This window comes from Mytilus galloprovincialis, chromosome 4 (assembly GCF_965363235.1).
Source record: "Mytilus galloprovincialis chromosome 4, xbMytGall1.hap1.1, whole genome shotgun sequence".
Lineage (NCBI taxonomy): Eukaryota > Metazoa > Mollusca > Bivalvia > Mytilida > Mytilidae > Mytilus > Mytilus galloprovincialis.
Genome location: NC_134841.1, coordinates 20,097,772 through 20,169,860, shown reverse-complemented (window position 1 = coordinate 20,169,860; position 72,089 = coordinate 20,097,772). Strand labels below are relative to the sequence as shown.

Below are 72,089 nucleotides of genomic sequence, written 5' to 3'. Positions count from 1 at the left end.
TGTGATTTATATCAAATAACCAAAGATTTTATTTGAATACGGATAAGTTGTTCCATCTATGAAGCATGAATGTTTTGGATTGTGAAGGGCACTTATTAATAGCACGGAATGATTATTTATAGAAATTCGACTGAAGGTATCGTAACACGATATTTTAATTGTTGTTTTTATAGGTAAAGGAAACCATTACATATATAGTAAGGATATCAAAATTTTTAGAGAAAGCCATAAGATGTAATATGGTAATGATATCATTGTTTACTATAAACTATCTACTATAATCTACTGTAATAAAAGTGAGAGGTGTAGCTAGCTATTAAATAAAAGCAACAGTAGTATATCGCTGTTAGAAAGTCATAAACCAGGTTTAACCCATCATTTTCTTTTGAAAAACCTGTATCAAGTTAGAAAACTGTTTCGGAAACTACAGCAAAATTTTCTAAAATTTTAAAATGCTTTAAACTTGACCAAACTTCACAGTAATGATGAGAATTGTTCTCTCCATTCAAATTGCTACTCAAGCATCTTAAAAATACTTCACTATATTTAAATGAAAATTCAATGACTTTCTATCAAAGAATCTTTATCATATTCTGAGATATAAAAAAATCTTGCATCAAACTTAAAAACAAAAGGATTCTTTATTAATAATTCATTTTAAAGCAGAACGATCATTTTGTCTATTTGGCTTGAAAGTTTCCCAATTGTATGATGCTATTTTTGCTCTTTCAATTAAAATATGCCTATACCACATCTATTTTCTTGTTAAATTATATACTTTACTGATGCACAAATCATTCTTAATTTATGTATACTAGTCAACAAAAGAAACGATACACGACTTAAGAATAAAATTTATCAAAAAGTATTAAAACTAAAACAAAATGTGATACACTATTTTAAAAGGTTTCATTTGCAATGTATGCACATATGATTATGAAAATCAAAACCTGTCGCAAAGTAGCTAAATTCCGTGTAAACTATCATAGGGTGCAATTTATTTTTGCGGAAAGTTCGACACAAAATCGACACCCAATTTTCTAAGTACTAAATGAATTTTCAAATTTGTTTTAAAATATTCGATATGCTAATCTAGTTATGTTCATTTTGTAACTAATGGGTTGAAATATTGTTTTTTTTTTAATTTTTGGTTAACAAAGTTTTTTTTTAAATCTCAAAAAATCCAAAAATCCAAAAATATGTTTTTGTCTCAAATCAATGTTTTAGATATGAAAACAACACACTGTAAATTTGGAACCTTTCGGATCAGTTTTAAGATTGTTAACGTTTTTTTTAATATCACTTTACACATACTGTCAATGGTAAATCAATTGATAGTGTTTACATTTTAACGATTTCTTGTGGGGCCGAACTTTGCTTTTCAAATAAACAAAGAAACTGTACGATTTTTTAAAAAGAATTGATGGCAAACATTGTCTTTATCTTAAAATGAGAGGTTGGCATCATTAGTTGGAAGAAAAACCACGAAACTAACATATTTTGAAATAGTATTATACATGGACCTCTTCGTAGCCATATCTGCCATAAAAAATAAATTAGTCAATGGCAGATAACTCTGAAAATTTGCCAATTTTCCATATTTCTCAAAAATGCTTAATTCACAGGGTTGTATATACTAAAATAACACTTTTATTGCTTTAGTATTAGATTTTTCACAATTATTTAAGTCTTACTTATTATGATATAATACCTTTTGCTTTGCATTTAAACATTTCCAAAAATATTTCAAATCAAAGGTACCCCCCTTTTTTTAAAAACTGAAAAAGTCTTAAAATGAAGCAACTACTGACAATTCAATCAAGCTGAAAGCGCATTAATCATAATGAACACTGAAATTGAGTTTTTACTCAGATTATAAGAGAGACACATAAAATCAAATAATTCTTTAAGATATCTTTGTTAGTAAGGACATTTGAAAATTAATGTATGTTTTCCGTTGGCAAAATGCAAAAAAAAACAAAACATTGCACATTGTTGCAACAAATCAATTCTTCCTTACATTATTATTTGGTCTATATAATTTTTTTTAAAGTAGACCACACAGAAATGACATACATACATAGTGTTAGAAATTGAAGTTTGGTGCTTTAAGATGATTGGGGTGAGGGGGTCTTAACATCCCTTTTAGCCTGTTCTGAACATAGCCTTTTTCTATGAAATCAAATATTGCTGAATTATAAAACAGAACATGGTTGAGTTGTTGAAATGATCAGATTAAAATACGAAACTAAATTGTACTCATAAATGTATTCAGATTTTTTGCTTTGCATTTGAATATTATCGAAAATATTTCCAATTAAATGTCCCTCTTTTTTTTAAACTGAAAATTTGAGAAAATGATGCAACCCTCTAAAAGATAAATTCAATAATGCAAAAAGTTACTCATTCTAAATGGCTTGAAATTTGGTTTTATATGAGAGACTTCATAAAATCAAATAATATTTTTTTAAGATCTTTCAAAACATCTTGATTGCTATGGAAATATAAAATCATTTTGTTTTGATGGCATTGCCATTTGATGTTTTGAAAAATTTGAATGAAACATTTTTGCGAAAATTCAACTTTACCAGACATTATCATTTGGTCTACAAAAAAATCTAAAAAAGGGACCTTCACAAAGAATGATATGTATATGTATAGTGGTTAAAAATAAAGTTCGGTGCTTCAAGAGAATTTAGGTTGGTTGGTTCGGTTTGAATATCATTTAAGCATGCTGCAAGATTGTAATATTTGCAACATATTTGTTTTAATCAATTAAACGATGTAGGAGCAATTAGATTTATCTACTACTTGTATGTTTTAGTCTGTGGACTGTGGAGGCAATTTGTATCAACGAAACATAAATAAAATATTAACTGTTTAAAAACACAAATCGGACAACCCTTTGTTGGGTTGCTGCCTCTGAATTGGTCATTTTAAGGAAATTTTGCAGTTTTTGGTTTTCATCTTGAATATTATTATAGATAAATATAAATTGTAGACAGCAATAATGTTTAGTAAAGAAATATCTACAAATAAGTCAACACGACTAAAATGGTCAATTATCACCTTAAGGAGTTATAGTAAATTATATTACCAAATTTTCGTAAATTCTTGTAATCTTACAAAAAACCTATCCTCAATCTTATCTTATACTGAGACAAATTTAACCAAACTTGGACACGATCATCCTTGGGATATCTTTTTTCAAAAATGTGTCCGATGGCATGGTTTACTATACAAGATGGCCACCATAGCTAAAAATATAACACAGGTGTAAAATGCAGTATTGGATTTTCCCCTTTAACCAAAGCATTCAGATCAAATTTGACAACGAGTAAAAATGTAGAACAGGTTTTGACCCTTCTGCCCAATATTTTCAGGCTAAAAATAGAACATAGGGGTAAAATGCATATTTTTTATATCACTGAAACCAAAGCAAAAGTATAACGTTTGCATTATTTAATGCATCAATTGTAAATAAAAACATCAGGTGTCTCATATGTTAACGTTAATGACGGACGGACAGCCAATTTGACATAAAGACAGACAGACCAACATACCTAAATGACCATATGAAAAAACTAGATATTATCAAGTGATTATTTACAATTATAAAAAAATATAGTGAATAATAATATCCTGGGTTTGTATACATCAACGGTTACATACATTTTTGTAAGTTAATACCGTAGTCCCACTAGGCCACGATCGCACTACGATCTGTGAAAATAATAAAAAAAATGAGGATCATAGTACGATCGTGCAGATCGCAGTAAGGTCGTATCACAGTCGTGGTGAGGTCTTCAAGATCGTGATAAGCGTGGCCAACTTTGAACATGTTCAAAACAATCGTGGTGCGGTCGTGGCGAATTCAGGTTGTATTAGAAGCGTAGTGAGAGCGCACTCAGGTCGAAGTAAGATTGCAAAGGTCGCTGTACCATCGTAGCGAAACGTGCTTCTATTCGGAGAGACTGCGCTACAATACCACAGCGACGTTATTACGACCTCACTACGCCCATCACGTTCTTATCGCGACCCAACTACGCTTCCACTTCGACTATACCACGTTAACACCACGCTATTCAAGACCACAGTACGATTCGCACACGCTCTTCTTACGACCTGACTATGTTCATACTACGACCATCATTCTCATTGTCATTTTCACATAAAATATATTAAATCTCTCCAGGTTTTGTTTGTCTGTATGTAATTAGGGCTTCTTGTCAATGTTCACTAAGACCGTTGGTTTTCCCGTTTGAATGGTTTTACACTAGTATTTTTTGGGACCCTTTATAGCTTGATGTTCGGTGTGAGCCAAGGCTCCGTGTTGAAGGCCGTGCCTTAGCCTAGAATGGTTTACTTTTATAAATTGTTACTTGGATGGAGAGTAGTCTCATTGACACTCATACCACATCTTCCTATATCTATTAACACATCTGTGTCATCTCTGCTATTGTTCACTAAAATATTGTCATTTGAGATTTATGGACCAGCAATAGGTTGTAATTTAGGTTTGATTGGTCGTTCCGACATCCCTGCTTGATCAGGATTCGTTACTATCAGAGCTCCCTCTGCCTCTACATCAACCCCTACCACCACGCACACGTGTTCTAGTAGATTTTTGGTGGCATGCCTGAAATCTACGTATTAATCTAAATAGACGGAATGGAACTTTATTGATATGGAACACGATGTTGACGTTATTGATGAGAACGTAATTAGATCGCGGTATGAACGAGTAAGCCCCCGTCCCACTAGACCACGATCGCACCACGCTCACCGTGATCTAAAATGAATTCAGATCCTGGCGAGGTCGCAGTATGAGCGGCAGGAAAATGTTTATTTTCGTTGCCTCCACGATGCTACTACGTCTTCATTACGCTTCTACAACGACCTCGCTACGATTATACCACGTTCTCATCGCGCTTATTCTGCGACCTCATTACGCATATCAAGATCTTTCTACGCTCATAACGTTCTCACGACGACCATACTTCGAGTTATCCGATTACAACACGATCTTACCACGCTTTTACAGCGATTATATCACGTTCATTCCACGATTATACTACGTTCATATCGCAATCTTACTCCGTTCAAAGCAATAACGTGATCATCGTGTTCCATATCAATACGATTCCATTCTTTCTATTTCTGATTAATACGAAGATTTCTCGGAAACGATACAGTCATGCCAACAAAATCTACTAGAACACATGAGCGTTGTTGTAGGGGTTGATGTAGAGGCATAGGGAGCTCTTATAGTAACCATGGAATTCTGATCCAGCAGAGATGTCGGACCGACCAATCCAACCTACATTACAACATATTGCTGGTCCATCAAGCTCAAATGACGATATTTTTGAGAACAATAGCAGAGAAAATGGACAAGAAGTCCTAATTACATACAGACAAACAACACCTGGAGAGATTTAATATATTTCACGTGAAAATAACAATGAGAATGATGGTCGTAGTATGAACGTAGTCAGCGCGATGAGGGCGGCAAGGGCGTGCTAGAATCGTATTATGGTCTTAAACAGCGTGGTGTAAACGTAGTATAGTCGTAGTGGAAGCGAAGTTGGGTCGCAGTGAGAACGTGATGGGCGTAGTGAGGTCGTAACAACGTCGCTGTGAGATCGTAGCGCATTCTCTCCGAATAGAATCACGCTCTCGATACGATGGTACAGCGATCTTTGCGATCTTACCACGACCTTAGTGCGCTCTCACTACGCCTTTACTACGACCTGATTTCGCACGACCGCACCACGACTGTTTTGAACATTTTCAAAGTTGGCCACGTTCATCACGATCATGAAGACCTCAACACGATCGTACAACGACCTTTCTGCGATCTGCACGATCTCACTACGTTCGTCAAAATTTTCATTTTTTTCACAGATCGTAGTTAGATTGTGGCCTTGTGGGACTGCGGTATAATCAGTTTAGTTGTCAAAGCAATATTGACCATTTCAGCATTTTTTGATTTATTTTATTGTTATTGTAAGCTGAATAGACAGTGTATTTGAGTTTTTCTTACAAAGAGAACAGACTGCTTATCTGTGATATATGTGGAAACCATTCATCCTATCATTGTCTCTCACTTAAATTGAAAATTGTTAGAATTATTTTTGAAGTTTTCACATCCCAGCCCTTGTTGTAAAAAGCCAAACAGTTGAAGGTGCTATATCATGTTTAAAGACTTGATGTTAACTCTCAAATGTAACACATTGTAATGTCCAATTATTTTTTCAATAATGTCAAACGTATTTTCCTTGTTATTGTTATGGTGATTACGAAGACATAAATGGGTCAGCACTTTTCATCACATGGCAAAGCTGATTAAGTGGTTCAGATATATATGTCTGACATCACGTGGATTTTCTTCCATAGTTTGCTCTTGATCAAATCTTACTGAGATCAGACTGAATTAACCTCTATTGATATGCAAGGTTGGGAATGGTTGTGTGTTCCTACAAGAAGTAATAATATAACCATATAGTATATAACAAACAGGAAACAAATGTTATCACTATTATTATTCTGTCATTTCGATAAGTCATACATAAATATTGATAATAATTAACAAATGCACTGAAGAATTCATAAATAAAAGGACCAAATGTTTATCAGGGTACATACACATATAATTTTATCTATACCTTGAAGGTCATTAATGACTTCAATATATGGATATTTATATATAAGGGCAACAAATCATTGAATCAAGAACAACGTTACTGCAAAAATTCAAATGGACTCGCAGTCACTCAAGTTTGGTTGATTTCATGTTGACCTAATTGTTGTTAATGCTGATGTTGGTGTCAGTATTAGTAATACTCAGCAAATATTTCTGGGTTTATGTCATTTTTGGATACTTTTTTTTTAATAAAGGCTGAAATAAAGGATAAATTGTTGTAAACAATGTTGCAAAGTTACAGTATCTTATATAAAATGTACATGTAAATCTCATGATGCCCCATCGTTGTTTAAATGTTTGTATTGTGTTTGCACACTTCAGTGTGTTTTTCCAGTTAATCATGACAGTGAATTTTTTATTTATTTGCAAGATTTGTTATGTTAATATTAATCCACGACTTCGTTCTTCAAATAATTTACATGCACGGCGTGATCGTCAATTTAAAAAAAAAAAGTCTACTCTCACCAGTGCTAGTGCTTAAAATTGCAGAGTTCGCAAGAATCAAATTGTAATTTCTTTAAAGCTAAAATGACATATACATTGTAACTGACCTGATCAGATATGAAAAGGTCATCAATTCTTGGATTCATATTGAGTTTTTGGCAGTTCTAAGGAAATTTTGTACATTTTTTTTGTATAACCAAAGCACCTACCCCTTCCCCGTATCCCTACCCCCATTTTCCCTTCCTCCTTTTTATCCGTAAAGAAATTACCACACTATACAAGCTAGTCCGCGATTACTCTGACGTCCAACGCCTGTTTTGCGAGACAAGCTGGGGCCGTGGGACGTCAGAGCTCGTCCCATATCAAAAAGTGGATATTTGCCCGTCCAAAATAGATGCGCTGCTTCGTCGCTTCTGGTGCCGACAAACGACCTTGGGATTATATAAATCGGGTATCAATTTGTTCATTTTTCATTTATCTCTTCATTTATGTAAGTTTTACCTACCCGCCACCCTTTATTTTCTCATATTTAGACAGTTTCACAGTGACCCATCGATTCTGGCATTTTAACTTCATTTTGAAAGATTGTCATGTGATCACGAGAAAAAAAGTAAGGAACAATGGATTATGGGTGATGATGTAAGCAAATTACCCTAGGTCAATACCTCGTTCATTTACGATGCAAGTAATCTAAATGTCCGAGAGCTTCCGATTGTTATCGTGGTTGGCTACTAAATCTTAAATACCGATCTCCTATAAAGGAGGTGAAAAATCGTGGTTGGCTTCTAAATGTATTATACCGATCTCTTATAAAGGAGGCAAAAAAAGCATAAATATTTGCATATTTGAGTCTCGAGGTCGCGAAGTCTCTCGTAACTTGATGTCCATTTGAAAATAAAAGTAAAAATGTCTGAATCGATGGGTCACTGTAAAAATTGTCTAAATTTGAAAAAAACAAAGGGTGACAGGTAGGTGAAACTTACATAAATGAAGAGATAAATGAAAAAATGAACAAATTGATACCCGATTTATATAATTCCAAGGTCATTTGTCGGCACCAGAAGCAAAGAAGCAGCGCATCTATTTTGGACGGGCAAATATCCAGTTTTTGATATGGGACGAGCTCTGACGTCCCACGGCCCCAGCTTGTCTGACAAAACAGCAGTTGGACGTCAGGGTAATCTCGGACTATATACAAGCTAGGTTTTAAAAATGTATACCTGATCCAACCAGTAGTGATACTCTTTGCATGATGATGGCAATGCTTGCATGTCACTGCTTGGTTGTATTATATAGCAACACTCAGAAGTTTAAATGTGCGGATGACTTGCCACTATCTCGATTGTCACCTCCAAAACATACAAGAATAGACACATAGTCTCAGTCATATATAAATATAACATGATGAGGTGTCTTCAGAAAATATCGAACTTGAAGTCTATACAGAATCAAAAATCCTTCTGAAAGTCAGTGTCAGTGGAGTCAAATCTACGACTCTGTAACAGTTGACGTTGGTCCTTTTTAGCTTGTCAGACTGGTAGCTGGACGAATCAGGGCCTTTGATGTATACACAAAGAATAAACCAAATGTGGGATTTATATGCACATTCTCATTTCAATCCATTCTCATTCTGCATGGTGACATTATTAAGGAAGTTTCCAACGAAATAAAACTGCAGAAGATGTTTTTCCATTTGCATGCATGTGTCTCCAATGTTAAAGAGTAGATGCAGGTAACTCAATTTTAACTGAGGCCCCATGCAGGCTATCATTAATATTATTTACAGGCAGAAAAAAATATATATTAAGATTTGAAAATATTAAAATAAATATTTATATTTGTATTAATACTAAACATTCGAATGAATAAAATAAGGACCTCTTTAGCCTGTGATATAGTGTAGGTTTTTTTGGATTAAAATTTAACATATGGTGTTAGATTATGTTATATTTTGCTGGTCAATATTGATGGGTTGTACTGCAAATAAAAAGGATATTCTGTTTAAAATTCTTCCTTTTTTAAATTTTTTTTTATATTTTTTGAAATGCTTAAAAAATGCTACAAACTCATTTGCAAAGCAGAAACTTACATACTCTTAAAATATCAACCTTATGAAACATAAAAAGCACAACAGAAACAAAATTCAGGTGTTATTTCACAAATTATACATTTTTAAAAACAGTAACTAACATTAACCTTTTTGTACCAATCCTTTTTCAAGTTGGCATGATGCCACTTTGTAACATTCGACAAAAAAATGATTAATACAGTTGAAAATATGTACTTGCATTCTATCAAAGAAAATTACAACTTAGGCTGATAAATTGGCAAAAAAAAAAAACATTTTCAAAGATGACTATTTTTTTCATTAGAAGATGCTTGTGCAAATGCTTGAATGTGTTCTAAAATATAGAATCAATTATTTCAAAAAAAAGAATCAAATATTTACACTTTTGATCATTTTAACAAATTTCCGGTTTACAAAACTTTGAATATTTCGAAGAACTAAGCAAATTCTTATCCCAGGCATAGATTTCCGTAGCCGTATTTGGCACAACTTTTTGGAATTTTGGATCCTCAATGTTCTTCAACTTTTTACTTGTTTGGCTTAATTAATATTTTGATATGAGCGTCTCTGATGAGTCTTATGTAGACGAAACGCGCATCTGGCGTACTAAATTATAATCCTGGTACCTTTGACTATTGATGGTATACACTGAGCCCCTACATGTTACCCTTCCAGATACATGTCACATACCATGGTTTTCGCTTATGGTAAACGTAGTCGAAATGAAAAATTATTCGCTAATTTCAATATTTTTAAAATTAGTTCTAATACGAAATAAAACAAAAACTTCCGTTGCTCGATTCACAACCTGTTCTCTTTTAAACAAAAATGAAATATACGTACACATAAGTAGATCTTACCGTATTTGGATTTTTCTTTTTTTAGCTCAGATTTCAGTCTCCTGTTTAGTTTCTGTAGAACATAGTTATCATGGTAAATGTTTTCGCATTTTGTCGGCCCAATTGTTTGTGAACAAGAAGTCTTCAGTTTTGTTGATAAACTTTCTAACTGATCAGACATTCTAAAAATATTTTCCTTTAAATGAAAACCATTCATGTGGTATTCTGAAACAATTTAACGTAGGTTAAAGATATACATTAGAACTGAGGCTTGAGACTAGTATTCAAGAATGATTCGTGATTGACATCTTTAACACTAACGTATTAATTTAAACTTTACTGGTTTGATTATTTATTTATTTTATATTACACAAGACTGATTAAAAAAAAAAAATTCTCATTTGCAATTTTCTTCAGTAATATTTTGGATTTGAACAATATTAAGTTTTCTTGTACTTGAAATCGACTATAAAGACAAAGGCAGCTACACTTACATTGACGGTGACAGGAATTCATATCTTCAGAGTTTGTATTTTGATCTGTTTTTTAAATGTTTTGAAGAATTTTGTATATGGTATTGGTGTTAATTGTTTATAATATCGAATAGACAAAACTGACAGGATATGAAAAAGGCTGGTGAATTCGAATAAAGTAATACCTATGTAATACAATTAGTTTCTATGTCTCGATTAAAATAATATTTGTTTCAGCAATAAAAACAACACAATTTTAGAATTGCCGTTTGTCATGTTTAAATATAACAACAATAAGACTTTCAACAGGACAATGAAAAATATATTCAATGGCACCTTAATTAAATACATCCTCACTATACATTTATCATTCATATTTATGTTTGATCACAGCACCATCATTTAATGTAACATTGTATCAACATATGATTCTTTTAAGTTATGACAACGGGTAAAAACTGCTTACACAATCTTAAATTATAAAACTTATGTGGTGCGAATATATCAAACATGTGAGAGGTTAATCTAGCTTTAACAACAGGTTCAATCATTTTATACATAGGAAAATGCCTGTACCAAGTCAGAAATATAACAGCTGTAAACCGTTTGTTTGATGTGTGAAAACTTTTATTTTTTTCATTTGATTAGGGACTTTCCGTTTTAAATTTTCCTCGTAGTTCATTGTTTTGGTGATTTTAATTTTAAGTAACAAACAAATACTATATTTTGAAGGAGGTGTTGGGTTATTTATCCCTGTACACTGTCTGAAATGTGTTAAATAGTGCAACAATGTGTCTTCATCAACTGATTGTATGATTATTTATTTATTTTCCTTTAAAAGGGGCACTAATGTCAAATTCTTGATCATTGATTTGACTCAAATTCTCATATTTGATTTATAATATTCTAAAACGTAAAACTTAATACGGTTTTATCATTACTCGATATGGTTTCATCATCATTTAATGTGTTCGTTGTATTAGGCAATATGGTTGTAACATTGCTTGATGTGTATGCGACTTATATTAACGTAACGTAGTTTTCATTACATGATGTAGTTTTGTTTTTCCTAATGATGATTTACCTATTCTTTATATGGCTTTAACATCACGTTATGATGTTTCATTTTTTTTACACTCCAAGATGTTTCAGTATTTATATTAATGTGGTCCTTTTATTCTTTGATGTGCTTATCACATTTCGCGATTAGGTAAAACCACGTGACCAAATCGGAACAACTAGTTCAATTTTCAGACAACGTTTCATGTTGTATGTGCCTTGGACGAGTGTGGCCATCCATTTTCTTTTGAATTAAAGTTCTAGTTAACATTGACTTTCGTGTTGAAGTTCGAGTTTAAGTAAAATTGAAATTGTTTGACTCGAATTTGAGTCTGGTTAGATAAATATTTCGAGTTGAAATTGGAGTTATCTAATAAGAGGTTGTATTTTTTTTTATTGTGAATCAAGGGTTTTGCTTGGGCTTCCGAAAAGAGAGGTCAGGGGTATACAGTATACGAACCACAACATAGACATTGAAATAAAGTTAGGCGTGATGTATTTGTCCAATGAAACAACTTTCCAACAGAGTTTAAATGCAATGGATGTAACCAATCATATCAACCGTACAACCTTCAACGCACCGTATTGTAATAAAAAGCTACAAAAGGCCACTACGTGAAAATTTGAACGAGAAAACTAACGGTCTAATTTATAACTAAACATTCTACAAAAAACGAATATGACACACATGAAATAACGACAACCATAAAACTACAGGCTCCTGACTTGGTGTATGCACATCACAAAAGTTCACATGGCGTAGGTTTAACATGTATGTGAACGCCAAACACTAACCTAACCTCGGACTGTAGTGTGTACCAGCACAACATAAGACACAAATGTAAAAGTTTCAATTGGCTTAACTCAAAATATATATATATATATATATATATATCGGTAGTATTGGGTAATATATATTTATTGGGGGTAATCTCGCGTGCTCAGGAAGTGTAATCAGATTCTGCTCAACGTGTGGCACCCGTCGTTTTATTCGTGAAAGTACAAATCCAGTTATTTTGGTTTAATTTGACAAAAAAGGTGACTGATTGTGATTACGACAACTGAAGCATATCCGGCGTCACCTGTGTAACAGATATTCCAAAAAGTTATTTTTCAATATCAGTGCGACGTATATTTGAGAATATTTATTTAATAAAAATAAAAGATTGATTTACGTATTTGTTTAAATGATTATACACATATCAGAGAATTCATATTTAAAAGAAATGATGCTTCGTCGCTTAGTCCAATCCCCAAATTACCCTGTTACCTTAATTTTTAGTTGATCTAAAGTGTCTCATTGTTTTCAATAATGCACAAGTCTTTTGATTATGTCGAGCCTGGACATTAAGGAAGTGGCAGTGAGACACACCAAACCTTTATGCCGTTGTCGGTAGAGGCGTCGGCGTTTCATCATTTAGGTTGTTAGGTTTTTCGTTTGAATTGCTTTGACTTTTCTCGATTCAGGACCTTGTATAGCTTACTTTGTGATATGGGTTTGGCTCATTGTTAAAGACCATACAGTCAAATATAGTTGTTTACTTCGACGTCATGTGGCATATATGTGCCGGGTTAAGAGTCGTCTCATTCGCAATCATACCACATTTTCTTATTTCTATATACGGTTTTTATTTTGTATTACATATTAACATATTAGACTGTTTTGACATGATGAATTTGTAAACCTCAATGGATTGTTATAAAACTTGTATATAAGTTATTCTTCGTGATCAAGATAATGCATCTACAGAAAAGCTTTTATTTTTTATTTTACCGAAAAATGTGCAGATAAATGTACAGTAAACATCACGCTTTTACACTGACTGTAGCGACAAGGGTTCCGTGATATCTTTTACGAATGCATTATATAATACTGCATCCATTTGAGAACTAGGGGAAAAAACCGACAGGACCAAATGGTTTTGGAATATCCCCCGTATGTCCGAAAGACCGTAAATACTTTAGTACTTTTTTTTTGTCTGTCGTTATTTCCCCTTTTAATTCAAAATAACTATGAACAACAACTCGAACTTTAATGCGAACTTTTACCTGAACAATGAGGTGATAACCACATCAAATAATGACAGGACAACAACAAATACTGGAACGAACACATCATGTAATGTAAAATCGTCAAATTGTGAAACATCATTATGTAATTTTAAAGCCATATAAAGGAATTGGAAAATCATCATTTAGAAATAACAAAACTACATCATGTAATGAAACGACTACATTACGTTAAGCCACATACACATCAAGTAATGTTAAAACCACATTGTAGAATAACAAAACCACATTAAATAATGATGAAACCATATCGAAAAATGACAAAACCATATTAAGTAATGACAAAAACTATATCAAGTCTATACGAAACCATATCATGTAATATCGAAATATTATTAAGTAATGACTATTCCATATTGAGTAATATCAAATGTCATTACGTTATGTCAAAACCATATTATGTAAATACAAAATAACATTAACTAATAATAAAACATCATAACGTAATATCAAAGTACCACATAAGACAGCTGTGGCGTTCCATAGGTTAACAATGCATGTGCTCGATAATATATATCAGAAGTTCGTTTGTATTGCAGCGTAGACGCCTTCTAATAAACTATCGAGATGACTTTCATAATCTGCGATAGTCAATAAAATTGATATAAACATACATATTAATAGACCAGCGACCTCGTGCAATTTGATTGTTCATGGTCTGTTTGATCTCATGTTATAAGTTAAAAACAAAAGATAATTATCGATTTTATCTGTATAGGAGTATTTTTGTGGATCGAGTAAGTGAACGAAATGGTTCAAATTGTTTCATTTTCAAAGTTGACACTATTTTCCTTTTAATGGCTGAACACGACTTTTTCATACATAACCAATCTATAGCTAATTGGTTACATTAAATATCACATGAATACGGATTCAATGAGATCGACGTATTCACTTGCAAGTGAATATTTTACCAGAGATGTTTATTTGATCATTTAGACAAAGATGAACCAAATTTGCGGCTAAAAGTGAATTATTATTTCATTATTTTACTTTTATAAATGAATTAACTGAACAATTAAATCAATTTTAATATGAAACAACACAATTATAGAATTTGCGTTAAATTCACAACAATAATTAAACTAACAACCGGATTATCAACAGCCCAAAGAATAAATCATTCAATGACAATATGATTATGTTAATTATTGATTAAGTAACGGCAACATTTAGTGAAGAGGTGTTAAATGGGCTTCAAGCACCTAAATCAGACAAACTGTCGAAAATAAACTGAAAACGCCATGGCTAAAAAGGCAGTTCACAAAACAACATGGAAAACCAATAAATGAGCAACACCAATACAAATGGGGGTGATCTCATGTACCTCGAAAGAGTAAGCAGATCATTCTCCACATGTGCGGAATTGTTATTGATATGTTGATATCATTACATATATGCAACGTAGTGTGTGTAAGCACAATGTGTAGTAAAGGGACTTACCAGGTAAGATTACGACTGTTGTTACACATATACATATCGTTATCACAATGTTTATAACAGATACCAGAGTACCACTATATATTGTGTGCCCTTTATTACATAGTTCTGAATGTGTGTCTGTCTTATTTTTGGGAACATCATTCGCTACGTCGTCAGAACCTTTGTTGACGTCATCGTCACTGCAATCTTCGTTGTCTTTACTTTCACAATCAGGTGTTTCCATCATTTTACAACTAATTATAAAGCAAAATATTAAAAATGTATGTTTGTACAAATAAGAGTTTGAACATAGTTGAGAAAAAGCAAATATAAGATTTGACTTTTCATACAGTTTATTACTCTACATGCGTTCATAATAAGTATGATGACAGTAGCAAATCAAAGACTTTACACACTCAGAAAAAAGTGTTAAGGCAGTGTATATGTAGCTATTCTTCATATATTATTAATTTAAAAAGCTATAACCTCTTATATATACTACCACACAGAACGATATATGTATATGTGAATCATTGATAAATCAGAGTTGACGATATTTCAAAGACGAATTTAAATTGCCACTTTGAAGGTACCTTAAATTGAATATATTAAATTAAGGGATGCAATTATTTTAAGCTTTAGTTATAAATAGTTCAGCTTTTTATTTTGTAGGAAATTATTAAAGCTTTACTATTTTTCGCATCATTTGTATATGTCCATCGGTGTTCGTTTTACTTTATTGGCATCATATGTCTGTTGTAGGACACCGAGTAAAAATTTGAATTTTTGTATTCTTGTCTTTCGTTTTGGCTCATGTGCTTTGTCTATATGCCTTATTTGTCTTATGCTTATATTTGCTTGTTTTTGTAGTGATTGAGGTTATAACACAATGTTGACTGTTGTTTTCCTTGTTTTGAGAATACTACCTATTACGGCTTTTTGTTTTGTTCACAAATTGTTGACAATATAATGGATTTTTATGCGACTGTCATACAAATGAGAAGTTAAGCTAGCTATAAAATCACATTTATCCACCATTTTCTACATACAAGTACTAAGTCAATAATATGGCAGTAATTATCCTTCGTTTGATGTGTTTGAGCTTTTGATTTTGTCATTTGCTCAGTGACTTTTTGTTTAAAATTTTACTCGAAAGTCGGTACTTTTGTTATTTCACTATGTACCCAAAAATGAAATACAACACTAGAAAAATTTCGGATCCGTTTCTATTATGTTAAGACATTTCAAGTTGTGATACTTTAAAGTTTTTATCTTTTGAGCCATTATAAACAAAAAGCTTTCAAATATTTTCCTTAACTTTGTGATTTGTATTGCCCGTATATAAAATCACGGGTATCGTGTTTTCCGGAAGCAGTATCTGACCATCCGCTCGTCCCGAATCATGTACAATTTATGCTTTTGATGCTATTGTCAGCTTTACTTGAACCTACGTGCACATGATCGTTACAAAATGAACTTTTTTCAATAACGTTTTACACAGATTTTGGGATTCACTGGACACATTGCATGGCATTCAATGGACTTGTTCCTTTTAAACAGAAATTGGTAAAAAATAATAACTGTCACTTTTAATGATTTAAGATTTCACTATATCACACCTTATTATTACCAGCAGCCATAGGCACTCAATTTACTAGGGGATGTGTTCTCCCGTGATATTCAAAACAAATTTTTTGACTATCGTGTAAAACAGATTGTTATCTCCTGTTCCGATTGCAAATGCTATTGAATGAATTTTGCAATTGTGAGCCTCCAATTTTTGCACGTGTCACTCTTTGCACCTGTTGTACCCATAGCTGGTAATTGTATGTGTTGTAAGTCCGACCGTACAAAGGCTGTATAGCCAGTCAAGGTCGTTAAAAAAACTTCAATTTGTTGTTGTTGTCTTGCTAGTTAGATATATGTAGTATGTTTCATAATAAACGATTTGAGTTAAAACAAAAATACCGTATCTATCAAAAACATAGGACAATTTTGCTGATTCGACCTTCACGAATATCATTGAAATATAGAGGCAACATCGTTGGAAGTAATGTATATTTAATGTCTAAATCTTTTAGGATAATGTACAGTTTGAGTGTCTATAAATCCTACCTTAATTTTGCATAGATGAACGAACTGCTAACAGCTTTTAAATCGTTGAAGTATAATACGCTAGTATAACAATGTTATCAACACATATTTAGTGATACCTCCTTTTAAGATAAAGTGTATGTTTAGTTAGATATGAACCGATTATTTAACTAAAGTAAATTGTATAATAGACTTATTATAGATACGAGGATTGAAATTTTGTACCTCAGACGCATGATAAATTTTTAAAACATTCATCAGTTTCGAAAAAAAAGAGTAAAAAAGACCAAAAAATTCGAAAGTGAGAGAATTTAGGACCCAAAAATTCGAAATGTTTTGCCAAATAGAGTTTAGGCAATCTCATTTTTGGGTTTAAATGTAATTGTATTTCAAATATTTACTACTCGTTTCTACTATATCGTGCATACGATACAATTTTGACGCCTAGGAGATTCTAAAGTGACAATTTGCGAACAACTTTTTTTAACCTGTTCAATTCTATGTATTCCAAATAAACTCATCATAGATACCTGGATTAAAATTTAAATTTACGCCAGACGCGCGTTTCGTCTACAAAAGACTCATCAGTGACGCTCGAATAAAAAATGTTTAAAGGTCCAAATAGAGTATAAAGTTGAAGAGCATTGTTGAACAAAAATTCCTAAAAGTTTTGCTAAATACAACAAAGGTTAGTCAATATTTTCTTCTCATTTGCGGTTTATCGATTGTTTCTTATACCCAAATTTGTAAAACCGAATGATAGGTGACGTGAATAGCAGGTGACGCGTACATTGAAGACACAAGCGGAGTCATTCCTTGCGGACTTAATGAGATTGCCTCAAGGTATGTTTACTACCTTGGTTTGTCTCTTCTTTTATTTATCGATTAACGATATTTGAACATTTGTAAACTTCTTTCGTTTTATCTAACATACATATGCTTTTAATCTATTAAACCAATCTTTAAAAAAAAAATTTTTTTTATCGAGTAACATTTAGCCAGCTGTCCGTTGCCAAATTGTGTCTTGTAATTTGTTTTCTATTCACGGGCTTTTTACAGCGACCCATACGGTATTTGTTTTGCTCACCATTTGTGAAATCCGAATTGTTCCTTTTTGTATTTTCATTCCAGTTTGTGGTATGGGTTTAGTTGCCTCCTTTGTAAATAAACACGTCTCTTTTTTACATGTTTAAACCTAGAAAATTATACAAGATACACAGTGCATACGATATAATTGATAATGTCCAATTATGTCACTTAATTGGCACATTTCGAACTCATACTGATAACGTTTTAACAGATAATAACGTGTGAAATGTATACATTTTTCTTTTTCAGAAAATCGCAAACACTATACTATTTCAAAACAAGGAATGTAACTCATCTGAAAGCATAAGGAGCAATACAAATAAACGAATGTTTTGTATTTAAGAATTGAATGCTTCTTTTTGTAACGTTATTGGGGTGTAAAAGAGTTGACCGAAGTACATTTTGTATGAAGCGCGGAAGCGCTTCATTCTAAAAATGTGCACATGATAAGTAATCATAAAAGCTATTCATCTGATCTTTAACTGAATTAAAAAGGACAAAACACACTAACATGAATAAACAATATAAAAATGGTGAAAATTCACCTTATTTAAGGGCTGCCAAATATTTCTTACATAGGAATACAAGGATTTTCAATTGGGAAGCTATAATCATCTCTTTTGTCGTAATTATATGAAAGGTAGGAAGATGTGGTATGATTGCAAATGAGACATCAGTCCACCAGAGTTTAGATGACGACGATAAAAAGTAAAAAAAAAAAAGAAAAAAGAAAAAAAAAAGAAAGGAGAAAAACCAAGTATCGTTCACCGTACGATCTTCAATAATGAGAAAAAAATCATATAAGATAGTCAGATATAGAAGGGCTTTACATGAAAATTATGAAACAGTTCAAACGAGAAATCGAATGCCGATTGATTCTTGAACAACACGTCCCCTAAACATAATTTATATATTGTCGTTCAAGAAATTAAAAAAAAAAACATCTTGATAATGTCAGTTACAGAGATGTTTTTGTTTGACTTCGATTGTGTCTCTTCTTCAAAGTGCGAATGTTGTTTTTAATACATACCATGTCTACAACATTTGACAGGGCACACACCTGTAGGATTAGTTTTACTGACATGTTCAAGAATATTGGACATTCTCAAGCGAGATAACCCAAGCTAATTAAGAAATTTTTATAAAAACTCTGATAGTTTTAAATTGCTCACCGAGATATATATTTTTTATGACTCATGATATCTCGTATGTGTATTTAAATTAAGTCTTCATAAGTTTGGTAAATTGACATAGTCTCGGTTTTGTATGTATCTGTGTTATTATATTGTTGATTTTTTTTATCGAAATATACCACCGTATATCAAATTTATAAACAAAATACGTCATTTTGATACATTTTTCTGTATCAAATCTCTTAAAATAAGTTAGAACTTTCAATAACAATTACCACTTTATATTTCTAAATAATGAAAGTGGGGAAAGCAGAAACTATTATAAAGTCAACCTTTCTATTGTGTCGATCCATTTGCATACTGTACATACGAGATATGTCGAGCGGAGGTTTGGAGTTTGCATTTCAAATGCAGTTGACAACAGAAAACATTGATTTAATATTTTTTTATCTAGATTTTTTAAACTAGATTGTTTCGTAATTTTTTAATCTTATCTGCTATGGAAAAATTAACTCAGTCAATTTAACCCAGTCAAAGGTACAATAATCACAATAGAAACATAGGGAAAAATAAAAAAAAAAATATGAATGTTATTTTCAAACAGTAAACGCTGACTTAAAATAATTTTTTTTGAAGAATCATATTTGGAAATCTTCTAAAAGTTCACTTGCTATGGAATTGTTTTATCACATTTAAGGTAAAAAAAGATATACAAAAATTATAACCCGGTATAATTGTTTTCCGTTTAAATCAATGATAACTATTTATAAGATTTATCAATGACATATCACGTGTTCTGATCAATGTAAAAAATTAAATGTCCTTCGTTCTTGTGTATGACAAACAGTAAGATTGATCAGTAAATAATAATTAATTGTTAGATTTACATTCTATATGTCTATACATAGATTACTACAGAAATAATGTTTCCTGAAAAATTGCATTCATGGACCGATTTGACTCTGTTTACGTCAGTCGACCTAATCATGACCCTGTTGGTCAACCATAACATGGTCGAGGCAAATTCCATATGAAATAAGCTATTTCATTGTACAAATGTACTTATGTAGGTATATTAAATTTGTTGCATCAGAAACATCTGTCTAAATGAGCCTTAATAGGTCTAATCATTTGAAAGCCTGAGAGGTATATAAATACAGATATATGACCAAAAGGGACTATAAAACCAACATACATATTGGGGTACTGGCAACAGTAGTATACCGCTGTTCAATTGTAACTACTGTCCCAGATTTTATATCCAAGTATGATATTATTGTAGTTTAGGATATGATGACCAATTTAAACTTTATTTAACTGTGTTTTGATCATTTCCCGAAAGGAGTTAAAGTATTGACATTCCTGAAAAAATGTTTATAATCTTCTGTTTCATTACCATGATAACATATGTCGCATTTGATGTTTCCTTTTATCTTCTATTAAAAAGGCAGTTGTTTACAAGGAAGTAAATGAGGCAGCAATTTCTATTTCAATATTTTTAATCTGTTTTCTTTAACATAAGTGAATACAAATGTTAGCATTGATGTAATTGGGATTACAAATTCCAAATTGAGTACACTTTTCCATTTTATGAAACCCGGAGCCCTGTGTGTTTTCATTTCCACCATTAATGAGTGTGAACATCTGTTTTGCTCCCATTACTTTTGATTAGTTATCAAAGGTACCAGCATTATAATTTAAAACATCAGACGCGTGTTTCGGCTACATAAGACGCATCAATTACGCTCAGATCAAAATAGCATGAAGCCAATTAGGTACAAAGTTGAAGAGCATTGAGGACCTAAAATTCCAAAAAGTTGTACCAAACACGGCTATGGTAATCATAATCTATTTCTTGGATAAAATTATCCTCGTTTTTTCAAATTCTAAAGTTTTGTCAACAGGAAATTTATTAAAATGACCATATATTGATATTCATGTCAAGACTGAAGTGCTGACTACTGGGCTGGTGATACCATCGGAGACGAAACGTCTACCAGCAGTGGTATCGACCCAGTGGTTTTATATAAAAATGTTTATCAAAGGTACCAGGATTATAATTTAATACGCCAGACGCGCGTTTCGTCTACCTAAGACTCATCAGTGACGCTTAGATCAAAATAATTCTAAATCCAAACAAGTATAAAGTTGAAGAGCATTAAGGACCCACAATTCCAAAAAGTTAAACCAGTTATCTATTGTTTTCTTTGTCTTCATGCATAGGTTAAGTTTTTTTTTACTTATGATTTTATTGATTTATCTGATTCATGATAAATAGCTTACGTTATATGATATAGAGACGGAAGATACTGAATACAAGTATTAATATACTCAATCATGTGAGTCAAACACAAAGCGACAATGTCATTAAAAAAACCCGATAAAAACAGTTTGCACAACAAATCATGGAACACCATTTTGAATAATTGCTTGTTAATAACAGAGGAACACCTCGAATTCATCTCCCTATTCGCTTTACATATAAACTTCTCCAATTTCAAGCAGTCACAGTCACTGTCTTCGGATCAAATAAAGTGACAATCATTGCAACGTATGATTGTGTCTTGTACTGAGAATATCAGCATACATTTTATTGCAATAAAAGAGTTCTGGTTTCCAAAACTTTAGAAGTAGCATCACAGGTATTTCAGGTATGAGAATCAAGCCAATATGTACATGTTCCCTCCTGTATAAATTGAATTCATCTTTTTAATTTTTTTTTCTGAAATTGTAAATAAAAAAAAGTGTTCTACAATGATCACCAATCTTTGGGATTTCATGTAACACCAAAATAACCAAGACACAAAGCCAAACGCAACTAGTCCCTTTGTGGCAGATACGAATCAGTTCAATTTGTAAAGGTTACCACATTCATTCAATGAACACCTTGTTATAATTGAGGGCATGTTAATGATCAACAGTAAACCCATCAGATCCCATCACAAAACATTCAAAAACATCATAGAATATTTGGTAAGACGATTGATTGTACCTCATGCAAAACTTTCAACCTATGAAATACATATTTTATTTTACAGACCAAATTCTCTTTCCTATGATAAACCATCTTTTAAAGATAATGAAAGGTCAAGACGGGACAAAAACCTCATAGACAATCCATACAAAGTAAATATAATTCAGCTTTTTGTCCGAATTACCAAAAGGAAAATGGATGGGTTTTCTTTAAAATCGAGAAAACAAACGGAATTATATCAGGTATCTTTGTCAAGAACTTCTAAGCATTGTGCAACCAAATCTTAATGCCCGCGTCACACTGTCCCGATTTTTTTATACGATGGACACCCGAATGCGAAAATTGTAAGTTCGTACGAAGTTGGTCCCGATCTCGTTAAAATACCAAAAAGTGACCGAAGCAAGAACGATGAATAACGAAGTCTATACGATGGTGCCGAAATTATATACGATAGCAAAAGATGGACATACGAAGGTTAACCAAAGACGGGTATTTAAGCTTCATTTCTCAGCCGAAGCCTACACGATGGATAACACGATGGATTACGATGATGGCGCGATGGCCATACGATGTCTAAAAGATACGAACAGAATTTCGATAACATATTGTTTCTGTACAAGTCTGCCATGCAAGGCGGGAAATCGCTCTTTTTGTCTAATTCTTATAAAACTCAGTTTATTATCCCCTCGCCTACTACATGTAAGTTGCGTGTAGATAAAATTGTTATGGACACTCTAGAACCAAAATGCTCAAAACTTGGTATGATGTTACTCGTTAAGAATATCTTAAGCGCTATTGACTTTAAAGTTCAAAGGTCAAGGTCACAGTGACAGTTGTAATACAAGGCAATATCACCCTTTTGGACACTCTAAAACCAATATGCTTCAAAAGATTTTAACCACATTTGGTATATTGTTCCACCTTATAATGATCTGAAATTTTTTACGTTCAAGGCCAGAGGTCAAGGTCATGCAGATGGACTTGTTTTTTCTCCTTGAAATAGCATAATACACAGGAAATTGGTTGCTCTTTTTTTAACTGCTGGTTCTAAAGACAATATAAAAGGTATTTGCAGTTACTGAATGTTTTGGTTGATTTCTAAAAAGATAGTTTATGTATCAAAATGCATATTCAATTTACCATTTTCTGCATGTGTCATATACAAATATAGTGTCCATATTTGTCCCCAATATGTTACATACAAGGGGATGCCATGCACGGCATTGCCTTGTTTGAACTGTAAAATTTGTGCACTAGTCTGAATAATCACCCATAATTATGCCAATGTTTACTGATCTATCTTAAAGGTAAGGTAATGGGTTCGTTGATCCCTTTTATTCAAAAAGAGCTCTTTCCAGGATAATATCATAATAATATAGACAAAAGAAAGGATGTGGGGAAAGCAACAAATGCGGCAAAATATGACATATAGAAAACAAAATAGTTATGGAGTAAACATTCGTGTGACAACAACTCAGACGATACATAAAAAATCAAAATAATGAAGAGAAAGTTGGTTTCCTTGTATACTTTTACCTGCAGTGTTGGTGTACGAGGCACGTTTATGATTTTCATTATGTTACTTGATATGAAAAATTGACAAAAAATTATATTTTACTTGTAAAAGTAAATCCTGAGCCTGTAATAGCTGCTCTTCTTGTTCCATTTGAATTAATAGAAACAACGCTGTCGCCTTTCTTGTTCTCATAGAATCATATGATATGAGCTCCATGTTTTGTGAACGTCTTTCTTAACTGTCGTATTAGACTGACCAGTGTATTTCGCGCATGGCACTTTAAATGTATTTTACCGTGAAAATTAACTTACAGTTAGCTGGATTTATTGCCATCGTAGTTCCATCTTGTCGCCTTCGTACTTTTATTCGATGGCAACACGACGGGATTACGATGTCTTCACGAAGCCGTGATGCCATCTCCGTCCTTGCTACAGAGTTCCTTCCAGACTTTAGAAATGCAAATCATCTTTCCAAAGAATTCTTTCAAAGGAACCATAATCTCACTGTTAGAAAAGTACATGAATATTGGCCAAGCCATAATAGTGACAAGGTCCAAGTATAGGTGCACTGCACTATCACTGGAGACAAACATGTCTTATTTAAAAAATGTATTATTCTTATGCGTTTACTTTTCTGCATTGGCTAGAGGTATAGGGGGAGGGTTGAGATCTCATAAACATGTTTAACCCCGCCGTATTTTTGCGCCTGTCCCAAGTCAGGAGCCTTTGTTAGTCTTGTATTATTTTTAATTATAGTTTCTTGTGTACAGTTTGGAGTTTAGTATGGCGTTCACTATCACTGAACTAGTATATATATTTGTTTAGGGGCCAGCTGAAGGACGCCTCCAGGTGCGGGAATTTCTCGCTGCATTGAAGACCTGTTGGTGACCTTCTGCTGTTGTCGTCTCTATGGTTGGGTTGTTGTCTCTTTGACACATTCCCCATTTTCATTCTCAATTTTATGACTTGTCATCAAACACTATCTTTTGGATACAATTAGCTTCAGGTAAACAAATTAATTCAACCCTTTAGATTTCATCAATAAAAGTTTTAAATTCTGGAAATGGGAAAGCTTACAAAATTTTAAAACAAATATATATGCATGTTCTTTTCTCATTGAAATAATCCATTATCTTATATAATGTTTTTAGTTTTACCTGTTGTGGTTTTTTATCCGTGTTAAGAAAAGGTTTTATTATTGAAGTTATACAATAATTACAATTTAAGACAAAATGAATATGTTAGACTCATCTATTTTAAAAATATTTATAATATGACACAATCATGTAATTATTATTCAAGCATCATAAAATAAGGCATTGTTTACGATTGTTTTAATTTTATTGAATGATGAAGAATTCGAAGACAGATTAAGATTTTAAACAAAAACGGAAGAAATTGCACGAGGTTCGAATGCTCCGACAGGATAATTTTCTCCTGCAATACATGCATCACCCGACATGCAAATGCTCACTCAATAATTTTCAAAATTAGTCGTATCAGTCATCAAATTTGTAAAAGTGTGCATCAAACTGAAAGTCTTACTCAAAATATTATCTTATATAGAAATTATTTCTATTAAAAATAAAGTAAATTGGCATAATAAAATATTGTCACATCATGCTGGAAAAAATTACTGACTTGTAAAGATATTTTTGAAAAAAAAGCTTTATATATATATATATATATATATATATATATATATATATATATATATATATATATATATATATATATATATATATATATCAAACGTCTGAATAATAGTCAACGATTTTTCCCACGTGGGAGCTGGATCGTTACAAGTAACGATACATGTACACAATAAAATAAATTATATAAACGCCTAAAAAGTGTACATAACAACACCAATGATATAAAAAGGAACTATAAATGTAATTATTTATAAATATTTCGGATAACAGATATCCTTCGTGAGTCAGATTCTGATGTTAAATGAATCATCTTTAAGTCTTCTTAGATTAAACTTTTACTAAATCTTGAAATTTATACAATAAAAAAGGCAAACCGAACATCAGTTAAGACGCTTGCACCATTCTAAAAATTTGTTGAATATGACATAGATTATATGACTAATTACATCAGAGAGTTCACATATATGCTTTAAATAAAAATAATAATGTGCGATGTGAACTAGCAGAATTTTAAAGCTTTAACGGTGTCGATATTATGATGTTACAAGAAAGATTGCGTCAATAAGAATTCCAAATAAACAGCACTGAACGGTCTAAATTTCTAAATATTTCAGATTTGACAACTGTAGTGTAGTTACATTAGAGTCTGCGATGTTTAAAACAAACGGCCGTTAAAATATAATAACAAATTTTGACTAAAGTAAAATAGTTGGACGTGGCTTGGTACTTATACATCCCTCAAAAAATTAAGCAATTTAAATTGTTATATTCAACAGATTTATTTTAGAGATGAGTAAGGTAAAGAAATAGAAACGGAGACTGTAATAATAAGTAATATAACCCAGATGTGAAGCACTGCATGGTGTCGAACTACATCTTTTCATTTATCCCATTTGGTGCCAAAGTTGTTAATTTTCTAATCCAAAATCTTTCCCGAGTAAGTCTATCCTCCCTAGACCAAGCAGAGTTGTGGTCAATGATAGTAATGGTCAGTCGATTGAGATCTGCCTTAGTGTGGCCAGGGGAGGATATCTGTTATCCGAAATATTTATAAATAATTACATTTATAGTTCCTTTTTATATCATTGGTGTTGTTATGTACACTTTTTAGGCGTTTATATATATATTTACAGATCTAACATTGTTGGGTTGATGTTTAGACGAGTTGTATATACATTATGTACACAGCCATGTATCACCATCATTGATGGCGATCCGATGGATACATCTGTTGTAGGGTTGTCACTGACTCAGACGTACTTATGAATATAATTATTTTCTGTGACTGTATCTTACATTAATTTGTAGGATCCTTTACTATAGATAATTTAGCTGATCTGTAACAATAACATCTTCATGCCTTATATATCATGTACTGTAGTACGCCGCTAGATTAAAACTGACGTGGAAAGGTAACACATGCCCACCGAAAGCTCTTTTTTTTGAGAGCCCAGGTGGTCGTGTGGTCTAGCGGGACGGCTGCAGTGCAGGCGATTTGGTGTCACGATATCACAGTAGCATGGGTTCGAATCCCGGCGAGGGAAGAACAAAAAATTTGCGAATTGACATTGTTATATATTTGATCATCGTGTTTGGGGGTTATAAAGGGTATACATTATATAGTAATATATAAAGTACATTTTAATGGTTGTGTGGCGTTCTAAACTAAAGTTTATGAATTGTAAATGTTTTTTCGTCTAATCTAAAACAGCTGGGATGTAAAATAGTTATCCCATTCGCACTGGGTGTGTCAGTGTTAGATCACCCTCTGGCTTCCGGCCATCGGGTTAATCTTACACTAACACACAGAGTCCTCATGGGATAACTAGTACTTATCCAGTACGTAACAATTTCTCGGTAATTTGAACAAACACTGGTTTAATCTGAGAACTGTTCAATCAAGGTATATTTACATTGTGTCATAGATCAAATACTATGAGAGACATACAGAAGGTTATAGTGAAATCAATTTATCTAAAATCTGTGGTGTAATTGGCAATCTTAAATCCACTCGTTTGTCAAGCCTTTCCATTCCAATTAACATTTTCTTAATTATAAAGTTGTGAGTGTTAACAGTAATATTTAACATTTTACATTTAAAGGCTATACCAAAAATATAAGACTTGACAGTAGACGGAGCATAACCTCGCACAGATAAATATGCTATAAAGTTACAGATAACATTAAGTGAGGGTGACCAATAAATGGCATGTCAGCGTGAAGATCTAAATTGATCAAATGACCTGACAGCAGTTTCATAAGTGTCACTTGTGTTTGGTGAGATTGACGCCGTTGACAACTTTTGGATTCAAATTTGAGATCACTTGAAGAAAAGACTGTGGGACCTTTTCTGGTTCTTGTAGCGCCTCTGGAGACATGCGACGAATCCGTGACCACTGTTGACGAGAAATTGCATCCGCAATACAGTTTTTGTTTGATGTAATATGCATTGCTTTGAACTGAATATTATAAACCATAGCTTTTAAGACTAAAGTACGAAGAATATGTATTACCCTTCTTGATCTAGACGTTTTAGAATTCAAGATATGAACAAGTGCTTTATTGTCAACGTGTAAGATAATTAACCTATTCGCAAAGATCTCATACCACAAATGAAAGGCTAATACAATAGGTAATAACTCTAAAAATGTAATGTCTTTTAATATATCGCAACCTAACCAAAATGACGGCCAAGGAAAGAAAGCCCAATTTGGATGTAAATACGAAGCACATCCACAAAACGCACTCCCCGCACTATCAGTAAATAACTCCATATCAACATTTGATATCCAATCGGAGTCGGGAAAATAAAATTTGCCATTAAAACAATCTAAAAATAACGACCACAGCCTTATGTTTTCCTTAATTGACGCAGTGAGCCTTATATTATGCCGAGGATTTGATATTCCGGACATTGAATCATAAAAAACGTCTGTTAATGTCCTACCCGTAGGGATCACCCTCGAACAAAATGCCTGTAAAAGACTGGAGAACACGTAATGTTGTTCTTTTTTTTTGCCTAACAAGTTTGAAATTTTTATTTTTTAATTTCAGACATTTCAATTGTATCAATTTCAAAACCCAAAAAAGTAAGAACATGAGTTGGACCGACGGTCTTATCATGTGCCAAAGGAACTCCTAAGTGATCACATACACAATCAAATTCACTCATCAGGTTAAGGTCGATGCCTCTGCTGGTGGACTATTAGTCCCCGAGGGTATCACCAGCCCAGTAGCCAGTACTTCGGTACTGGCATGAAAATACGGATTTTTTGTGTTATTAAAATTTGCTGTTACAAAATATTAGAAATTATTTTAAATTAAGGAATGTATCTCCCTCATGCAAAGCTCTGATTCCTTTCACGGATTTGGCTATACTTTTTGGACCTTTTGGATTATAGCTCTTCATCTTTTATATAAGCTTTGGATTGCAAATATTTTGGCCACGAGCATCACTGAAGAGACATGTATTGTCGAAATGCGCATCTGGTGCAAGAAAATTGGTACCGTTAATTTTATTAAGGCAAGTTGAATCAGTCCCCGGGCCTGCAAACAAAAAATCATCTAAGTAGTGTATAACACTTTCCGATTCCGTTTTGTCCTTAAAGATACATTCTAGAAATGTTGAGAATTTCTCAAACGTTGCGCAAGACAAACTACAACCTTGAGGCAAACAGCGTTCCACAAAGTAAAATTTAAAAAATTGGAAACCAAATAACTCAAAATCCTCCGGGTTTAGTGGTAAAAGCCTAAATGCAGAGCTAATATCTTTTTTTCCAATTAGGGCGAACTTTCCTTGGCTACCCACCATATCTAGTGCATGGTTGAACGGCGTACAAGTCACAGAACACACGCCCTTATCAATAAAATCAATTATGCTTAAACTTTGTGGGTATGATAAATGCCTCCAAGAACCATCCTTTTTAGGACATAAGCCAATCTGAGACAATCTTAAATTAAAAAGTGGTATATTGTTAAATGGACCAGCTATTCTTCCCAAATTAATTTCTTCCAATAATTTTTTTGCAACTTCAACTTCATTGCCAAAAACAGAAACTAGAATTCTACAATCAGTAGTCATCCTAGGTCCAGTATAATTTAGACGAAAACCTTCAAAAAATCCCAAATATAATTCTGAAGCAACTGTTTTATTACTATAATTTTCCAAAAACTTGCAAAGAACATTAAATTCAATTGTCGTATTAGCGATTGAATGAACCGTTGAAAGCTGGTCGCTGGAATCTGCCAGCTGCCCTTGGATTAGCACTCGAGCCTCGTTGCGAACTGTTATTTGGTTGTCCAGCAGCGAATCTAGGACCATGCCTAAAATTAAAATTTGTCTGAGCACCATGGAAACGTGTACAGTTTACCGATGGGTGAATACCTGAACAACTATGTGAATAATAACAGGTAGGCCTAGTACAAGATCCATTGTTATAATCATAACATTTATACGCATTAGTTACATGGTTTTGGTTATTTTGTGTGTTATCATCATACATGAAGAGTAACTAAAGCTCTAAATCAACTGTTCCCCAGTTACAAGACGGCATTCTTATTTTTTTTAAACGAAATTGCTCGTCATACCTCTTTCAACCTAAACCGGGAACCATACTAGCTCCCAGTCGAATGTTACTCATGTATTTCAGAAGCCCTGTTGTCTCTCCCAAATGACTTGACAAGTAAATATCAATGTATCAGGAATGCATCAGTCCACTGACTAATACTATTGATCTTTACTGTTGATTCTTTTGGTTTAGATTATAGAACACCATCTTTAATTATTAAAGTATTAGAATTATCATTAGTCCATCAGCTAGTTTTCAAAAGCGCTCTAGTTAAGGAGTTTGTGTTACACCCCAGGGTACCGCGATTTTTTTTGATAGAATTTAACTTCATTATCTTATTGATAAAATACAAGGTGCTAGACTAAAAAAAGTGTTCAAAAGAGGTTTAAAAACGTCCCTTTCAATGTTCCCCTCATTTAGCTATCACGACTAAGTAATTCTAAATTAAAATTTTCAATATAAAACGATTAAAAAAAATTATAGGTTTAAACAACTAAAACAGATATAAAACTATCATATTTAATGTAATTCTGAAGATTTTTTGTTTTAAAAAAAAGTTTATTCACATTACAAACAATCCGATTTTTTTGGTTAAAATTAAGGCATATTTTCGTAATGCAATTTTCCGTTTTTGTGAATTAAAATTTAAAATTGACCGGTATGCAATGTTTAAACTATTTGCAATATTTATATATCGTCTAAATATGAATTATTCAATAAAACATATGTACGTGCAAATACTCGTGAAATACCGGAAATCGTCACATTACCGTCTTTGATTCAGTCGATAATATATTCATACCTGAGTGCACACATAAGCACTTTAAGCTCATTAATTTAATTGCAACTGAAAACAAACATTAAGGATGTCTGCTGGTGTCGTTTTTGACACTTTTTGCGCACCGTAATTTATAAAGAAAGTCGTAAAAATGTAAACAGTGTTTGACAAAACTAAATCAATAAAATGGTTGAAATATGAATAATAGTTATAGATTAATCATTTTATAACGGATATGTATGCTACTATTAATAAAAATAAACATAGACGACATAATTATACGACAATATTAAATCCCGCGATTTCCGGTATTTGTTTACATGGAAGCAGCCGACCACTTGACAGCTTCAACGGAGAGTCTAAAAGAATTTATAGATGTCATTTTACACCGTTTTGATAGTATTTTATATTTTTTATAGTCTTTGAAATTTTTATATATTATTTATCATGGGAAAACTTCGCAGTAATGGCTTTAGAACATCGAAACAAGTAAGAAAACTCGTGTCCATTCGAGAGGGTCAACGAAAACGGTATTTTGAAGAGGATCAGGATTTAGCTTTAAAGTCACTTCATGCAGATCACTCATATGATGTAACAAGTAAAAAAATAGTCCCAGATATTTCAAATATTGTTCATGAAGAAGTTTTAGACAATGACGGAAATAACTTGACCCCAACAGATGACTGGCGCATTGGTCGTAGAGTAGTGGAACTTGGTGTTATTGCTGACCAACTACAACAATGTAAACACTGTGGTCTACCACTGTCTCTTCATAACATTATTGATATAAAGACATATGGCTTGGGGTCAGTGTTGAAAGTGTTGTGCACAAATAAGTCGTGTGGGAACATCAACGATATCCCAACTGGAAAACAACATGACCACAAGATTTGGGATGTAAACACAAAGTTAGCTTAGTTAGGTAAATATAACAAAATAAGGAATGAACACAGAAACACATGAAATAAAAATTGCAAAAAAAATTGCATGAATATACATAGTGAAAAGATCCCCTTTCCTGAAAACGTGAATTAAAAAGGTAGACTTAATATGTAAGGTTCACTATATAGTATATATGAGGGAGGGTAGGAGGGGTCCTGATCTCGAAATCCCGAGCTTAAAAACACGAAATCCCGAAATCACGGGCTTAAAAACATGAAATCCTGAGGTCCCGAAATTTGAAAAAGAAAATTCCCGCATACCGAAAAAGGTCCTATCCCCCCTCATATATATACAGAAACTAAAATGATAAAAAGCTGAAGTCAGCCGATATCCCCTATAAATCAGAAACTTTATATCCATGGACGAAAGAAAATTTGGAGAAACTCCATCTTAAAGAAAAGTATTTGTATGTTTGGGCATTTGACTTTCTAGGAGGGGGGGGGGGGGGTAGTCTTTTCATGTCGACCAGGATATTGTTTCACCCGCTATGCAGATGATTTTTTCCCCATATATGTTCAATGTGGAAAGTTTCTTTTCTTTTATTGGCAAAATGCGGGCCTGATTATTTTTTTTAATCTAAGTGCGGGCCAGATATTTTATTTTGACAGAAATTAGGGTAGGGATATTTTCCCAAAAAAAAAATAGCCACTCTCCCTCCCCCAGAAAGTCAAAAATGGTCTGTGCTAAATCAGTATTTGATCATAAAACATTATTAGATTGATTAGACCCCATACCAATTCAACCTGATTTGGGCTGATTAAACTGTGGGTGTAAGATTTAATTGAAACAACAAAGTGTTTGGTATATTTTCATATTGGGTTAGAAGGTACTAGAAAAAATACATTGTATTTTTATTTATCCTGATTTAGAGTAATTTCTCGCAATTTGATTGGCTGATATTGTCCTAATAAATTTCAGTACAATTTTTTATCACGTCAATTGGAATTATCTCCCTTATTTATTACGTCAATTGGAATTATCTCCCTTATTCTATTGACCTAATAAAAAGAACAAAAAACAATTGAGTTGATTTGTAGTCATAATATTTTTTATTTTTCACATTTTTTTATTTAATATCTAAAATATATTTATTGATATTGTTCTAACATTGAATTTGAATATAATAATATGTAATACAACAAAATCAGGATAAATTCGTTACACAGTGTTCAATTGTCCTAATACGGAATTTATCGGGTCAATAAAATTCATATCGGGTTTGGCTTCGCCTCACCCGATATGAATTTTATTGACCCGATAAATTCCCGTATTAGGACAATTGCACACTGTGTAACTAATATTATACAGCCACTATAAAATTAAAAAAACCAACATGTATACATGTATGTAATAAGCTTTGAACATGATGAATGTGACAGTCTTGTCGGCATGGTTATGTTCTTTTCATATATGCTAGATGGTATGTACTAAACCCCTAACGGGAAGGATTGTGCCTAATGTTCATATGATGAAATCATAATCTTTCAGTCAGTTTAATTGAAGTCTGGAGCTGGCATGTCAGTTAACTGCTAGTAGTCTGTTGTTATTTATGTATTATTGTCATTTTGTTTATTTTCTTTGGTTACATCTTCTGACATCAGACTCGGATTTCTCTTGAACTGAATTTTAATGTGCGTTTTGTTATGCGTTTACTTTACTACATTGGTTAGAGGTATAGGGGGAGGGTTGAGATCTCACAAACATGTTTAACCCTGCCGCATTTATGCGCCTGTCCCAAGTCAGGAGCCTCTGGCCTTTGTTAGTCTTGTATTATTTTAATTTTAGTTTCTTGTGTACAATTTGGAAATTAGTATGGCGTTCATTATCACTGGACTAGTATATATTTGTTTATGGGCCAGCTGAGGGACGCCTCTGGGTGCGGGAATTTCTCGCTACATTGAAGACCTGTTGGTGACCCTCTGCTGTTGTTTTTTATTTGGTCGGGTTGTTGTCTCTTTGACACATTCCCCATTTCCATTCTCAATTTTATGCTGTCTTGTTTAATAGAAAATAAAGGAATATGGATTAAATGTACATGTGACAAAATCACACAAAATACATAGAAGAAAAAAATGAATAATGAATGAACAGGATACTGACCTAATATCACTTTATTTATAACATTGACTCAAGATTTCTGTACAAATGTTTCTATGACCTTAAACATGAATAGAACTGCACTCAATTAAAATTTTGACTGTGTTGCAGTTCTGATAAAATATAGATGGACACCTTTAAAATTTTCAAGAACTTTTTCAAACCAATTTTGATAATTATAAAACTTATCAGTTATCTCTTATTATATACTGTTCTTACAAATTACCAAGTTTGTTGGTATTTTGTTTAAAATGCCAAACCTATAGGTATTATAGGTATAATGATTTAATGAATAGTTAAAAAAGCTAAAATGTTCAGTACAAACTAAATTCAGATGGTCACCTTTAAAATTTTTCGTAACTATTCCAAATCAACTTTGATTTTCATAAAACTTATCTGTAATCTCTAGTATATACTATTGTTTCAAATAACAAAATCAATTAAAAAAAATTACAATAAATAGTTAAAAAATATAATTAAGATTTACATGTTTTTTCAAATATATTTTAGCTGCTATTGATCTTGGACTTGGAGAACACCAGATAAATGGCCTTCTTTCCATTCTTAATATCCCTACAGTCAGCCACTGCATGATTGACAGCAGAATAAGAGAAGTTGGAGATGTCATTGAATCTGTTGCAGACCAGTCAATGGAAGAGTGGACAGAAAGAGAAAAAGAAATGACTAGAGAGTATGATCATAATTATTAGTTTATCACTCCTATTTTAACATGTATACAATGATATGAAAAATATCAATATTCCATATTCATGATCTAAAAATTTTATTCTTTGAAATTTTTTTTTGCGTTCTGAAAGGGTGCACTCTATCGAACTCGATAAAGGTGTGCTTGTTTACATTTTGTGGTTAAGCTATGTCGTGATTGAGTTAAGATTGGTAAGTCATTTAATCGACAAACATTGCTTTGAAAGAAGGTCAAACTATGTCGATTTGACATACCGTCTGGTTACTATTTATTTGCTTTTCGTAATGTATACATTGTTCCTCATTTGATAGTGTTTTTTTCCATTTTATTTCCTTCTTGCTTGGATATATTGCTTCACTGTTCAAAGAATTTAGTCTTGTTTTTTTAAATTTTGTACATATTGTCAAATGATTTTGTTACTTTGTTTGCATTCAGTTTTTTGCATATGACCGTCAAAACTATTCCCGATACATGTCAGTCTATTTGCGTCATATGCAAAATATCCATCCTGATGCGCATGAATATCTTTCATCTGGTTATTTTTTGTGTTCAGAGAAGCTCTCATGGATTTTCTAGATCTCCAGTTGACCAAACAATAGAGCAAACATTGAACAAAGATACAAAAACAAGAGATGGCATTGTTGGTTTCAGTTAAAATCAAAGTTTTACTAAATGTTGGTTGTTAAATGCACATGAAAGAGCTTCAATATCATTAAAATGTCTAGATTTGGCAGGATTTGTTAACCCTGAAACATCCGCACAAAAAGAACTTGAAAAACTCAAATGAAGCGAGAAGAAACTGACTCTTAAAATTGGTTCAGACACTGCAAAGGTTGACAAATCCATTTGAAACATCTAAGCAGTTATCTGGCTTTTCCTCGGGTACTGTTGCTTCTTCGGAATTAAGGTGCGACCTTCCAAACGCGTATGAAAAGGTAAAGTCGGCATCAGAAAATGTCATTAATGAACGGCTTATTCATAAGTCAACCAATATCTGCAAACTAATCAAAAGACAATCATTGCTTACATTTTCAACAAAGGAAATAAAAGGTCAACAGTTAATGGGTGATAAGAACAGCATCACATTGAAAGCAGATACAAATCTTTTCGGTAGCCTGCATGTCATAGCCCAGACTAGACAGTTGGATATACGAGAGGTACTCCAATTTAAATTATGTCCTCTTCCATGGTCTCTTACAAACGTTGATGATACATCTGTAAAAACAAATAAATCTGTCCTAGGTGGTTTTTAAGAAAAGAACGTTGAACAAATGCAAGCCATTCCTGAGGAAAGCATGTGGATATTTGATGGTACGGCAGTTATTCAATCCTTTACTAGGATACCAAGTACTTTTTTTCTGATTTGGCAATTGTTGTTTAACAAAACACCCTTTTAGTGTCAGAAAGAACTCCCCGCCTTGATTTTGTCACAATATCCTTAAAAAATTTAGAACGGGATCACTGGTCCTTGGGAGGTCAAATCATTACGACACTTTCTAGATCAAAACAATCTTGTCCTCGGCAATTGAAGAAATGTTTGTCAGTTGGTAGACTAAGACTAATACTATAAGTATAAAAGTCCCAGTTTATTTGTATCATATGGAAGTATGTGCCACAAAATATATGTTGAAAATGAAATAGTGACAAGTATAGATTGCATTGAGCTTCTAAGCATACAGGAAGAAGCCGACACAAAGATGTTTCTTCGTGCAAAACACGTAGCTGACAAAGGTTACGATTCCATTGGTATAAAATCGTCTAACACTGATGTGGAAGTGTGGGCCTGCTATTTTCAGAATTAAATCAGTTCTAATATTATTATTCCAAATGCAGATTAATAAATGTGCAATTATCATCTACTGCCCCAACAAAAGATGCAATGTTAAAGCACATCAAACGAGTCAACTTTCAGGCAAAGATTTGGAAATCTGCTCTTCAAAACAACACTGTTCCATCGCCAATCAACCATGGTTAGATTGTTTAGAACGATTTGATCAGCATCAATTGGCTAGACCAACCGCCAGTGTTATATGCTTTATTGCTACTAATAAGCTGGTTGTGCCACCAAACGATGTTCATGTGTTTGACAAGGTTTATCCTGTACAGATGGCTGCAAATATACGAATGCTTGTAGCAACAAGAATAATCAAATCGTTGATATGGCTGACGATGACGACGAAGATGATGAAGATGATGGTGATGATAATTCGGTAGATGGTGTTGACGAAAATGAAGATGATTCTATGGATTGACCTTCTTCATGACCTTAAAATGTGGAGATTCTGTTGTTAAAAGAACGTTAATATAGATCTTGAAACCCTGACAGTTTTTTTATTTTTTTAGTATTATGTGTATTTTTTAATGACTGTGATGTACATTGCTTATGTTTGTGTTTGTCATTGATTCCATCTATTTTTCCTTTCTTACCTTTGAATTTTGTTAAACTGCCTTAAGTTGTTACTTGATGCTCTATGTTTCTATGTAAAAAATATACCTTTTTTATCAAGAAAATTAGTATGTATGCTTTGTTTCATCCAAAATCATGAATTTTGGATATTACCCTCCCCCTTTTTTTTCATGGTCCTGTACGATTTAAAAATTAAATAAAAATTAGCCTCCGTATTAATAAGATATGATTTGGTCAATTTGATAAGAGAAATAGTACCGAATACTTGGTTACATTTTCTTTTTTCTGTATATATGGGTTAAATAAAAATTTTGATATACTCTTAAATAAGACCCCTTTTAACCCCTTTTGGACACTTTTTAAAAAGTCTAACACCTCTTAAAATATTCTTCAGACATTACTCTTTAGATTTATACAAAAAAATTGCGGTACCCTGCGGTGTAACACAGAACTGAAATTTTACCTTACCACCTGATGGACTACAAAGGTCGATTAATTAATATATATATGTACTATTCGAATTTAAATGGAATTAGGTATTTATCAATTGCATACAGCCTGATCTAAACATCATTTCAGTGTGAATCATTTATGTTCATCAAATTAGTTGTGAACCTTTTCGAGTCTTTATTATTTTCATAAAGCCATAATTTTGATGGGGAAGATTTAATGTATAAAACATATGTTCGGTAAGGAGATCATTCTGATTCGGAACGAGTGTGAACTACTCAAACTATAACAAACAAAAAAACCCAACTATTCATGAAATCTTTATATATGTCAGTGACGAATCAACAATATATTGCAAATATTAACATTCGACATGATGGAGAATCAAATATATATGACAATCTATGCCAAAGTATCATCTGCAATTAACGAAACCTTTATTTCAAGTAGTGGTTTTTTCTTCTTCATTATTTAGATTATGAAATAGTGTTATTGTGCTAGAGCTAAGACTGCAACTCAGCCATACGTACAGTGACCTATAGTTCATAACTTCTAATTGCCACCCACTACTCATCTTCCTATTTAATCTATTTTATTTTTATTTGAGCTAAACTGATATTGTTTTCTCTGTATTTGTTTATATCTAAGTCAAATAAATATTGTGTTTACTTTTCAAATTTTTGGTCTTTAACGGATATTATAGAAACAAGGTGGGCACAGGGAAATCTTTTAAGGGCATACGATACAGTTTTGAACCTGTATTTACAAGTTGATGAAAATTTGCATATAGACTATTTTTTACCTCATTAAATCAAATATGTAATAAAAAATATACCTTCATGTGCTACTTTTTGAGTAAAATGAGATCGAAATTTTGTATATTTGCTCAAAATTCAGATTTGTGTCCGTATTTTCTTTTTCGAAAGAAAGACATAACTTTTGGGTTTTAAAAGATAAACACAAAATGTTTTTTGTTAAATAATCGGTAATTTCTGTATTTTATAAGTATCATTAAAAATTATGCAATTTTTATTCCGAAATAACTCTATATTTATCAAATGTTCATGAATAGAGGAAAAAACGTCATTTTTTGCTGCATGTTTATCAAAATTAAAAAAAATGCGCTATTTACAGTTTTATAAAATTTGGGTCACATAATCTCCTTGCAAAATGAAACAAATTGCTTTTTTAAAAAATAAGGGTCCATGCACTCGTTTTCAAATTAAATCAGTTTGAATGATAAAAATCAGTCGAAAAATGCATCTTTTCCCGATATGTCAGAGTTTGACGTCGCGAAAATAACGTTTTACGTTAGCAACGTCATTACCTTCCCTGTAACTGTATCGTATGCCCTTAAATTGTTGTTGATACATTGTATGCAGTATAATGTAACTGTGTATCGTTGGTTTTTTTAACATTACGAGACAAATTTAACTATTAGTATAAAAATAACACGGCAATTGTTTATTTGCAGCTAACTGGTCTTTAGATGGCTATTCGGTTTGAATCAATGCCCCGTTTTGAAGACCGTACTTTGACCTAGACTAATTCACTTTTAAAAATGGTGATTGAGATGGAGAGTTGTCTCATTGGTACTCATCCCTAATCTTTTTATATATAAATAACAAACAATTTTCATAGATACTTGCAATTGTGTCCTCATTATCTTCCCGCCTTTTCATTACCCACCACCCTAAATAAATACATACTCAGTGGCGTAGCTTACATGTATGCTCAGATGCTCAAGCATCCACATCGTTTTGACAAAAAAAAATAGAAGCAGTTTAACTCGGAAGTGTTCAAATGTAACAAGGCTGAGGACATGGGGATAACGTCCAGTCATTTTCTAAGCAGCATGACCGGTCTTTCATTTAGGATAATTTAGTTTATGTAAACAAGATAGTTGAATCGCAATATAGTATTTCAAGTTAGCTTTTGTTCGTAAAAAAAGTCATCGGCTAAGGCAAGCGGAGAGGACTGATACGCAGAACCGTGGACATGTTTCATCTGAAATTGAACCTAGTGGAGAGATGGCTTCTCATTTGTCTATAGCAACTGACAACTAAAACACCATATCCTGATATCGTTTCTTGCGATATGGTAAACGACGTGATAAAAAATCAATTTGTAATAGATCGTGATAAGTCCTAGGCTTATGAATTCCCGTTTCTATCTGGGTTCAAATACTAATTTTATTTTCAATCAGTAAAGAACAACGATCCAATGTTCCCCGCCATGCACAATTACATGTCATATTTTATCTATCAAAGGGCAAGGAACAAGAGAATCACTTTTTTTCTTTATCTTTTTAATTTTCAATATCTTAAGAGAATTAAATGCATCACAGGAAATGAAATGGGATTTTCATTACAATTTATATTTCAAAGGGTCATAACTGGTTAAAAATATTTGATTACGACTTATTTTCCAAATTGTCAAAGACATTGCTTATGATATGAGTTTCACTTAAACTGACAAGAATTGTACACATGTATGATGAGAGTGCTACAATGTAACAAGACCGACAAAAAATAATTTTCTGCAAAAAAAAGGTCCAAATTATTTTTCGCCTCGCTCCGCTCGGCGAAACATCAACATCATTTCAACCATGGCTACGCCACGGTTACTATAAATCCTGCCATAGTAATGTACGCCAGAACACTTTCCCAAAAATAACTTGAATAATTTTGTTCTCTAGGCAACTGGTAAGTCGATAAAGTAATGTTATCTTTAGAAATGAATAGGTGAGGATCAACAGTAGTTCCGTCGAAGCTTATATCATTCTTGGAAAAAATTGTTTGTGAAATGTTAATTAGGTGTGTATTGTAAAATCCAAACACTGGATATAGTTTGTCAATAGATAAACTATTTGACGTCTTTGATATGAAAATGTTTGCACTGTTTGAAAGAAGAACAAAGTTTGATTGGTGGAGTTCAAGTGTTATTCCTACTTGTACATATTCGGACATCTGTTCATATGCAACGTTTTCTAGTTTTGTCCATATGTCATCTAGTACATACAAACATAATCCGGATTCCTCTATACACCTTTGGCCTCTTACAATGATATCTCGACGACTAGAAGTTAACGTGGTAAGACCAAACTCGAGAAATATTTTACCGTCATCTGCTATTTCTGGGTATAATAATTTAAATCTTATGATGATATTTATTTTGTCTGTAAATTGAGAAGATAGGCTTCTATTTCCAAAGACGCATTTATAAAGGTTGTTTGTACTGGTCGCAGAGAGGCAAACAAATCTAGGTGGAACATTTTCTTTATAATCTGAATCGTCACATGTAATGGTATCTATAAAAGAAGATAGTCACATTCTCAATGTTCAATTAACATATTAAAGTTCAAATATAAGATGATATGCACAGATATTAGTTATTAACTTTTACTTTAAGAGGTGAGTATACGTTGTAATAGAGGTTTCCAGATTTGCTACCGTACCAACCGTAGTACGAAGTGGGAGCCGTCATTTAACTTTTGAAAATTATTGATGTATACACTTTATATCAACAAATGTTTTAGGAATCATATGCAGAACTGTTTAGAGAATTTTTAACTGTAATTTGGGACTAATTTCATGTGGTTTCTTCTTGTATTCGTAGAAAACAATAGTGTGTGCACTCGATTATGCTTTCGAGCAACCGTTGCAAGTAACCGTCGGTACGAAAGGTTTATAGTTAAGAGTTATTTCCCCGTGAAACTACATAGATACAAAGGAGCTAAATTACAAAACAAATTTAAAACTTTATAAATTTTATTTGTAATAACTTTATGTATTATTATAAAATGTTAAAGTTTTGTATTTATTTTGGTAAGTTTTTAGGAAACATGATCAAATAAAATGTATTTGAACGAAATAAATTGACCTTAATAACAAAAGAAAAATGACAAAATTAATATAAAATATAACAATCAAAATGAAAAAAGTCCAGAAAGACATAATCAGACATACTTTAAAAAAATTTATACTCTGTTACAAAAACCGAAGGTGTCAAAACGCATGATTTCTTATTTCCGTACTGATTATGTATGTCATTATACTTAATAACATTGCCTTGTGATAATTTTGTGTAATATGTAATATATCTGTTGTAAATATATGTTGAAGAATTGAATAAAGATAATAAAAAAAAAATCAGACATCCGGAATGAAGTTATAAAAAATACATGGTCGTTTACATCTTCAATTTGAACAATTATGCATAGAGATATGGCTGATATCGTATTTACTTGGCATCCTTCCTTTTTGGACAATTATCTTTACCGTCGGGCTTAAAGTTTTTCTTTATAAAAAAAACCCCTCATAAAATCAATATGCTCTATAAATGTTAGAAACATGCCCTTTTTAATATCTTTTTCGCAGTAAGCCGAGAGAGAAAACTCAGAAAAACTGAAGTTAAACTATTTTTTAAAAGTAATATCGTATTCATGATACTAGTACATATAAACCTGAACCAAATTACAAGAAACATTTACCAACCGATGAAAATGATCCTTAATTTTGAGTCCATAAATCAGTTGTAAATGGTGCAAAAGACATTATATAGCAACACAGTATTTTCCGTAGAACATTACGAAGAGTTAGAAAGACATATTCATATTGCATTAGACTAAGTGTAAATATAGCGTCAAATTATGGCTGTTATCAGTGAACAAAATACGCTGTGTTGTATGAAGTTTTTCTGGCAATGCTGTACGACCAAAGGATTAATGGATGGATATTGGTTTAATATTACCCCTCGTAGATTATATTATACTACTCGCAGGCATGTGCAATTTTACTCGCGACAATATTTACAAATATTAATGTTATAACAATATCTAGTGACATAATAATAATAAGCTGACACGATGAAGTAACATCGTGATGATATAAATATTTCTACTCAAAAAATGGTTTTCGTTAGTGTCATAAAATTTATATTCTTACAATTAATATAATCAACAATTTTATAAAAAGTTCAGTGACAAAATATAAGTAAAAAGATAGATCGATAGTTTTACAATGTGTGTTGCGTTTTATGAAAAAATGTTGCTCAAATGATCGAAAAGATAGCTTAATTAATAAAAATTTATTTTAATGAGAAATCAACACAATTTTGAACTCATTTTTGCCATTAGCACGTGTACTAGTTCAGTGACGCATCCAGAACTTTTCATAAAGGGGGGGGGGGGGGGGGCGCTCCATCCATGCTTCAGTGATTCCCTATATAATCAACCATTTTTATCCCCGAAATTGGGGGGAGGTCCCCAAGCCCCCCTTCCCCTGGATCCGTCTATGTAGCCATTAACGACACCAGTAAGGTTCAAGTAAGATATTATTAAGTAATTTCTAATTATTCCAATTTATATTTCAGTATTAGATTTTATTCTAATCCTTAATATACAAAAACAGAATAGCTATACAGAAACGCAAATCTATATTTAGAATATAAAGGTCGAGGCAACTCAGTTCCAGTAAGGACTGTTTGATTCATTCTCTTGGGCACAGAATAAATTTTATCGTATAAAATCACATGCAAGGTTTTCTAGAAGCAGTGAAATCGTAATAAAATAAAAAATAACGGTTTTTATCACTGATATGCAATTTTGTTTCTCCATTTTTATCATGATACATACAATAATCTCATGCATTAAATGAAACCTCCCAAACAGCACCAACGGTTGTGTTACGTACCAACCGTACCTGATACGTAGCAAATCTGGAAACCTCTAATATGTGTAATATTACAACGTCATATTGTAATATCTACAATTTCATAAAAAAGCTTTTTCTTATTTACAAAACAAACATAGTTTGCGTTCTTCTCATATTGAAGGAATCAGTTGCATTTCTTCTTAACTTACACATAATACATATGTTGCACCCCGCAACGTGTACATGCCCACCATCCAAGTAAACGTTCAGGGAGACGGATTTATAAAAAATTTTCCAAACTTGTTTCCGAATCCCATATTTGAACTTTATGTAACGTTGTAATATATATCTTGTAAAAATGTTCATAAATACTGTTTGAACAAAATTAAACGTGTTCGATAACACAAGACGTTTTTTTTTCTAACACATGCAATGCCCTTAAAACTTGAAATAGCCCTAACATGTCCGATTTCACATCACTGAAATGTTTTCGCAGCTTGAGCATTGACAAATTTATGAATATATATAGAGAGAAAATTCTGAATTGAAAACAAAATATTTTTTATATCAACATGTGTGTTAAAAAGAGGCGTAAGATACCAGAGGGACAGTCACACTCAAAGATCGAAAATAATTATTTTCGTGCGTAATTGAAAGAAGATATAGATATGCCTTGAAATTGATTAATTAGTTTTGAAATAAAAAAGTTTTTTTTTTTATACTATCCAATAAACAAAAATATTATTTTTTTAAGAAGGGAAACCCACCAACAATAAACGGAAAACAAAGGAGCAACAGGAACACTGAAGTGCAAAAAAAAACACGAAAACGCGAACATACATAGAAACGTGAATCGTTAAATCGTTAGAGTTACGGACGCCATCACGAGTCGGTTGACCGTTATGGAATAAACGTTTCATAAATGATATCAGATATGTTCCTTATGTCGTAACTACAATCCCCTTCCTTTTCATGAATGTGACCTACCGAATTAGACTATTTACCAGATGTGTTATCTCATAAGCAACACGACGGGTGCCACATGTGTAGCAGAATCTGCTTACCCTTCCGGAGTACCTAAGATCACCCCTAGCTTTTGGTGTGGTTCGTGTTGTTTATTCTTCAGTTTTCTATGTTATGTCATGTGTACTATTGTTTGTCTGTTTGTCCTTTTAATTGTTAGCCATAGCGTTGTCAGTTTTTTTTCGAATTATGAATTTGACTGTCCCTCTGATATCTTTCGTCCCTCTTTTAAAAGAGACAGATCGCAAGTTGTAGTGAAGAACATCATTATTTATGCTGGTGGACGATTCGTCCCTTAGGTATCACCAGCCAAGTGGTCAGCACTTCGGTGTAGACATGAATAACAATTATATGGTAAATTAAGTATATTTCCTGTTGACAAACTTTTCATAAAACAGGATTTTCTTATCCCAGGAATAGACTACCGTAGCTGTATTTGGCATAACTCTTTAAAATTTTGGTCCTCAATGTTCTTCAATTTTGTACTTGTTTGGCTATACCACTATTTAGATCTGAGTGTCACTGATGACGTATCAATTTATATCCCTGGTACCTTTGATAACTTTTATAAGCAGTGATAATAATCAGGTGTAAGTCCATTCAAAATGTTATACATTATAATTGCTTGTTAGTAGTTTTCTCTTTCTGTAAAGGATAGCCAAGAAAACTCGATAAAACAGAATCATAAGTTCTTGAAATATATTTTTGGCTACTTTTTCGCAACTTGTATGATCCAATCTGAATTGAATTATAATAGTCTTTATTTAGGTTGTATATTTAGAATGTGCAACCAATGCTAATAATACTCTTAAGTTTCCCTTTACATTTAAGTTTTATACACCCACCCTGTTTCTAGAATTTGAAAATAAGACTTTAACTTTTGCCATCTTACCTTTTGTGCATGTTTTCTGGCATTAACTGTCTAGAACCTGTTTAGAACTAATCTGTTTTTCTGATTTTTAGATTACTATTAATGTAATGTTCAACAGTTTATCATTTCAACATACAAGAATATATCAAGTATTCAATCCTGCCTCTATCTCTTGTTAACATCTTGCTGCAAACCTTTTTGTGAATGAAAGTTCCAAATTTTTGCCTCAAATTGTGAGTTTAAAAATCTTGTAACAACAGTATCATCTCTAACCATGTATTTAACAAAAGTTAGTTAATATATGAACTAGAAGTGTTTGAACAAAGTCATATTTGTATTTGTTGTCTGTATGAAGATACCAGTTTTGATGTATGAATTCACAAAATGTTTTATAGAGATGACTGCTTACATCTAAATTTCTCATAACGTCCATGCACAGTTATTTTTTTCTAATTAAAAGATCTTTAACGTAATCAAAACATAGCATTTGCAAGTTATTTGTTTTATGACCGAGGGGTATGCATTTTTTTCAGTTTTTTTTGTTTTTTTTGGGCCACATAATTATTTCCTAAATTATTCTGCTGTTTCTACCAATATTGAAAATTTAATACATTTTTAGGATAAACCATACTATTGGAAAATTTGATGAGTTATTTTTGTATTTCTAGCTTGTATTTTATTTTGATGCGACTGTCACAAAAAACATAATTATTTTGGTTTTACGGCTTACTTTTGAATTTACGACAGGACAAAAACATCCCACCAATAATGTTCAGGAAGTAACTATGAGTTTCAATGACCGCGAAGAGTAAATATAAGCACTTCTTAACAATTTAAATTACAAACATGCATATATTATGAATTTATTTTGAATGTATGGCTTTGAGTAAACCATGCATACTGTTCACTGTGAATTTATGCAAAGTAGTCGTAGTTAAGGCCCAGGATTTTGTCAATCTTCATGAAATATTTTTAAAACTTTGTTTTTGAGTTAGTTTTATAAATCTCTGAGATAAACTAGATTAGATGAAATGTTCTGTTTTTCACCCAATATAGGATACATTTCTGATTATATCTACAATGTGATTTCAAATGGAAACTCCTTTTACGGTTATAACAGTACCACTTTTACTATGAAGCTTTGAAAAAACTATATCCTATAATGGAAAGTTATAATGCATCACTATTTCTTTCAAAGGTCAAACTATCGGGCTGTGCGGCTTATTTTCAACATTTATATACCCTGAACTTCTTAAAGTTTAAACTTGAACTAAACATGTGTACTACCTCTACCTTGACTTTATGATTTCCACATATTTCAATGGGAGTTGTATGCATATGCATATTTACTGGTGATATTCCTAAGTTATGTATCTACGAGATCAAACATAAAGATAATAACTTGGAACCAGTATATGTTAAGAAAAATTGATTATCTTTGAAAATTTTTCATGAAAAGAAACAGCTTACAAAAACAACCTATGCTGGTTGTTATTTGCATTATAAAATACACATGTAGTAGTTTTTTATGATAAAATAAGCATTCTATTGATACAAGACGGACTGCATCATACCTTGATTGTACCTTTCTTTCATATTAAGAAAGATTGACGATTTCACATAAAACAGTAAGAAAAACGGGTTGATATCAAATTCGAAATTTCCAATTATCAATTTCCATTTTACCAGAAGTGAAGTAAAATCTGCTCCGTCTTACGGTGTTAACATACCTCAATTAAACAATCGGCTCTTGCATATGCACACTATTCGTAATGCATATACAGGATTGTGCTCCTTAAGCAGAAACTGCTCCAACAGTGATGAGGAGGAAATATTTAAATTGACACTTTGTAAATTTTATGGACACCATGACCATGTTAAAGTTAGGCAGAAATAATGGTCCATAATTGAAAAAATGTAATGGTTCCTTGTTATTATCCTATGTTCAATGGTATATGCAATGGAGAATAATTGCAAAGTTACAATTGATAGTTCTCTTGGCCAAGCGTTTACTATATTAATTATGAACGTTCATGTGCTGAATATAAACTGGTTTTAAAAATGTCTTAAAATCTTTATATGTTTACTGTGTTGATTTCTTTTTGAAAATATTATTTGACCGTTTTTGCATATCCCAGATGATATCAGATTTTTTGCTATTATACACAAAAAATATGTTTATTTTTCAGGCAGTAGCCATTCCATCAAAGTTGAGACCAATAACTAGGCATAGATCACCGCATTTGGCACAATATTTTGGAACTTTGGGTCTTTAATGCTCTTTAACTGTATTCTTGTTTGGCTTTCTAACTATTTCGATATGAGGGTCACTGGTGAGTCTTATGAAGACGAAACGTGCGTTTGACGTATAATCAGCCTGGTACCTTTGATAACAATTATGTCACTAATTTGCAATCCACAATTATGGGAGATACCATATGTATCGTTAGGATGTAGGAGAAACTTTTAAAAAATCAAGAATTTAAAATTGATTCTTTAAGTTATAGAAGCATTAATGGGTGAAATAAATAAACAGGACATTATTGATAGGTTACGTTTGAAGATATTTTATTTCAAAATAAACAGAGGAATTATCTATGGGCCACATATGTTCCCGCTCTCAAAAACACAAAAGCCAACTTCCAAATAATGATGCAGAAGTCACGAAGTTAAAGTTTATTTTAGATTGTAATCAATGTGTAATTAATGTGTGAGTTTCAAAACATTTGGTTGAGGTAAACTAAAGTTAGAGAACGGTACCAAAAGATTTAATATTTCATACATTCTAAAACGGACACAACTCTAGATCGATAAAAATTATGCACCCCAATTCCGAACTTAATCTGTTTTTTTTGGTGAAATTAAGCATTTGTAAACTTTTTCAAACTTAAGTTAGGGAAGAACTTATGAAAATCATTTAATTACAAGTTCTTCATCTAAAGAGGATTACTCTATGAGAATAGTTCTTATATTTATTGAGGCACTCAAACAAAAACAAAATACATGTAAATGTACACATTTCACATTCAAATATTCAAATACAATATATATTACTAGTACATACACAATTCTTGCGTCAATACAAAATCAAATCCTGGTATCTATGATGAGTTTATTTTCCACAATTTAACCATACACTAGAATACATCTGCAAAATCGCGGTCCTTTAGTACGTGGTTGCTCAGGCATAAATCACCTTAGCTGTATTTGGCAAAACTTTTAAGAATTTTAGTTCTCAATGCTCTTCAACTTCGTACTTTATTTTGCCTTTTTAACTGTTTTGGATTCGAGCGTCACTGATGAGTCTTTTGTAGATGAAATGCTCGTCTGGCGTATATACTAAATTTAGTATTATTTAATTTATTGAAACTAATGTAAGGTGAATTTTATAAATATTTAATAACTGGAACATTTCAGGAAAGGTCTCATATGTCATAGTTACTTGTGTACCAGGCAATTTCTTTAGCTCCCCCTATTTAAAACCTGTTATTCTATCGTTTTCAATCAATATCAATTATTTTCGCGTTTTTCTTTATACTATGAAAAGACATATAATTCAATCTCTAAATGATATATGACCGACGTTCATTGTAAACTTGGAATTGATTGTAAATAGCTAAAACACTGTATTGATCTATATTTATAAACAGTCGAAAACGGAAGTCTTGTCTGACTTAAAAAGACCGTCCGATGACGGAAACAATATCCAGATGCCTTTATTTTAGTTTTTCTCACACTATAAGCAAAAAAAAATAAATAAGCATATTATAAGCAAGAGTGACAAATGCGAATATGCATGGTATCTTTAGGCATAATGAAAACTTTTTTGCGAAAGGAAGAGAAGCAACATACAAATGTCTTCTCATTTGATAATATAGCTATTTATAAGTACTGTTTACTGTTATCTTACTTGTCATCTAAATTTTTTTTTGTGACAATTTTACCAAACTTATTCCAGATCTTTATCTTTTGAAGGCTTATGTTAAAATTTAATCTTGAAATGCATTAGATATATTTTTTTTTCAAAATGTCATCACCTTGATTATATAGTTTAACTTCATTTAATTGTTGCATTTTCAACACATGCACGACCTACCGCTTGAAACCAAAACGTTTAATTATGCTGCTATAAACCTGTTTTCCTGGCCCATGAATAATATTAACCAACAAGATTGAGGACAGAAAGAAGGGCGAACATACCAGAGGGACATTCAAACTTGTAATTCGAAAATAACCAGACAACACCATGGCTTACTGTTGTCCATAAGACCAATTTGTGTCTCAATTTGCTTGAACAATTATTTGACATTCTCCAAAAGTAGAAGTTTTTTTTATCAAATGTACTGGACATGTTTGCAATCTTGTGAATATGGTCTTACAATTTCCTGACAAATTCAATCATTCAAAAACTGTTTTGAAATGTCTCAACATTCCTTTTTGCATCGCTTGACATATTATGAAAATTTTGAATTGCGACCATTCTTAGCTTTATAAACCATGACCATGTATATCTTTTGCTTTATTTCAATGTTATATTATACTGTTATTTCCAGTTACACTTTTAACAACACAAACAAATATCGCGCATACAAATATTTTTATAAGAAAAAATATGAGAATTTAAGAATATTAACAAATAAAAATTCCACATCCACTTGAGTATGTTGTTAGGAACCAATTTAAATGTGGGTTTGTATATAATTACAAATGTTGATTTTGAATATTATAAATAATTGCCTAATGATTAAATAGTAATACAGTAGACATATTTCTTTTTTCATGCATCATTTTCAATGTTAACATGACAAATGGGTCAGTATGCTTAATTGATTTTTCATAGGCGGCAATGGTAACGTTTTCTTCTGTAGCGAAGTCCATATCGTAAACCTGGATATGCATATTGTCTCATTTCGAGACTGAGATTTTTTTTCATAAATGGTTCTATTTTTGGGATACGAAGTTTGATTCTATTTTCTGTAAATAAGAATAACACAAATATCCTTTTGTGATGCGGTTCCTGTTGGTAAACAAAAATATTTTTTTTCACATAATACGTTCTACATTTAATAACTCCTTAGTTTTTACACATTTTTATTGTCCTCTACCTTTCAAATCAAAACAAATGGTTAAGCTCAGTCACTTGCTTAAAATGTAAATATTTTTAAGGCTTATCGCTACAAACTTATAGTAGACGTGAATTGGCGGAGACTAATAGAGAAACAAATCTGATAGTTAAGTAAGTGTCGCGAAATTGTTAGAAAATGTTGATTCTGTAAAAAACAAATGTTGTCATGAAAAATCAAATATTGATTTAAGACAAAGTCAGACTTTGTCAAGAATTTTTTCAAAAGTATGAAAGAGAATGTCGAGTTAAAATTGAGACAAATTAAAACAAAAAGGTTTTTCATCAGACTTTGTTTACTTTTGTAGTGTCAGGTCAATAGACCACTTTCTACAAACTGTTTCGAAACTGTGAAAACAGTCACAATATTGAATATTTTCAAAATGTAAATACAGAGAAAATTATAACAAAATATTGCTAGTCTGCTTAAATAACAATATTGTAGATATTTTTCAACATAACATGAGTAGTATATGAATCGCAGCAAAACGAGCAGAATAATATAGTACTAAACACAGGAACGATATATAATGTTTGTAATATGATTTTTTAAATGCATTTATATCGTAATTGGTCATTATTATTAAAGGTTATAATTCAAATATCAAGTACCTTTTTCTGCTGATGCTTTTTGAAGTTCGGATTTCAGTTGTCTGTTTTGTTTTTCTAGTTCTGTGCAGAAATAAGCCTCTTTAACCCCCTTATATGAAGTACAAGTATCCATTTTTGTTGATAAACTCTTTAACTGATCCGATAGTCCCAAAAATACTTCCTCTGATTGAAAATGATAAAAAGGGTTACCTAAAAAACATAAAAGTTCATTGAAATTAAAGTTTGATTCTGTTGGTATTTTGTATCAATAAAAGCTAAAAGAGCTTATATAGAGAGAACAAACTATTTTAAAAGAATACACAAATCATGTCTTTTCAACTTCTGTGTATTCATTACTCGGAAATAGGTCAAATAAAGTCTAAGAAAAGAATTGTTAATGTTTTGCAGTTTATTCATATTCTTGGTCAAAATTGCTTTGCATTTGAGTTCATCATCTTTTTGTTTTACAACTCTCCTAGGAACTTATAATCTAGTCAAATTGACTTACCAATTAAGATGATAACTAGTGTTGTAATTGGTATTATCATCGTTATCACAGTGCCAATTAACTTCTCCTTACTAGTTAGTAGTATGGTTGTGTCATTCGACATAGCAACATTCACTGCATCATCAGAACATTTATTTACATCATCATCACTGTCTTCTACCCTACGCTGTTTCCACATTATTCTATAATGAAACTACAAGCAATGATTTTCAACCTGCAGCATACCCCTTTATTTTATCCCAATATATATTATTGTGAGTTCCATCGTATCTTTTGACTAATAATTTGAGCAGATAGCTTTCATCTACGAAATAATTTAGGTTTTTTAATTTACAGGTGAATCATAATTTATAGTTTTTGGATATAAAACACTTTTTACATAATGTTGCTTTTAAATCGTCTGATAAAGTAATCTTGTATCAAAGGAGTAGGTCCGGTAAGGACTCATTTTGGCCTCAAATTTCAGTTTCATCTGACGAAAGATTTTGACCACTTTTTAAACACTTAAGTGTCTATTTCACTTGATTCAATTAGTTTATGTGAAAGATTTTAACTGATTAAGTCATTAAAAACGATCCGATTCAAGCTCAAATATGAAAAATCTCTCAAATATGCCAAAAAACGTCACTTTTCAGATTGGTTTTGTCAAAAAAGAAAGTGGCCGCATCCGTGTTCATCCACAACCTGTATATATGTTATGTATTATCATAAAATACAACTTACATTGCAATATTAAGGATGAACACGAATGCGGCCACTATCGTTTTACACGGAAACCGTCTAAAATTTAACTAAAATGATAGAATTTTGAAGATTTCAGTAATTTAGCATGACTTAATGGTGCTACAACCCGATATATGTGCATTGTATTGTCAAAAACAGCCCATATTTATGTAGCAGAAACATTCATCTGTCCAATAAATAACTACAAGTTTACATTTTAACAATTTTGTAAAACTGTTATATTTTTGGGCCAAAAAGGGGCCTTACCGGACCTACTCCTTTAGTATTGGGATTAAAGTCATATGAAACGAGTGTGGGGTGAAAAATAATGTTTATCCAATTCTTGAACCAATGCATGTATATATCTTAAACTAAGTCCTCTGTGCACAAATTTATCATTTTTTACGCAAATATATCGTTTAATCGACATTTTGTCTCTCTGTCTGTTATAATTTAACAAATATGGCTGCTCATTAAATACCGTGTTTTGAAGCTTAAGTTTACCGATTATCACCTTATAGTAAACAAATAAAAAAAAGCATGGGTATTGAGCACGTGTTTAACATGTACAATCAGATAATTTTTTATTTTAATGACAGATCCATGCGTATTGCGATCACCGGATGTTTACGAGGAGGGTTACGCTCAGGTCACTATGCATACGGAAATTGTGTCAGCCAATTGCTTCCTGGAAGGAATACAATCGTCTACAATTGCTGAAAAGTGATAATTACGATATAATAGTATAATCTTGGAAAACCAACTGCATGCATATTACATATATGATGACCAGTTTTACAAATGCAATTTTGTAAGAATAATTCTAATTGTAAGCACAATTAAAGCGTAATAGTAAAACGTGCATGTCTACAAGAATTAGAACATTAGGTAGACTATATATTCCACAGAATATGTCGATTTTTTTTAAAGGCATTGCTATTGATTTAGATTGCCTATTCAACATTATGAACATTATTCGTTCAACTATATTTTGTTTAAGAGATCCATGAACATTTAAAATATAATTACAAACAGTATGTTTTATAAGAGTGAAGAAAAAAAATGCAATCAGTTTGCTAAGTCTCTTGCATTATCCGGTTGAATGACATAACTTTAGTTTAAACAAATTATAATATGCTCCCAAAATATGAAATTAAAGTCATAAAAAATCTCAAATTAAACAAAAATTATGCATATGTTTTTTATAACTAAATAGATAGTTTTATTATACAACTTATGAGATGTGTAAAATCTAGCGCTGGAGATATGCAAAGTCTAGCGCTGGAGATGTAAAGTCAAGCGCTGGAGATGTAAAGTTAAGCGCTGGAGATGTAAAGTCAAGCGCTGGAGATATGCAAAGTCTAGCGCTAGAGATGTAAAATCAAGCGCTGGAGATGTAAAGTCTAGCGCTGAAGATGTAAAGTCAAGCGCTGGAGATGTAAAGTCCAGCGCTGGAGATGTAAAGTCCAGCGCTGGAGATGTAAAGTCCAGCGCTGGAGATGTAAAATCCAGCGCTGGAGATGTAAAGTCAAGCGCTGGAGATGTAAAATCTCGACCATCGAGGTCGACGGTGATGGGTTAGGGTTTAGGGTTAGGGTTAGAACGTGCATCGTCAAGAGGCAGCTTACGAGGGTATACAATGCCTGCCTTCGTTGACGGTGCCATTGTCATCGAGAGACCTGCAATATTCTTACGTGCGGCTACCCGATGAAAATTTTTCACCATGTAATATGTTTTTACCAAAGGTGTAGTTTCTCCTCGAAACCCGCGGTAGTAATTGTTTTCTTTTTCCAAGGTATACTTTGCCGGCATTCGATGGTCGAGAAACCCGCGGTGACCGCACGGGTCTTACGTTCGGCTTCCCGATGAAATCTTCACCCACGTAAATTTTTTTCACCGAGGTTATAGTTTGCCGGCCTCGATGGTCGAGATTTTACATCTCCAGTGCTTGACTTTACATCTCCAGCGCTTGACTTTACATCTCCAGCGCTTGACTTTACATCTCCAACGCTTGACTTTACATCTCCAGCGCTTGACTTTACATCTTCAGCGCAAGACTTTAAATCTCCAGCGCTTGACTTTACATCTCCAGCGCTAGACTTTGCATCTCCAACGTTTGACTTTACATCTCCAGCGCTTGACTTTACATCTTCAGCGCAAGACTTTAAATCTCCAGCGCTTGACTTTACATCTCCAGCGCTAGACTTTGCATATCTCCAGCGCTTGACGTTACATCTCCAGCGCTTAACTTTACATCTCCAGCGCTTGACTTTACATCTCCAGCGCTAGACTTTGCATATCTCCAGCGCTAGATTTTACACATCTCCAGCGCTAGATTTTACACATCTCCAGTGCTGGACTTTACATCCCCAGCGCTAGACTTTACATCTTCAACGCTTGACTTTACATCTCAAGCCCTAGACTTTAGATCTCAAGCGCTGGATTTTACATCTCAAGCGCTAGACTTTACATCTTCAGCGCTGGACTTTACATCTCCAGCGCTAGACTTTACATCTCAAGCGCTAGACTTTACATCTCCAGCGCTAGACTTTACACATCTTCAGCGCAGGACTTAAAAAGACACTTTATAATCTGTGTGAGACCAACAGGGCTCCGTACGATACGGTTGAAACGTTTGTTAATGACTGATCTCTTTTACAAAGAGTTGTATTTTAAAGTAAATATTCTACACTGAAATACGGTTTATCCTATTTTACCATTTTAAAAAACTACTGGTCTTTCTATGTTAAAGTGAAGTGTATTTTATATTTCCATTTGTGATATTATTTGTATGCATGTCTTTTTAAATAGAAAATAATATTATATAATAGTCAACTCCTAAACTAAGAAATAAAGTGTGTACCGTTTAGATGATTTCAGCTCATTTCATTATTTAGCTATGTATATGTTGTGTACAAGCTATCAGTTTATACAAAATATAATTAGTACAAAATTGCTGTACAAATTATAGGTTGTACAAATTTTTTGAACACATTATAATTTGTACAAAATAATAACTTGTACACAACAATAAGTGGTTGGGATTTCATTCAAAAGACAGCAATATCATATTGTTCCTTTGTCAGTATGTATTTATTTTTAAATAAATATCTATTTTTACAGATGACGGCAAATATGTTCCAATTATTTTAACAAAAATCCTTTTATCTTTTCCTCGAACGTGGCCTACATAATAAGTCTGATCACAGAGTTAGAACTAACACGAGTAAAACGACGGATGGCACATATACCACAGGATATGTTCACCAATTCGGAGCACTTATATTACTCGGTTCATGATAAGATTCGTGTTCTTCAGTCATTATTATTGTATGTTGTGTTTCCAAAACTTTGTTTTTGTTTCTTGTTTTTGCCATGGAGTTGTTTGATTGTCACCGATCAAGTTTAAATATCTCGTAAGTATTTCCGGTTCCAATTTAGCAGAGATTGTTTTGTCCATGTCGTTTTAGAATTTTATATACTTGGGAACCATAAACATTCAGATGATACTTTGTACAATATATTAAGTGTTTTGTCTCACGCTTTATTAGAAGATTACTAATAAGTCTTTTGTAAAGAAATTGAATGTCTGGCATTCAAAACCTTAAACTTCGTATCTTCGATTTGATTTATTGCTAAATATAGAATTTTAAGAAATATCTCACTTAGCATCCAAAACATCATTAACATCATTTACGAATACATGTTATAACGGATAAACGGATCCAATATCTACGACAAGTTTCGGTTAGAAATTAGCTACATGTGATAAATATACAGTTTAAATACAATATAAATGACATATGGTTATACATTTGCATAAAGTATTATAAAGCAAAACGTCAAACCAGCAATAGTACATGTCCCTATTTTTCTCTCGATAATTTAATTTTCATCTTTATGATGATGTGCTTGTATGTGTTTTTTGAAGATAAAAAGGCCGACACCGGACCTATATATATGTGTTTAAAATTATAGTATAAATATAAAAAAGCAGATCCACTAAAATTATTTTGGCAAATATTGTTTTTAATCAGGTATATATTGAAGGTTTTACTTCATACGGTTTAACAATATTAACGAATTCTTATATTCATTTTATTTGACACGCGTCATTTGTTAACTTTTAATAACAATTCATTAACCCCGCTCAACCATATCAATATGTGACAAAATTTGGAACGGGTTGTAATGCCTTAAATTAACACGTGCCTTAGCCTGAAGTTAGCCGATTCCGAAAAATTAAAACCCGCTACGGTCACGGTTACCACATGTAAATCTTCATCACTGCAATTATCTTTACAGGTTGGTAATACTTATATCTGATCGTAATTGTATCATTGATCAAATAAACATAGTATACAGTGAAAAGATTAAATGATTCTTCAAATATAATTGATAGTTTGAAAAGTAAACAGAGCTATTTCTACCACAACTGTGTAATATATGAATGTGTTTGTAGATAGTAGATGTTTTTGTGTTCTGTAAAATTGTTCCTTTTAAAATTGTTATACGATGAGACTGATGTACCCATATTTTGACTATTTTATTTATTGTATCCGTTTAGTTAACGCATCAATGTAAATATAACGGAATTTGATGAGACTGTCATCGAAGTGAGAGGGTTAGCTCAATAAAACCAGGTTTAATCCGCCATTTTCTACATTTGAAAATGCCTGTACCAAGTAAGGAATATGACAGTTCTCGTCCATTCGTTTTTGATGCGTTTTGTTATTTCATTTTGTCATGTGATTATTGACTTTCCAAATTGATTTTCCTCTAAGTTCAGTATCTTTGTCATTTTCCTTATTTTGGTACTTCTTCGAAAAAGAGTATCTAAATAATTTGAACAAAAATCATTTTACATGTTTTCCTATGTTGAACATAGGTCTTTTAGCCGTTAACTTAAGCAAATGTTTTAAGTTGCAATCTGGAGATAAATTGATCATGGTAAAACGACAGCTAGACGAACGGGCACGTTTTTTCTACAATTTCAGGGTATTAGATCATTAAAAAATGTTTAGAATATTGACCATTTATTCCTATACATTGCATTCTCCGAAATTCATGACACTATCTTCAGAAAGCAATTATCTATGTTCAAATAATAATGAAAAAAACTGTTTGATCAGTTTAAATTGTTTGGCTTTATAAATATTTTGATATGAGCGTCACTGATGAGTCTTATGTAGACGAAACGCGCGTCTGGCGTACTAAATTATAATCCTGGTACCTTTGATAACTATTTACACCACAGGGTCGATGCCACTGCTGGTGGACGTTTCGTCCCCGAGGGTATCACCAGCCCAGTAGTCAACACTTCGGTGTTGACATGAATATCAGTAGTGTGGTCATTTTTTTTTTTATAAATTTCATGTAAACAAAAGTTTAAATTTTTCGAAAAACTAAGGATTTTCTTATTCCAGGCATAGATTTCCTTAGCCATATTTGGCACAACTTTTTGGAATTTTGGATCCTCAATGCTCTTCAACTTTGTAATTGTTTGGCTTTATAAATATTTTGATATGAGCGTCACTGATGAGTCTTATGTAGACGGAACGCGCATCTGGCGTACTAAATTATAATCCTGGTACCTTTGATAACCAATTAAAGTAATATATCTCTCAATTTCCCTGCAACAAGGAATAGCTGTATCAGTGTCATTGGCATACAGGTAAACAATTGAAAGACACTAAATTATGACAAGGTATTTTGCCTTCACCAAGGTCTGATTTTATTTCCCATAGAATTGGGGAAAAAAACTCTTTTATGAATTTCGCTTTATCAATTAACATATGCGTTATGATTCCGAATCAAACTTCAATTGTAAGTACAAATCGAAACGAAAAAAGACACACATTAAAACTAGAATGTTAACTTCAACTCAAACTCCAACTCAATTTTAAATCATATCAATCTTTTGAAAAATAAAAGATATGAAAGAAATCATGCATTTTTGAAAAAAAATTTTGGTTGCGAAAGGTATTAAATATAACCCATGCAAAAAGGGCAAAGATATTCAGTTGAAATATCTCATCATATTTGAATAGATTTTTGTTTATCAATGATAATGTTCCAGAATACATATTGAATACCCTTGTCTACCATTCGACCTCGCTCTTATTCTAATTTATAGGATAACAAGTTTTAGAGTTTTCTTTCTATAATCATATGCCAGTAACAAATGCCTACCTTTCTATAAATACGTCTATAACTATGCATGAACAAACTACTGTTACTTCTTCTAAAGTCACTAAAGAACAAGATAACATTTGCACATTGTTATCATATTATATTTGATAGTTAAACATAAAGATATAATGTGGTATTATATCAACCTACATACAGTTTAATCGGTAAGTGCAAAACAAATGAAACTGTAAATTTGTTATGATACTGCAGTGGTGTCCATCGGCTTGTATCTGAACTACTGTACTTAGCTATAGGGTACATATATGACAATTACTTGCAGATTAAGTGCAATGGTAACATTGTGACGTTAATTTGTTGATATTTACGCTGAACTGCGATGGTGGTTACGCTGTAGTGTGATGGCCAACTTAAGACTTTGAGTAAAAGCAAAATGCACATGGGCTGTTGTAATAAAATAACACCATAAATATTTGGCTGCTAGCCTCTTATTTTGAAGATGTTTAACTTCTGTTTAGATCAAACCAAAGACTTTAATTTTTGTTTTAATCTAATTTTCTAAGTCTCCAAGTATTCTTTTAGCACGCAAGAATATGGAATCAGGTGTTCAAAGGAGAAATAAAAAAAAAGATTCAGCGTGTAGGTCTTTATAATAGTACTAAGAAGTGTCCTACTCATTTACTTAAATATTATGATAAAACTTAGTAATTGCTCACATTCTTCTTCAATTTATATATACATGTTGTACCTTGAATGTCGGAACAGTATCCACGAAGTAAAAATACCAACAAGTCAATGTATACTTTACTAATAGCGAAGCTTGTCAATTATTTCACAAAAAACAAAGATGAGGATGCTAAATTGGGAAGTACACGTAGGGTTTAGTCAGGTGAATTTCTGTCTGACACGTTTTAGACTGAATCCATAAAAACAAACAAGAGCGACGGTGTTCTTTCAAAACAAAACAAAAATATCTCGGGAATAAAACAACATTATAAAATCATTGAAACATTGCTATATACTATGATATTTTTAATTTTTTTTAATTGCCCACATAACATCACGTGACGCTTACCGTAAGATAAATTAAGATTAATATTTAGATTAGTATAATATATTCATCTTACAAAAAGTCTGCGGCATAATTCAGAATACTGGTTAGCCCATTTGGTGACCAAGTTCATCTTTCAGCCGCTTTGCTGCCTTAAATGTTTAAACATATTTTTGTTAACCTCAACATGTAATGCTTAAAACTGTTCGAGACTTGAATTGTTTGTTTGTTTCTTATTTCCTTACTTTTCTTTGTTAGCATGAAACCTTCATCTTTAAACCATATTCTCTTGCCTGCGAATCCATGTTGTATTTTGAAAACGTCATATTATTCAAACGTCATACACAAAACCATCGCACTTCAGCGAAGGGATCATCGTACTTCGGCGTGGACCATCGCACTTCAGCGTGACCATCGCACTTCAGCGTCCACATCGCACCTCCGAGTCCTACACATATAAACAGACATTAGGTGCATTTTACTGCAGATGAAACCCTTTTTAATCATATTTTTTTAAACAAAAATGAAATGCGACAATTAAAATTTTATTTTTTATTTTTCAAAAAAAACACTCCGATTCGACCAACCTACTATGTGACATGTTTTTAATGGGGTTCGTTTCACTCTGTCTTTAGTTTTCTATGGTGTTTCTTAGGTACTATTGTTTGTTTGTTTGTCTTTTTCACGTATATCCATGGCGTTTTCAGGTAATTTTCGATTTATGAGTTTGACTGTTCCTCCGGTATCTCTGCTTCTCATTTATCAAAATAACTGAAAAACTTCCGTTGGTCAAAAACTATAAAAACGGGGAAGCGTTTTATGTCTGATAAATTATTTCTATGTACTTTCATATGGTCCGAGACCACGATTATTTCTTAGTGCATTTCTTTTAGAACATGAATGAAAATTTTAAAAATCCCACCTGCGCTTTCTCAATGAAATTTTTACAGTGTGTTGGACTACTTTTGGGACAAATCATATCAAAATTATAGAAAGCTTAATCGGCTGTAACTCGAAATATGGACACTTTTATGTTTAGGGCGTCTTGAAATCTTTTGACAGCTTCCGAAGTGCTAATTTCTGACCTTTTTTTCAGGTGGACCAAATCACTACTTTCCTTTAAAATTTGGGACCCAATTTTTACAGTGTAATTTCATCCCCTTCTTGCAATTTGAGGCATTAAACATGGAGAAATAAATTTGGAAGGGGTATAAAACTTATTGGCAAGTAACCGACTGTCAACACTAGGGACTATATTCGTGAACAACGAAAATCAAGGGACGACAATTGTGGTCTCAGACCATATACGAGATAAAACTACTTCATTTTGAATTGATTCGTTCTTTGATCGAATGTATTAAATATCATAAAGTGGGTAAAAATTCTCGATCAATGATATTTGCGTTAATTTAAAGTACATATATAACTTACGTTCCTTTACTAGTATGTTTGGAATATAGAGTAATTACACCTTATGTAAGAATCCTGGGTTTTGATTGGTTGATAGCCAGTGTATTTTTCACCAATTTACTGTTATCAAATGAATATCCTTCATATTTTAACGCCGCCGGGGTATTTGCAAAAAGGATATGCCTTTTTTTACCCTCTCTGCCGTGGTATTTGCCAAAAATAAAGGCAACAGTAGTATACCGCTGTTCAAACTCATAAATCCATGGACAAAAAACAAAATCGGGGTAACAAACTAAAACTGAGGGAAACGCATAAATATAAAAGGAGAACAACGACACAACACTTCAATGTAACACAAACAGAAACGGACCAAGCATCAGACAAAATCCCACGAGAATAACAAATATAACATCAAAACCAAATACAAGAATTTGGGATAGACAAGTACCGTGACACGTCTTATCGCAATGTCAATTTACACTAAAAAATAAGAGAAAACAAACGACGCAACGTTAAATTGTAACACACACAGAAACGAACTATAATATAACAATGGCCATATTCCTGACTTGCTACAGGACATTTTAAAAGGAAAACATGGTGGGTTGAACCTGGTTTTGTGGCATGCCAAAAAATACTCTATCCGACTGGACGCTTGTAACGTCACGATCATCAATGTGTTTTGAACGTTAACCTTCGGTGTAATTAAACAGATATAGCATGTTCTTGAGGGGTATTTGCGAAAAATACCAGTCTTGAGAATGAATTTCCCTCGCCTTACGGCTCATGAAATTTTACATTCTCTCGACTGGTATTTTTCGCAAATACCCCTCCTTAACAAGATATATCTGTTCAGTATGCTCTAGCTGGTGCAGCATTTATCCTTATATAGGCTCTCGAATCGTTTAAACAAATTACTTGACCAAGTATAAGTTGTGGCCGATTTTTTCATCACAATTTGAATTCTTGTAAGGTCAATTTTGTCGACGTCTTGTGAGGTCAATTTTGTCGAATTCTTGTAAAGGGATAATCTTTACTAGAAACGCTCAAACCTGAAACATCTACTTTATCGCGGTTTTAAATGTCATAGTTACGAGTGTCTATATATAAGACATACGTTAGATTCAAAATCAGACAAAAACAAACGACTACATGTAGTAACTATGACAAAGTGATTTGTGTAGAAAAATCATCTCAGTTCACTTCCTTTGATTTTCAAATTTAATCGTGTTGATCATAACTCAGGAATCCTAAAAAATAGAGCTTCACGAACTATCCGAAATTAAAAACAATGTACGATTATGACAAATTGTGAATTTTTCAGCAGTGTATATGCTTTTGGTCGTATCAGTAAAAGATAGCCGTTGTTTTGTTTATTTCAATTATAAACAGACAAAGGCAAATTGTTTTAAAGAGTTAAAAGTCTATCGTTTGTCATTTTCTAATGTATGATCAATGAAATTTTATTTGAAAATCGGACAAGTAATGAAATTAGCCTTGCAAATAGGATGATGAATAGTAAAATGATGTATGTGCTGTTATATTAAACCTAATGTATTTAATGATCACATAGTCATTAATCTGTCACGGAGACAACATCTTTCAAAAATTTTCGTATGCTGAATTATTCAATTTTTAATATGTTTGACGATTGAAAATGTACATCAATAAATCATGAACAAAATTTGTTTTTGTGTTATTGTATTCACTTAAGATATTCAACCCATTCGTGGCATTGTTGACAGGCAGCGGCTATGAATATCCCCTTGAAATGCTGTTGACTTCTGACCTAGTCTTGCCGCCCTTGTTATTGATGTCTATATACTCATTTACACAAATAGTTATTCTATTTGTATCCATTTCATTAAGTATTGAATTTTAATATTCATGGATTTTTGTTTGCCGTTTAATGCACTAGAATATCATTTTAAACACCGAAAAACAATTATTACCTTTAACAGATGGTTCATTTTGGGGATATTCTTGGAGATCTTAACTGCTGATCTTAATCTTTTTAAGTTGAGGATGGACAAATATAAAGCAAAGCCACATTTATAGAAATTTTTGTCTAGTAAAACATTCAGTAAGAAGTGGTATAAAGTATAGCAAAATCCTCAGTTGATACACACGTTACATTGGATTTATGAGACAAGGGATTTAAAAAAATCTAAGTTTTCTATTAGAAGATTTTGTTAAAAAGCTGGCATACTGAACAATTTTTATAGTAATTCAGTGTTCTCTAAAAGATCTGATGGTCGTTTATATTCTTCATGCAAGTGTTTAAGGTTTAACTATTAAATAATCAAAGATGGTAATTCAACATAAAAAGCAATGGCCAAGTTGAATTTCTTTTCCTACCAAGATGATTAGGTCTATCTTAATGCATGTCTTATATCAGTATCTTTGTTTCCCCGTGTACAATATTTGCCTCATTAGCAGATATTTTGTGTATAATGCAGTTTTGACCATTTTTTTTTCTAGGTAAGATAACAGGTAAAATGAGTATACTAAGATTTCCTCATCAAAACTATAATTTTTTATCAGAAAATCGGCAAAACACGCCTAACTAGATTTATTTCACTTGACTGGGCGGGGTTTAGGAAGTTTGCTTATTTAAGACCAGTTCAGCTATAGACAGGAGTTTTTGGATAAACTCATCAATGAAGTGTCCAGTTATTCGTTCCATATCATACACTCAGTTCTTTTGTATATGCGTTTGGTGACACTGATAGGTTTATTAAATAATAATTATAATGGCAATCATTCGTATAACACACATCTTCAAATAGACTGGCCTAATGCAAATTAAACATAAGCTCCGACCGATCAGTTTAAATAACATTCATTGGTAATATTATAAAACAAAGTTCTTTATGTCGATTATTTATGCATATTCGAATATATGACAAATTATTTTAATGTTAGATTTTCCAATAAAAACAAACACTATTTAGTGATAAGGAAAGGATTACAGCTCCAGCTCCTCCAGCGATAGAAGGCCCGCTGCAGCTGCTGTAATGTCAAATGATGTATTCTCACAATAAGATTTTCAATTCGACTTGAACATGTTGAACCTCAAATCAAACCTATGCGGTATGGGCTTTGCTCATTGTTTAAGGCCGTACGTTGACCGATAGTTGTTAATTTCTGTGTCATTTTAAATTTGGTCTTTTGTGCAAAGTTGTCTCATTAGCAATCATACCACATCTTTCTTTTATATTTATTACTAAAGAGGAAAGCTATACTACGAACATTGATTCGGAACATTGCTTTTTTAGACGACCTGCGCATACCACATATGCTAATTTCATAGCTATACATTGTAAGGTAAATATGACATGCTTTTTCAGGCCGAAGTGTGTTTACACTAAGTTCGAAACAGAAAAGAAATACTTGGTTATGAAATATATATTTTTACACATTGTATACTAAGTATATAGTAATATATGAAATACTTTTAAAAGTTAGTTGTGGGTATTGTTTTCTAAGCGTATTTTGACATTGTAACCATGTTGTCGTTATTACTGAAGCACTTGTGATTAAAGAAGAACAACTATTAAAATATGAATCGTAATTAGAATTTTTAAATTCCGTTTTGGTAATACATTTTGCATCCTTGATTTAATGATTTCCAGTTTGCTTTTCTTTGATTGGTTATCAGAAAGTATTTTTTCAACTTGACAACTCAATTTCACATTTATAAATTAGCTCAAACAAATATATTGTGGCTACTTTCTAAAACGTTTGATACAATAATGTGTTCCAATGAAAAACTATCCTATGTATTTGATCATCTGATAATTGTAATAAACCAAATACCAATACTTGAATGCTTTCACCACCTTTTTTTTAGATTCCGACAAATGACTATTCTGGGGTACATTACATTTAATATAAGTTATAACAAGTCTTACAAATCAACAAGGAACAGGTTTATTGAGGGGAAAGTTATGCAGGTCTAGACACAGTATTAACCCATTCTGAGCTTTTATTTGAATATAGATCATAATCAATGATTAATTCAATAACTATAAGTATTAAAGTGCATTATAATTGATTTATGACAATCAAGGGAACCATTTTGTTATAAGAGCATGGCTATTACATAAGTTGTCATCCATGAATGTGATATGTGAATCTTCTATCTACAGACATTTTGGATGGATTTTGGTTTCAATGTAAAACAATAAAAATCATCAAAGATACCAGGCTTATAAATTCGTACTTAAGCATTTCGTGCATTTCAGAACCCTCATCATTAGCGCTCTAATAAAAGAAAAAGAAAAGAAAATATTTAAAAGTTCAAGAGAAATACACTGAATGATGTAAGGTAAGTTATCAATCAATTAACATACTTAGATGTACAGTTGATGTTTCGCTGACGGATGTAAAAATGGTTATCATACAACTAGAAATTATGTACTACATATCGACCGTCTTTACCAGCATTCACTTTTATCTCAAATAGTTACGAACCATGATTCATAAGTGTCAAAGCAATTTTTAAAACGTGATTAAACAGTTAAAAGAGACAAATACAAACACAACGCAATCAAAAACTGGTGTTGCATATCGTAATGCATCCAATACCGTTAACGCTATCAATTAGAAAATAATTCACAAGCATTTGCGAAATTACAGGAAAAAAAGAAAATTAACATTTAATTTATTGAAGTGATATACATTACACAGATCACTGATATTAGAATACTCGTCTCTGCTGAAAGCTAGTTCAAAGCTAAAAGAGGAATGAAAGATACCAGCGTGTCATTGCAACTCATATATCGAAAATAAAATGACCATACCATGGCTAAAAAAGAAACAAAACCAACAGACAAATAAAAGTTCAAAAGTCACTACATATAGAAAACTGCAGACTGAGCAACACGAACCCCAGAAAAAAAATTAGCGTGATCTCAAGTGGCACCTGTCTTATGATTCATGTAAATACAAACCCGTTTAATAGTCTAATTCCGTGATTCCCATCTATGAGAGGGAACAGGATTGTAGTTAAGACCAGAGGAACAGTTCCAAAATCATGTGTGAAAATTTTGTCGTATTTTGATAGAGTTAAAAGACAGTACACATCAAACGAATTTATCTTAGAATAAATTTGTTTTTTTTCATCAGAAAAATTCATGGAATTCTGCAAAGTCAAATCATAAGTAGAACGTATCGATCACGAGTACTCGTATAACTGTTAATATATAAAGCTGTAAATATTTTTTTTAAATAGTAAAGGTAGTAAAGATAATACATTACAAAAAAAAGGTTCTACTAAAATGGGATATGTTAAACTAACAATTGTTGAGGATAAGTTGATCAAAAGAATCAAGAAGTTTTCTTCATAAGTTTTTACTACTATAATTTTAAAATGGGATTTACAAAGATGAATCTTTAATGTGAAGAACTTTTTAAATTTACTTTTTTAGAAGTTATTTTATGAACATTTTAACAGCCAGTTATTTTTAAAATAAGGTAATTTTAATGAAATACTCAAAGCTTTTTGGTGTTGTCTCACTGCAGGTTCTCTTCGGACATACTCTATATTAACAACTTGGTGTGGTTTGTAGATAGTTTTGTTCTCTTCCGATTGTAGTTTTGTCTCTGTGGACTTTGTAGTTTTTTACATTTTACCATACAAGATTCATTTGTTTTAAGTTTATAAACCGTTGGTAACTACGAACAACATAACTACGATAACTTTTTAACGGAAAAATGTATTCACTGTTAATTAGAAACTGAAAACAAAGAGATATATGTTCAATCTATATTTATATCGATTGTATACTAAGTATTGAGATAAAGGTTGTAAAAAACAAATATGTATACCTATTGGATTAATTGATTATTATTTTTTGCATTCTACAAATGTAGTCCATATTGCATTACTGGCTTACACGTGCAGATTACCCTTGTGACTCCTTGCAAAAAGTATTTGTCGTTATTGTGATGAATGTGAATTATATTATATTTTTTAAAAGGTTGAACAGTTTTAACAGTTTCATAATGTAAAGTTAAAACACACATAAGAGCCATGGTGTCAGACTTTTGAGTATATAAATTTTATTTTGATTTTGTTGTATGACAATTGCAAGGATCAGACTTTCCTATGACATCCTTCCTCGATTTTAAGAGCTAAGAGTTCGAGCATTCCCTTTTTTGGTTGGTGGTAGTTAGATTAAATCGGGCGTAGAAATCATTCACATCTATTGCTTGTAGTGCTTATCTTCATTTTACATTTTGTGTCGCTCAGTCTTGTACATCCTATTGTTTTTCAGTTTTACCAAGGTCAGAATATTTATTTCAAAATACATATCACCCTCTTCAATTCATCAAAGATAAATGCTGTTTGTTTCTTGGTAAAGCATTTTCCTTTAAATATTTCAATTTTGCAATTCATTTTACCGTGCTTTTCATACCTTGCGAAGTTACAAATCACGTAAAAGTACGAGTCTACATTCCAATTGTCTTTCAAATAATGTCATCTTCAACTCCGGCTTGTTACAGTCTTGCTGTTCAGCTTGCCTTCTAAACCACATGTTGTACGTAGTTCATTTACAGATTTTGTAAAGTTTTATGAGAAAACTTAGTTTTTTTATACAGCTTTTCTATATTATTGATGCTATGAATATGTACGCGCCAATGCAGATGACATACGGCAGATTTTAAATGTAATATTTGACGTTGTTTTCTGTTAGTTACATTAGACTGGAGATCACAATTTTGTATTTTAAGCTCCGAAGGCATCAATTGGTGAATTGATGGTCACAAACATACCTAACTGGCTCCATCAACTCGTCGCCAGTAAACACAATTTGCGACCATCAAATCACCAATCGAAAACACCTTTGTTCGTAATTTTAAGACATAAACATATATTCGAAATCAGCGTACAATTAGCCATCAAAGTGACATTTCAGGCCGATTTTTTTTCATATCAAAATATATCGTTTCAGGTAGAAACCGTTCAAGTGTTCTCTGACCAATTAGTTTACAACTATTTAGATTATCTATTTTTCTTCCGCCACAATTGTTTAAAGGTGTATTCTGGTTTCGCAAGATGTTGCTTTAATTTTTATTGCATATGATATTGAACAGTTAGTGTGCTTTTGAAACTGATCCTGTTTGACCGAACAATTTTTTTGGAAGAGTTATCTCCAAAACACTGTTTGCATATCCTTTGCAGACAGTTTAAAATTACGACACAATCATTTCACTAATTCAACGTTATATTCTCAGGATCGTAAGAACAATTTTGACCAAAGCGGTCTATATACTCAATAAAGGAGATGTTTCCACTTTTGTATTTTGAATAAGAATAATATAATTGTATAAGTGATAGAAACATAGGGTCTTTTAAAATGAGGTCCTTGGTCTATCAATAGGAAAATGGGATCAAGGTCAAAGATTGAAGTCAGATTCAGAATTATTATTAGGGGTTATATTGTAATTTTTCAGAAACCGTGTGATCAAGTTCAAAGAACAAGGTCAAAATCCGATTTTTGTTTTTGGGGGGGAGGTTGATATTGTTATTTCACAAAAAACGTACATGTATAGGATTAAGACAACTTTTTTTTAATAAGATGATATTTGCGACATGTTGTAACATACGCATTTTGTTTAAAAATGTGCGTTGACCTTCAATGGGAGTTTTTACCCTCATATACTCGAAATTGCAATTTTAAACAGAAATCATGTTCCTTACATATTAGAGACGAAATGTCATTTGATTTGAGATATTTTCCTCATGATCAAGTTTTTAGTACAAATTCAAATGGTAAAACTGACGTTTTAGATTTTGAATTTTGCTGTTGATTCATGTTTATATATTTTAAAACGCTAACGTACACGAAATTGACGAGATTTTACCAAATGGCTCATTAAAACTTGGGATGTCAAAATAAAATTGGATCAAAGCGACTTGGTACACCAAAATATAAATGAGGTCAATGTCAAATGTAAATGTCATATTCTTAATTTTGATATTGTCTTATTTCGAGTTTTCTTTAAGATCGTTTATGATATCGACAAAATATTTTACAAAACATAGCAATTACGTTAAAATCTAGCTTTTAACCGAAATAAATGATATTTAGTTATAAAGACCAGGGTCTTTTGATTTGAGGTCCATGCTTGATGAACTAAGATTATGGTCTTGATTTGATTAATGTAATATTTTAATCTAATAAAGCTTTTAGATTTTCTGCATTAGGTTGGTAGATATGTCACATTTAAACGGCAAGTTGAAAGTGACGTTGTTGTTTTCAAAGTAGTAGCAAGTTTCTGTACTGATTAAATATGAAAATACTTAGAACCATGATATATTTTGGAACCAATCTTGGGTAACCTAATAAGATGGTTTCGAAAGTAAATATTTTAAACCAGAAGTTACAATTTGTTTCTCTTTTTTCAACCAAAATTATATAGAATAAATATATTGTTAGAATTAATGTGACTAAAGCTAACAAATGAGACATGAAGTGACATTTGTTAAACCGGAGGTAGTTAATTATCTCCCTTGTTTTAGACATAATCATGTTATTCTTGACCCAGTTTAAAGAAACATACAATTGGACACCAATAGTAAATTTGAGTACACTGCATCTTAGCTTCTTATAAATTATTAGGCATTCAGCAATTTAATTTGACAACTGTTTTTTTAATATTCATTTTAATTGTTCGGCATCCTGCTACAATAATAAATACATGTACATGCAGTCAATACTGCTACCGGAATGCAAAAAACGGGACTTCCCCAAAAATAGGGATGTTGTCTTTTAACCAGTAATTGGGAAGTCGACAAGGTAGTGAAATCTTCTGAAATAAATAGGTGCGGATCAACTGTAGTTCCGTCAAAGCGTATATCATACTTGGAATAAATTGTTTGTGAAATATGGATAAGGTGTGTATTGTAAAATCCAAACACAGGAAAAAGCTCGTCCATGGATAAATCATTTGACGTTTTTGATATATAAATGTTTTTCGAGTTTGAGAGAAGAACAAAGTTGGATTGATGAAGCTCAAGTGTTATGTCTACTTGTACATATTCGGATATCTCTTGATATGCTACGTTTTCCAGTTTTGTCCATACGTCATCTAGTATATAGAAACATATTCCGGGTTCCTCCATACACCTTAAGGCTCTAACAATTATATCCGAACGAAGAGACATTGATGTCATAAATCCAAACTCGAGTAGTATTTTATCGTCATCAGCTATTTCGGGATATGCTAATTTGAATTTCGTGATGATATTCAAAGTGTCTGTTAGTCTAGACGCTAAACATCTATTGCCAAAAACGCATGTATAAAGGTTGTTCTTACTAGAGGCTGAGAGGCAAACAAATCTTGGTGGCTCATTTCCTTTACAATCCGCCTCGCCACATTCGGAGGTATCTATAAAAAAGTCATAACATTCTCTGCTAGCGTACAAATAAAAAAATAAATGGGTAAACATGAGATGATAAGCACACATACCAGTTATTTACTTTTAATGATACAGTAGTAGAAAACACACTTTATAATTACTTTGTAAATACTTTTGTGTTCTGTAAATCGTTGTTTCCCTCTTAAAGTTGATGTGTTTCCCTCGGTTTTAGTTTGTAACCCTGGTTTATTTCCTCTCTATCGATTTATGACTTTTATAACAAAGAAATAACACCAGGCGCGGATCCAGAGGGGTGGGGGGTTCCAGGGGTTGGAACCCCCCTTTTTTTGGACGATCAATGCATTTGAATGGGGACATGTAATTGGAATCCCCCCCCTTTGTCCTGGGTTAGGAACCCCCCTTTTTAAAATGGCTGGATCCGCCCCTGTAACACGACAGGAAAATGCTTACCCTTCTGGAGCACCCGATTTCACTCCCGGTTTTTAGTGGCGCTCGTGTTGTTTCTTATTTCTGATTTATTAATGTTGATGTTAATGTCCTTTGGTTTTGTGAGTCTTTGTTCTCTCCTTGGTTTTGATTGTTATTGTCTTTTGAACAGCGGTATATTACTGTTGTGATAATAAATTGATTTAACTTCAGAAAAGAGAGGCAAATGATACAAAAATAACCAATGGAACATTTATAAACCGAACAGTATGTTTATATTCATTATTATGTGTAGAAGAAGTTTCGTGCATTTTTTATGTTAATATTTTCTTTTGCTTGGAATTGTCCGTCAATGGAATATCACTGATTTTGTTCTGTAATGTTAAGTCAAAACTTTAATCAACTCTGAACGAATTATAGCTTGTTATACAACATTAATTTAATTGTCTAAAATGTATTTGAATTACACTTGATATATTTCAATATATTAAGCATTTGTATTCCATATTAACTTCACAAATAATACATCATAGTTTTGTAGTATAGAATCTATGTACTGAGGTTGTGTATCATTTTAACTACGTGTTATATATAGTGTTTTTTTTTATTTGTGTTTGTTTTAAGTGTCATCACATTTGATGTCCGATGTTATATGTTTGTACGCACTAGCAACATGGGTTTTTGCGGTCTTATGAAAAAGGGGCTGGGGATACAAAAAATCTTTAAATACAGGTTTTGTCGTCTGATCTGTAATTCTTATCTACATTTTACATCCCAACTTCTTTGTTTTTACATTGTTTATCTGAGTGGGTAAATCACCCTGCCTTGAGTTTTATTGTTCTGCATGCGGGAATTTCTCGCTACATTGAAGACCTGTTGGTGACCTTCTGCTGTTGTTTTTTTTTATGGTCGGGTTGTTGTCTCTTTGGCACATTCCCCATTTCCATTCTCAATTTTATTTCTTTTGTTTTGCCACATTTTAGCAGGAATGTCGAACACAAAATAATATTCGAAAACATGTATGCGGAATAAAAACTAAATTTCAAAATTGATGTAGAAATCCACTTAATTTCCATTGTCTATGCAGGGAATCGAACCTTCAGCATATTAAGCCACGATTCAAACCTCAATCCACAATTTTCTTCCAAAGTAAATGCCTATACCAAGTCAGGAATATGACAGTTGCTTTCCGTGCGTTTTGAGTTTTTTAGCTTTTGATTTTTGCCATTTGATAAGGACTTTGCGTTTTGAATTTTCCTCGAAGTTCAGTATTTTTATTTACTTGTTTTCAATCATAATTTCTTAAGTGCTTTAAAACAACTTCATGTCAATATTTCTCAAGAAGTCTTTAATAGAATTGAAAAATTTATACAATATTACTTCATCTTGAAATGTGAAATGCTTTTCCCCTCTAATTTCAGATTCAAATGAACATACAAGTAGTAAAGTACAGGTAGTATCGTCGGTTAGTTTGCTTGCTAGTTGAACCCTTAGATCATCATTAGAACAAATATATCATCATTTAAGTGGAGTCAATACTAAAGTAAAGAACTAATTAAAAGTAGGGCCAGTATACTGTAAACCAACATGTTTTCGCTTCTTTCGAAAGCGTGCGAATATGTTAAACTTGCATCATTTATCAATTACTGCGTGACGCAATTTATTGAATGACGTCATTGT

General features: G+C 32.3%; 1 protein-coding gene across 1 annotated transcript; it reads right to left on the bottom strand.

Annotated features, from left to right (window-relative positions):
• Nucleotides 1-40,101: 40,101 nt before the first annotated feature.
• On the bottom strand, nucleotides 40,102-58,246 carry LOC143070990 (uncharacterized). The gene is made up of 4 exons (XM_076245085.1): nucleotides 58,174-58,246; nucleotides 51,259-51,440; nucleotides 50,772-50,960; nucleotides 40,102-40,799 (listed from the first exon to the last, which is right to left on the bottom strand). Exons 2-4 carry the CDS (start codon nucleotides 51,434-51,436, stop codon nucleotides 40,102-40,104), a joined length of 1,065 nt encoding a protein of 354 aa, XP_076101200.1. The 5' UTR covers nucleotides 51,437-51,440; nucleotides 58,174-58,246.
• Between the last annotated feature and the right edge of the window lie 13,843 nt (nucleotides 58,247-72,089).

Excerpts from the sequence above, each read along its gene's own strand:
- LOC143070990 (XM_076245085.1), bottom strand. The coding sequence starts at position 51,436 with ATGTGGAAACAGCGTAGGGTAGAAGACAGTGATGATGATGTAAATAAA. Across the intron at positions 50,961-51,258 it reads ACTAGTTATCATCTTAATTG|GTAACCCTTTTTATCATTTT; the intron begins GTAAGTCAATTT and ends TATGTTTTTTAG. Across the intron at positions 40,800-50,771 it reads AAAAGCATCAGCAGAAAAAG|ATACCATTACATGTGACGAT; the intron begins GTACTTGATATT and ends CTTCTTTTATAG.